This window comes from Balaenoptera musculus, chromosome 3 (genome assembly GCF_009873245.2).
Source record: "Balaenoptera musculus isolate JJ_BM4_2016_0621 chromosome 3, mBalMus1.pri.v3, whole genome shotgun sequence".
In the NCBI taxonomy this organism is placed as follows: domain Eukaryota; kingdom Metazoa; phylum Chordata; class Mammalia; order Artiodactyla; family Balaenopteridae; genus Balaenoptera; species Balaenoptera musculus.
This window is the reverse complement of record NC_045787.1, coordinates 23,317,369-23,389,457: the sequence shown is the minus strand read 5'-3', so window position 1 is coordinate 23,389,457 and position 72,089 is coordinate 23,317,369. Positions and strand designations below refer to the sequence as shown.

General features: G+C 35.6%; 1 long non-coding RNA gene across 1 annotated transcript; it reads right to left on the bottom strand.

The window, feature by feature from the left end:
* Positions 1-32,092: 32,092 nt before the first annotated feature.
* LOC118891841 lies at positions 32,093-44,371 on the bottom strand. The gene is made up of 3 exons (XR_005019185.1): positions 44,301-44,371; positions 38,613-38,723; positions 32,093-32,226 (listed from the first exon to the last, which is right to left on the bottom strand). It is a non-coding gene; the product is annotated as an uncharacterized LOC118891841 (long non-coding RNA).
* Between the last annotated feature and the right edge of the window lie 27,718 nt (positions 44,372-72,089).

Sequence of the window (72,089 nt, the reverse complement as noted above, 5' to 3'; positions counted from 1 at the left end):
CTGTAGGAAGGTTTTCGTAAAGCCACAGATTTGGATTAAGGATGAGCAACAATGTGGCAGAGGTAGTTGTCATGGGACTCTGTTCATGTAATTTACTTGTGCTTTCTTGACCTGATTAAGTCTGGTGTAACCAAAGGATGGCTGCAGGACACACATGACTTATTAACATGGTTGATGAGATAAAACATAGCTCATGGTGAGCATTAAAGTATCAATTAATTTGTGGTCCTGGTTAGGAAATCTTTCACTTCTAGGACATGGTAGCATCCCAGGTGCTATAAACAAATAAGGAGTAGTTCTATGACAAAGAATGCATATTCTTTCCCCCAAACCTTAGAAATTACTGCTACTCTCATATTAGGGCTTGATATATATCATCTAGCATCCTTACTTTTCTTGGTATATCACTGAATATGCTACAGTGTACAACACAAGAAAAAGAAAAAGTTTACCATAGCCTGGAAATGTGGCTTTTTTCCCTCTGGACCTTACTTTAATTTAGCAAACTTTCAGGTAACCCAGTGAATAGGTTGGAACAGTTTTCCAAGTGTAGTCAGTGTTGTTTCAAAATCTAGATTTGTCAACCAAGACCTGAGTCTTTTACTTAGTGGTTGGAGGTACAAGGATAAAGATCTTATCCATGTAAAAGGATACTGAATACGTAATGGGAATATATATGTATCTTACATGGCATCTAGGGAACTTGACACTTCAGGCTTAACAGATCAGTTTAATTTGATGTAATCAATATAGCAAATTACTGGTATCTTCTATGGATTATCGAGATCATAAATGCCCTATATACAGTATTATGTAGAAAGCAAGAGAGTTGACATAGTACTTATATAAAACCATGAAGGTGGAACTATCGTCCTTGGTCCTTACCATATAAACACACACACATAGACACACACACACTTAATGGAGATTGAAAATTTACTTATTTATTATTTTCCAAACCAATAGATGCATACCTAAACCTCCAATGATAATGTCTATGATAAGCTTTTCTAGTCAGGGTATCACATGTAGACAGAGCAGTTTCAATTCAAAATCAGGTTACCACCTGTTAAGTATACAGGAGTCCACGTTTATGTGCCATGATCCATCACTGTTGTGCTAAAGCCATGTAAGCAAATTAAATGGGGATATCTAGGAATCACAACTACTACATTTTTCATATCTTTGACAGTAACACACATCCTTCAATAATTCCAGAAATGCAGTATTGCTGTTGATTTCAAGCTTGTTGGAATGGGAGACAAGTTCAGTTCAGTTTCATTTGGCTCTCCTACACAAATTTGAAAAGCAAGACAAGGGATGTTCTATCACTAACTGTGTTTTTCCCACTTATATATTCAGGAACTGGAGAAATATCCACAAATTTCATTATGAACCAGTGAGCACACTGTGAGTTGGGCTTGGGTCAGAACTCAGTTTATCACCTGACCTCCATATCTCTCATGCTAACAACTTGATAGGGTATCATTTCTATTTAATAGATGTTATTGATACCTCAGACCACTTATCTAGATGTTTTTGAAGTGTCTGAATGTTACCCCTTTCACCTGTGTAGAGTTACCCTTACAAATTGCTGCAGGATCTTTTCAAGAAGTTTACACTAGATGTATTTGTGATGAGGTTTTCGAATTGTTTCCTCAAAGGAAGCCTGTTCCCCTTAAATTAATGAATGCTAGGTGTATTGGTTCAGATCTACAGATTAGGCTGTGGCTATCTATTGCAGTGCCTGATGTCTGCTTTCACTTGCCAGCTCTCATTTTCTTTTCCTATTAATTAAAACAAGTTTCACACAAGGTGTTTGTCTGTCTCTCTCAGCTCCAGGCATTCCCTGATTTATTAGCAACCACCACAGATCCCTGTGGATCAAGGCACTCCACTTATAGGATTACATTTACTTTTCTTCTAGTGGTTAAGTGCTATTCGGTCTTTGTTACCCTGGGTTCCCCTCATATTTTTGATATTAGGGAACACAAATCAAGACAATATACCTCATTGTTAACCCTGACTTAGACAGGTCAGGCACCACCAAGCTATCTCAAAGCAGGTAGTGCCTATCTCACCAGTGCGTTTTTTAATTGCCTAAGTACGTGAGCTTGGGTTTTCCATAGTCAGTCCATTGTAACATTACTGCATCCTTGAGCTTTCTTACATATTCTCTAATTCAATGCCACAGACATTCTTGCATTTCCACTTTGTTTATTGTAGGTCAGTGTCAGATTCAAGAATTCAGTTGCTGATTCAAGACTCTTATACACATATGCATGTGCACGTGCACACACACACACATCCATTCATTCATCTATCTGTCATCTACCTATCTATATCTATAAATATTTTTTGATATAGCATTAAGTGAAAGAAGTGTGAGAACATTTCCCAGTTTGTGGATTTTCAATTTTCCCTTGTGAAGATTGAGTTGCTATATTTATATAAGCTTGAGAAGCTGGATTTACTAGGTCTTCTTAATGATTGATACATTTTATCATAGTAAATATCTTTTAATCCCTGATAGTATTTTTGACTTCTTTTTCTGATATTATTATAATTAAATCCATTTCTTTTTGATCAGTATTCTCCCCTTAGATTCTTTCTGTCACTTATACTTCAAGCTTTCTATGTCCTGTTAAATTGGGTATGTCATAAATAAATAATAATAATTGTCTATTAGCTAAATTTAGCTAATTAAATCTTACGTTTAATGTATTTATTTAATTTTAACATTTTTCTTTCTTAAGAACTGCATTGGATATTTTGCAAATAGATATAGACTTTTTCTTGATTTTGTCTTTATTTTATAAAATAATTTTATATAATTTCTTTACATTTAGAACTGATTTTTCAAAAATCATTGGATTTATTGAAGGACATGGTATGTATGTCAGTTCCTCTTTTTTTTAGCTGACTTTTATTTATGTTTGACTTCATTTCATCTACAGTTCATCTTTGATATTGAGGTCATTTTTTTTTTCAGTTTAGTTTGTTGAAATTCTGAGGGCTTAAGTAGAGAATAATTTCCTCTAAAATAGGTTTAAATGTGCTTCTTCTGGGTTCCAAGGAACACTATTAACCTGGGAAACTATCTTGAACATAGCTTCAATTTATCAATATATGATTTTTATGATTAGAGATCTACTTCTAATTTGAACTTCAGACCCAAGTGAGATCTGTAATTGCAAACATGCAGGGTATATCATTATTAACCGCCAGCCACAGCAGAAAAATATGATTTCTTACAGCCTTCCATTAGTGATAGGCACATTTTTGTACCCTCCTGTTTTAGCCCCCAGTTAGACTCTGCACTTAATATACAGGTGTAAGATTCATCCCCAACTTAGCAGAAGTCCGTGATTTAGTCAGTTTTTCCTAAACTGATACTGAATTTGCCTCTAAGACAGTCTCAGATTTCTTTGACTAAAATCACTTCTCTGATTACAAGTCATCTTTTGTTGTTTTTATTGTTTTGTGTTTTATTTCTTCGGTGGGAGAACTTAGTTGCCTGCCTTATCTTCTTACAATCTCAGCAATGTATTAACTTCTATGTTATTTTATCCTCTCTCTAGTAATATTGTGGACTGGTATTCTTTTTAAAACCTACTCTAATACACTTATTTATATATTTTGTAAAAGGTATGTTTATATTCTTAATATCAATCTTTTTTTCTTTTTAGCATCTTGGTAAAATCCACCATGTACAGACAGACATAAGGAAGACCAGGAGTTTATTCATTATCAGAAACTCATCCTATTAGAAACACCATGTATTGGATAATGGAATAATATCTAACTGACCCAATCAGATTCTGTAGCAGATAGAATTCCCTTGGAAACAGACTCTAAGAATCTGAGATTTGCATGTAGTAGAGCTATTAATGTGTGTTCTTGGGAACAATATCTGTTAATAATATAGTAAAACAATGCAGGAAGAAATACAACATAGTTCTCCAAAGAAAATACATCTAAATTTAGTTGAATTTCCCTAATGTCTTGTAATCATGAAAAACTATATATGGAGTCCCTATGATTACTGTACTTACCTATGGGGTAGTACTGCTCTTATATTTCCAGCAGTTCAATCAATCTTCATGTCCTAAGCCTTAATACATTTTTTTATCAAGAAATCCAGTAATTTCCTAGCGTCCTTACAGTAGGTATGGTTGTTTGCTTAAGCCATAGCATTGCTTCCTTTTACTTACAACTCTGATTTTGATTAGATATCCAACCTTCCCACAGGCAGCTTGGATATCCATAGGCTGTGGATGACACATTGGAAACCAATAACGTGCCATTCATCAAACATTCTGGTTAAGCTGTCATTCTACTTGTCAGAGATCTTTTTTTTTTTCAGGAATAGAAATGCAGTGAAATTCAGATCACAGAGAATCATAAAGAAATTTGCTTTTGGAAAAATCATTTCTCTGTAATTAGCAATGATTTCCAGAAACATTTCTTCTTCTATCACTGATGTGAAAGAAAATGCAGGTAATCATGAGCATTCTTGCCAGTAATTCTACAAGTATGTCCAGAACCAATTTTAGGATGGCATCAATACTGTGGCCAGGAGAGCTGAGAGATAGTAAAACTTGAGCCTTTATAATACTAATGAGCTCCTAAATTGATAAATTCTGAAGATAGTCTTTCTCCTAGACTTCTTCTGTATCAGCTTATTAATAGCAATCATATTTAAGCTGTTTGAATCAGAGTTCCTTGAGTCAGCATCCTAAATGAATAAGATATTTGTGTTACAAATGGAAATCTGAAAATAACATTCTAAAATATGGAATTGAGTAAAATTGATACAAGGCAATAAGAATATTTTTCTGTCACAGGAATCTGAAAATACTAGTTATTCTACAGAAAATTTTTGTTTAACTATTGCCTATTGTATATTGAGATGTATCAAATTTTGATGATGGCTGAGACATCATGAATCCTAGTAGGAAATATTTATGACATTGAACTAGGTTGAATCTTTTCTTTGGCATTACATAACACCTTAAAATATGGAGAAAACTTTTGTCTGCAAGTGACTCATATGAAATCTGAGCGAGAAAAATATGTCTCTGCTAAGAGAGGTCATCTTCACTTATGGATTATAATCAAAACAATTGGAAGTTTAGTAATCAGGGGCCTGGATGATTTAGAAAAGCTAAGGCTTGTAAGAACGATAATCTAGACTTTTGGGAATTTGAGAGAAAACAAGATTAGAACAAAACACTTTTCCCCCCAAACCTCTCCCAAGCACCTCCTGTAAAGCATTGTGTGACTGATAAAGGGCACAGTCTGATTATTGGGAAGATACAGCTGTCTAAAGCAGCGATGTTCCTGCCAGAGGCAGTTGGTTACATCACCTGGTAACTGAGACCAAGAGAAAAGGATAGTGTTACATTAAGGTCTCATGGCACAGACAGAGCACAGAGCTTGTTATCATAAACCAGAAACTTCCAGATTCATAGGCCCAAATAATTGCTGATTGTGTATTTGTAGTCATGCAGTTAATTGAAAACAAGTAGACTGGATAACTAGTTTTAAAAGAAATGTATACCAAAGTGACCCCAAGCCTCGTTAGAGTATATGATTACTAAACCTTCTAAAGAAAACACTAGTCCCAAGAATTTTCACCTACAGAAAGTACGTTGCTTTGGGTCTGGTGCAGACCCAGAAAAGAAATATTACACTGTCCACTCTAAGGTCACAGAGACAACAGACATGGCTATACTCTGAGAATGGAGAATAAAAGCTGTCTGATTCACAAGCTATGAAAATCACTTCACTGACAGAACAGGAAGTTTTTGTATCCCTGTCCAACAAGTAAAGTATATTATAGACAACTGCATATTCTCCCACTGTCAACCTTTACAAAAAGGAGTTTTTTATTGTAATTATCATGCTTTTTACCACTTTGTGTACAGTTAAGGAAGATAAATCACTTTATCACTGGACCATTGGGAGCCACGTCAGAGGACTGAACACTACCCAGAGATCTTGTACTTCAGAATAAATGCAGTAATTGACTTTGGATTTTCTCCCTTTGGGAAGGAATTAAGACATATTTCATGTGGGCATGAATATTTTTTAAAAATTTATTGTAGAATGTGTGAAATGAAAATATATATGTGGAATAAGTTCTTAGATAGCCGAAGAGCTTGTAATATTGGATTTTAATTGTTGTTTATCCATTTATATTCCATATGCCCCCTTCCATTTCCCTACTAGAAACTGAACTCATTTTCCCCAAATATCCAGTTCATTCTGTGAAGCTTATGTAACTTAGTAGAGACTGAGTGGGCTCTGTTTAGTCTAAACCAATCACAGTATTTATCTTTCCACCTGTCAGTGATTGGTTGGAAAAGAGACATGGAATTTACTGACAATTAAAAGAATTGGGAAGTCAGCTAAGGGCTTCTGGGAAAGTTCTTCTTTGCTCTTCAGTCAAGAACCTAAGAACAGGAATAAGCCTCTAACACTGATTGGTACTGGCAGTCACCTTGTAACCCTAAGGGGAACCAGTCTTAGCATAAAGCCAACCTGAGGACAAAAGAGATAAAAGACAAATAAAACCAATGACTCTGATGACCTCATTAAGTCATGTATTCAGTGAGCCTAGAAATCTGCTCCAACTTCCAGTTTTATGAGACAATAGATGGTCTCATTGTTTTAGCAAGTTTATATAGAATTCCTATTAATTAATCCAAAGCATTCTAAATAATATAATCATATTCCCCATCTATTCCCTCTGGGAAACCTAGAGGGTGCTTGTGAAGAGATTCTATATAGGACAGTTTTCCAGGGGTATCCACAGTTATTCCATACATCAAGCATCTCTGTGGCCTAGTTTTACAGAAAACAAAGTGCTTTTCACTCCATTCTGTCCTCTTTTATGATAACCCCCTCTAAAACAGGATGGTCTATATATGTCTGTACTCCATTTCTGGGCTATTCAGGTACTTAGCCATGTGACTTCAGGTTTCCTTGAAGAGCAAAAAATTACACTGGGTATTTATTTCAGTGGCTGGACAGCTCATGATAAGAATATTCGTTTTCATTTTAGTTTTGTCAATAGAGAGGGTTGTGTGCCCAGAGGAAAATGATAACCAAAACAGTATAATGTTTTCTCATGCTTTGAGAATACTAATGCTGTTAAATATTTCTTCTGAAACACTATGTGTAACAAATGACTGGAATTCAGTCCTAGGTGTGAACTTTAATTTACTCCATCTTTCCCCAGTTTTTATACTTACATTTTTTATTGTCCTTTGCTTTTGTAAGTAATGCCTCTATAAATATTTTTATACAAAATCAGTATTATTCAATAGAAGTATTTTTGAATTCCTATCTTGAGCAAGATGCTTATGTATTTCAAATTTAGTACTAGGTATTCATTAGGAAATTTGATTCTTGTTATCATGGAGCTTACAAAGTACTGAGGAGAGAGATGCGAAATAAAATCTCACAATAACATATTTTTCTGTGATGAATACTATCCAAAAAATGTGTAGTATTTTATGAGACTAAGGGTGAAAGAACAAACGTGTTTTACATTAAGAAAAAATCTGAGAGAGACCTTCAAGATTGCAGAGGAGTAAGACGTGGAGATCACCTTCCTCCCCACAAATACATCAAAAATACTTCTACATGTGGAACAACTCCTACAGAACACCTACTGAACGCTGCAGGCAGAAGACCTCAGACTTCCCAAAAGGCAAGAAAATCCCCATGTACCTGGGTAGGGCAAAGAAAAAAGAAAAAACAGAGACAAAAGAATAGGGATGGGACCTGCACCTCTGGGAGGGAGCTGTGAAGGAGGAAAAGTTTCCACACACTAGGAAGCCACTTCACTGGCAGACACGGGGGCAGAGTGTGTGGGGGGGAAGCTTCGGAGCCACGGAGGAGAGTGCAGCAACAGGGGTGCAGAGGGCAAAGCGGAGAGATTCCTGCAAAGAGGCTCAGTGCTGACCAGCACTCACCAGCGTGACACGCTTGTCTGCTCACCTGCCGGGGGGCTGGGGACTAGGAGCTGAGGCTCAGGCTTCGGAGGTCAGATCCCAGGGAGAGGACTGGGGTTGGCTGCATGAAGACAGCCTGAAGGGTGCTAGTGTGCCACAGCTAGTTAGAAGGGAGTCCAGGAAAAAGTCTGGACCTGCCTAAGAGCCAAGAAACCATTGTTTCGGGATGCACGAGGAGAGGGGCTTCCTGCTCTGTGTGCCCACAGATGGCAGAGCACAGCCTAAGCGAGCTCCAGAGATGGGCATGAGCCGCAGCTATCATCTCAGACCCCACAGTCAGGCACAGACCACTAATGCTGCCGCCACTGCCACCAAGAATCCTGTGTGCAAGCACAGGACACTACCCGCACTCCCCCAGGAGCCTGTGTAGCCCACCACTGCCAGGGTCCCGTGATCCAGGGACAACTTCCCCAGGAGAACACAAGGCAAGTCTCAGGCTGTTGCAATGTCATGTCAGCTTCTCCCCCTGCAGGCTCACCCCGTATTCCAATTATGACTATCATACCTCTCCTCCTCTCCGGCCTGAGTGATCAAGAGAGCCCTAATCAGCCGCTGCTTTAACCCTTTCCTGTCTGGGCAGGGAACAGATGCCTGAGGGTGGCCTACACACACAGGCAGGGCCAAAACCAAAGCTGAACCCCAGGAGCTGTGCAAACAGAGGTTAGAAAGGGAAATTTCTCTGTGCATCCTCAGGAACAGCGGATTAAATCCCTGCAATCGACTTGATAAACCCTGCATCTGTGGAATACCTGAATAGACGATGAATGCTCCCAAAACTGAGGCACTGGACTTTGGGAACAAATGTAGACTTGGGGTTTGCCTTCTGCGTCTGATTTGTTTTTGGTTTTATGTTTAACTTAGTTTAGTTTTTAGTGCTTGCTATCATTGGTGGATTTGTTTATTGATTTGGTTGCTCTCTTCCTTTTTTGTTTTTTTTTTCTTTTAATGAGTGTGTGTGTGTATGTTTCTTTGTGTGATTTTGTCTGTTTAGGTTTGCTTTTACCATTTGTCCGAGGGTTCTGTCTGCTCGTTTTTTTGTTTGTTTTCCTGTTATTTTTGTTTCTTTTGTTTGTTTCTTTTTTCTTTTAATTAGTGTGTGTGTGTGTTTGTTTGTTTCTTTGTTTGATTTTATGTTTAGTTTTGCTTTTACCATTTGTTTTGGGGTTCTGTTTGGTTTTTTTTTCTTTTTTTTTCTTCCTTTTCTTTCAAGGCATGCGGATGGAAGGGTCTTGGTGATACAGCCAGATGTTGGGCCTGGGCTTCTGAGGAGGGACAGCCGAGTCCAGGACATTGAACAACCAGAGACCTCCCGTCCCATGTAGTATTAATTGGCGAGAGCTCTCCCAGAGATCGCCTTCTCAACACTAAGACCTAGCTCCACCCAATGGCCAGCAAGCTCCAGTGCTGTATGCCCCATGCCAAACAACTAGCAAGACAGGAACACAACCCCACTCATTAGCAGAGAGGCTGCCTAAAGTCATACTAAGTTCACTGACATCCCCAAACACCACCAGACGGACCCCTGCCCACCAGAAGGACAAGATCCAGCCCCATCCAACAGAACACAGGCACCAGTCCCCTCCACCAGGAAGCCTACACAACCCACTGAACCAACCTCACCCACTGGGCATAAACACAAAAATAACAGGAATGACGAACCTGCAGCCTGTGCAAATGAGACCCCAAACAGAGTAAGTTAAACAAAATGAGAAGACAGAGAAATATGCAGCAGATGAAGGAGCAAGGTAAAAACCCATCAGACCAAACAAATGAAGGGGAAATAGGCAGTCTACCTGAAAAAGTATTCAGAGTAATGACAGTAAAGATGATCCAAAATCTCGGAAATAGAATGGAGAAAATACAAGAAACGTTTAACAAAGACTTAGAAGAACTAAAGTGCAAACAAATAATGATGAACAACAAAATAACTGAAATTTAAAATTCTCTAGAAGGAATCAATAGCAGAATAACTGAAGCAGAAGAATGGATAAGTGACCTGGAACATAGAATGGTGGAAATAACTGCCACAGAACAGAATAAAGAGAAAAGAATTGAGGACAGTCTCAGAGACCTCAGGGACAACATTAAACACACCAACATTCAAATGACAGTGGTCCCAGAAGAAGGAGAGAAAAAGAAAGTGAGAAAATATATGAAGAGATTACAGTTGAAAACTTCCCTAACATGTGAAAGGAAATAGTCAAGTCCAGGAAGCTCAGAGAGTCCCATACAGAATAAATCCAAGGAGAAACACGCCAAGACACATTAATCAAACTATCAAAAATTAAATACAAACAAAATATTAAAATCAGCAAGGGAAAAGCAAGAAATAACATACAAGGGAATGCCCATAAGGTTAACAGCTGATCTTCCAGCAGAAACACTGCAAGCCAGAAGGGAGTGAGAGGACATATTTAAAGTGCTGAAAGGGAAAAACCTACAACCAAGATTACTCTAGCCAGCAAGGATTTCATTCAGATCCAATGGAGAAATTAAACCCATTACAGACAAGCAAAACCTAAGAGAATTCAGCACCACCAAACCAGCTTTACAACAAATGCTAAAGGAACTTCTCTAGGCAGAAAACACAAGAGAAGGAAAAGACTTACAAAAACAAACCCAAAACAATTAAGAAAATGGTAATAGGAACACACATATAATTACCTTAAAAGTAAATGGATTAAATGCTCCAACCAAAAGACAGACTGGCTGAATGTATACAAAAACAAGACCCATATATATGCTGTCTACAAGAGACCCACTTCAGACCTAGGGACACATACAGACTGAAAGTAAGGGGATGGAAAAAGATATTTCATGCAAATGGAAATCAAAAGAAAGCTGAAGTAGCAATTCTCATATCAGACAAAATAGACTTTAAACTCTATTATAAGAGACAAAGAAGGACACTACATAATGATCAAGGGATCTATCCAAGAAGAAGATATAACAATTGTAAATATTTATGCACCCAACATAGGAGCACCGCAATACATAAAGCAAATGCTAACAGCCATAAAGTGGGAAATCGACAGTAACACAATCATAGTAGGGGACTTTAACACCCCACTTTCACCAATGGACAGATCATCCAAAATGAAAATAAATAAGGAAACACAAGCTTTAAATAACAAATTAGACCAGATGAACTTAATTGATATTTACAGGACATTCCAAGCAAAAACAACAGAATACACTTTCCTCTCAAGTGCACATGGAACATTCTCCAGGATAGATGATATCTTGGTCACAAATCAAGCCTTGGTAAATTTAAGAAAATTGATATTGTATCAGGTATCTTTTCTGATCACAACACTATGAGACTAGATATCAATTACAGGAAACAAATCTGTAAAAATACAAACACATGGAAGCTAAATTATACACTACTAAATAACCAAGAAATCACTGAAGAAATCAAAGAGGAAATCAAAAAATACCTAGAGGCAAATGACAATGAAAACATGATGGCCGAAAACCTATGGGATGCAGCAAAATCAGTTCTAAGAGGCAAGTTTATAGCAATAAAATCCTACCTTAAGAAACAAGAAAAATCCAAACAACCTAACCTTACACCTAAGCAACTAGAGAAAGAGGAAAAAAGAAAAAAACCCAAAGCAGAAGGAAAGAAATCATAAAGATCAGATAAGAAATAAACGAAAAAGAAATGAAGGAAACAATAGCAAAGATCAATAAAACTAGAAGCTGGTTCTTTGAGAAGATAAACAAAATTGATAAACTATTAGCCACACTCATCATGGAAAAAAAAGGAGAAGACTCAAATCTACAGAATTAGAAATGAAAGAGGAAAAATAACTGACACTGCAGAAACACAAAGGATCATGAGAGACTACTACAAGCAACTATATGCCAAAAAATGGACAACCTGGAAGAAATGGACAAAATTCTTAGAAAAGTACAACCTTCGAAGACTGAACCAGGAAGAAATAGAAAATATGAATGCCAATCACAAGCTCTGAAATTGAAACTGTGATTAAAAATCCTACAACAAACAAAAGCCCAGGACCAGACGGCTTCACAGGTGAATTATATCAAACATTTAGAGAAGAGGTAACACATATCCCTCGCAAACTTTTCCAAAATACAGCAGAGGGAGGAACAATCCCAAACTTATTCTACAAGGCCACCATCAGCCTGCTACCAAAACCAGAAAAGATGTCACAAAAAAAGAAAACTACATGCCCATATCACTGATGAACATAGATGCAAAAATCCTCAACAAAATTCTAGCAAACAGAACCCAACAGCACATTAAAAGGATCATGCACCATGATCAAGTGGGGTTTATCCCAGGAATGCAAGGATTCTTCAGTATATGCAAATCACTCAATGTGATGCATCATATTAACAAATTGAAGCATAAAAACCATATGATAATCTCAGTAGATGCAGAAAAAGCTTTTGACAATATTCAGCACCCATTTATGATAAAAACTTTCCAGAAAGTGGGCATAGAGGCAACCTACCTCAACCTAATAAAGACCATATATGACAAACCCACAGCCAACATCATTCTCAATGGTGAAAAACTGAAACCATTTCCTCTAAGATCAGGAACAAGACAAGGTTGCCCACTCTCACCACTATTATTCAACATAGTTTTGGACGTTTTAGCCACAGCAGTCAGAGAAGAAAAACAAATGAAAGGAATCCAAATTGGAAAAGAAGAAGTAAAGCTGTTTGCAGATGACATGATACTGTACATAGAGAATCCTAAAGATGCTACCAGAAAACTACTAGAGCTAATCAATGAATTTGGTAAAGTAGCAGGATACAAAATTAATGCAAAGAAATCTCTTGCATTCCTATACACTAATGATGAAATATCTGAAAGAGAAATTAAGGAAACACTCCCATTTACCATTGCAACAAAAAGAATAAAATACCTAGGAATAAACCTACCTAAGGAGACAAAAGACCTGTATGCAGAAAACTATAAGACACTGATGAAAGAAATTGAAGATGATACAAACAGATGGAGAGATATACCATGTTGTTGGATTGGAAGAATCAACATTGTGAAAATGACTATACTACCCAAAGCAATCTACAGATTCAATGCAATCCCTATGAAACTACCAATAGCATTTTTCACAGAAGTAGGAAAAAAAAGTTTACAATTTATATGGAAACACAAAAACCCTGAATAGCCAAAGCAATCTTGAGAAAGAAAAACAGAGCTGGAGGAATCAGGCTCCCTGATTTCAGACTATACTAGAAAGCTACAGTAATCAAGACAGTATGACACTGGCACAAAAACAGAAATATAGATCAATGGAACAGGATAGAAAGCCCAGAGATAAACCCATGGACATATGGTCACCTTATCTTTGATAAAGGAATCAAGAAGAGACAATGGAGAAAAGACAGCCTCTTCAGTAAGTGGTGCTGGGAAAACTAGACAGCTACACGTAAAAGAATGAAATTAGAACACTTCCTAACACCATACACAAAAATAAACTCAAAATGGATTAGAGACCTAAATGTAATTCCAGACACTGTAAAACTCTTAGAGGAAAACATAGGCAGAACACCCTGTGACATAAATCACAACAAGGTCCTTTTTGACCCACCTCCTAGAGAAATGACAGTAAAAACAAATGGAACCTAACGAAACTTAAAAGCTTTTGCACAGCAAAGGAAACCATAAACAAGATGGAAAGACAACCCTGAGAATGGGAGAAAATATTTTCAATCGAAGCAACTGACAAAGGATTAATCTCCAAAATGTACAAACAGCTCATGCAGCTCAATATCAGAAAAATAAACAACCCAATCTAAAAATGGGCAGAAGACCTAAATAGACATTTCTCCAAAGAAGATATACAGATTGCCAACAAACACATGAAAGGATGCTCAGCATCACTAATCATCAGAGAAATGTAAATCAAAACCACAATGAGATATCACCTCACACTAGTTACAATGGCCATCATCAAAAAATCTACAAACAAATGCTGGAGAGGGTGTGGATAAAAGGGAACCCTTTTGCACTGTTGGTGGGAATGTAAATTGATACAGCCACTATGGAGAACAGTATGGAGTTTCTTTAAAAAACTAAAAATAGAACTACCATATGACCCAGCAATCCCACTACTAGGTATATACCCTGAAAAACCATAATTTAGAAAAAGAGATGTACCACAATGTTCATTGCAGCACCATTTACAATAGCCAGGACATGGCAGCAACCTAAGTGTCCATCGACAGATGAATGGATAAAGAAGATGTGGCACATATATACAATGGAATATTACTCAGCCATAAAAAGAAACGAAATTGAGTTATTTGTAGTGAGATGGATTAACTAGAGTGTGTTATACAGAGTGAAGTAAGTAAGAAATAGAAAAACAAGTACCATATGCTAACACATATATATGGAATCAGAAAAAAAATGGTTCTGATGAACCTAGGGTCAGGACAGGAATAAAGACACAGACGTAGAGAATGGACTTGAGGACATGGTGCAGGGAGGATAAGCTGGGACTAAGTGAAAGAGTGGCCTTGGCATATATACACTGCCAAATGTAAAATAGATAACTAGTGGGAAGCAGCGGCATAGCACAGGGAGATCAGCTTGGTGCTTTGTGACCACCTAGAGGGCTGGGATAGGGAGGTTGGGAGGGAGGCGCAAGGGGGGGGGATATGGGGATGTATGTATACATATAGCTGATTCACTTTGTTATACAGCAGAAACTAACACAACATTGTAAAGCGATTATACTCCAATAAAAGTGTAAAAAAACATAAAATAAAATGAAATAAAAATTTTTAAAAAGTCCTTTGAGAGGGACTGTTTTTACTGAAGTTTGATTGCATTGTTCAGGAGAGTGGGCTTTTCAGGGAGAAGAAACATCTTTCAATGATGTCTAAGTGTCAGAAAGAGCTTTCTGCACTAGAGAAGCTTGAAGAAAGATACTGTGCTTGAAGAGGCAAGAAAGTACACAAGGTAAAGGTGAAGAAATAGGAAGGAACTAGAATATGCAAATCTCAGATTATGTAAGGAATATAATGGTGTACCAATTACAGATTGCTTAATGTAATAGCTGTTTTACATAGTTAAAAATATCTGGTGTAGGGAATTAGAATTTTACACAGTATTATTCTTAGTTACCAAGACATAGTGTAACTCAACATTATTTGTCTAAGAAATTTATAAATAATAGATTGGCTGCAGTGTGTAGAAGGAGAATGTACCCAAAAGGAGCCCAGGTTTCTGATGTGTATAACTGGATAGGAAAGGCAGAGGGATGGTTGTAACAAAGAAATTAAGCATTTGATTTTGAAGAAAGAAAATGAAATGAGGTATAATATTTAGTATAGAGAAAAACAGAAGAGTGTTTTGTGTTGGTACAGTTATGGTCTACTGGAAAATTCCAAGTGAAACTAAAATACAATAAAGTATTAGTGTTTAGATTTTCTACGTATTTCTTTATAACAGCTCAGTAAACATTTTTCATAAAGGCCCAGAAAATAAATATTTTAGGTTTTGAAGCCATATGGTTTCTATCTCAACTGTAGAAATCTACCATTGTAGAATTGAAGTAGGCATAGTCTATAGGTAAAAGAATGAGACAAAACTCCACAGATGGATTGAAATTTAATTACAAAGTATTACCTGGAAGTCTATTTCAATAAATTTGAAAACATAATAATAATTTATATGTAAAATACCAATCTTGATTTTAAATTAATTAGGACACTTGAATAGATCAATCACCTTAGAAAAGAGATGCAGAAAAAGATTTTGCATCTTTTTTCAACATTCATTCATAATAAAAACCTTTCAACAAAGTGTAGAAGGAACTTACCTCAACACAATAAATGTTGTATATGAGAAGCCCACAGCTAATATAATAATTAATGGCGGAAAATGGAAAGCTTTTATTCTAAGATCCGGCACGTGGCAAGGATGCCCACCTTTGCCAATTCTATTTAACATAGTACTGGAATTTCTAGCCAGAGAAAGTAGATAAGAAAAAGAAATACAAGTCATTCAAATAAGAAAGAAAAAATAAAATAATCTCTGTTTTCAGATAATACAATCATATCTGTAGAAAAATCTAAGGATTCAGTTTAAAAAACTGCTAGTATAATAAATTCAATAAATTGCAGGGTACAAAATCACTGTACAGAAATCAGTCACATTTTCCATAGTCAATAATACTGTATTGCATATTTAAAAGTTGCTAAGAGAGTAGATCTTAAAAGTTCTAATCACAAGAAAAAAATTTTGTAACTTTGTATGGTGATGGATATTAACTAGACTTATGGTGATGATCTTTCTGCAATATATACAAATATCGAATTATTACATTGTACACCTGAAACTAATATAGTGTTATATGTCTATCATAACTGAAGAAAAAAATCAGTCATATTTCTACACATAAACAATAAACTGTTCAAAGAGAAAATTAAGAAAAATTTACCATTCACAGTAACAACAAAAAGGATAAAATACTTGAGGATAAACTTAACCAAAGAGGTGAGACACAGTCAGATGGGAAGATATCCAGTGTTTGTAGATTGGAAGAATTAATACTGTTGAAATGTTTGTACTACCCGAAGAGATCTACAGATTCAATGCAATCCCTATCAAAATCCCAATGACGCTCTTTGTAGAAATAGAACAAACAATACCAAAATTCATATGGAACTACAAAAAACCCCAAATAGCCAAAGCAATCTTGAGCAAGAAGTACAAAGCTGGAAGAATCACAATTCCTGATTTCAAAATACATTACAAAGCTACAGTAATAAAAACAGTATGGGACTGGCTTAAAAACAGACATGTAGAACAAAGGAACAGAGTAGAGAGGCCAAAAATAAATCCAGGTTTCTAAGGTCAACTGATCTTCAACAAAGCTGCCAAGAACACACAATGAGGAAATGATAGTTTTCTTTAATAAGTAATGCTAATAAAACTGAATATTAACATGCTGGAGAATGAAATTGGACACTTATCTCATACCACATACAAAAACCAACTCAAAATAGATTAAAGTATTAAATGTAAACCTGAATCTATAAAATTACAATAATAAAACATAAGGAAAAAGCTTCCTGAAATGGGTCTTGGCAATGAGTTTTGGGATATGACACCAAAAGCACAGGCAACTAAAGCAAAATAGACAAGCAGGACTACATCAAACTAAAAAGCTTTGGCACAGCAAAAGAATCAACAGAATGAAATGGTAACCTAAGAATGGGAGAAAATATTGCAAATCTTGTATCTGATAAGGAGCTAATATCCAAAATAGGTAAGGAACTCATACAAATCAATAGCAAAAACACAGACCAATTTAAAAAATGGACCAAGGGCCTGAATAGACATTTGTCAAAAGAAGACATCAGAATGGCCAAAAGTTACATTAAATGCTGCTCAATGTCACTAGTCAAGGAAATTCAAATTAAAACCTCAATGAGTTATCACCTCATACCTGTTAGAATGACTGTCATCAAAAAGACAAAGAATAACACAGAAGGATATGGAGAAAAAGAACCTTTTTCCACTGTATGTAGGAATGTAAATTCATACAGTGATTATGGAAAACAATAAGGAGGTTCCTCAAAAGATTAAAAATGGAAGTACCTTATGATCTAGCAATCCCACTTCTACATATACAGCATATCCAAAAGAAATGAAATCAGTATCTCAAAAAGATCTGCACTCCTATGTTCTTTGCAGTATTATTCACAACAGCCAAATAAGGAAACAACCTAAATGCTCATCAGTGGATGAATGGGTAAAGAAAATGTAGATATATAATAGATTATTCAGCCTTAAAAAAAGAATGAAATCCTGACACTTGTGACAACATGGAGGAACCTGGAGGACATTATGCTAAATAAAATAATCCAGACTCAGAAAGACGAGTACTGTGTGATCTCACTTATCTGTGGAATCTAAAATAGTCATGGAACTCATGGAAACAGAGAGTATAATGGTGAGTTCCAGGAGGCAGGGTGGAAGGAGGAAAGGGGGAGATGTTGGTCAAGGGGTACATAGTTTTAGTCATGCAAGATGAATAATTTCTGGAGATCTAATGAACAGCAGTGTGACTATAGTTAACAATATTGTATACTTGAAATTTTCTGAGAGGGTAAATCTTAAGGGTTCATACCAGGTGCACACACACAAAAGCAAATGATAACTATGTAAGGTGGTAGATATGTTAATTAGCTTAAGTGTAGTGATTATTTCACAATGTTTACATATATCAAAACAAAGTTGTACACTTTAAATATAAATAATTTTTATTTGTCAATTATGCCTTAGTAATGCTGGAAAAAATAACAAAAAAAGGAAATGAGGTAAAGATATTTGGACAGTTAATTTCTCTACAAACTTTAAATGGTAAGTAACTCTAATGATATTGAACCCATTTCAGTCATGAAATAAAATGTAAATTTTTTAAATTCATTTTGTAAAATAAAAATATAGCAACATAAAAAGATTAAGGTTAAAGCCCAGTTCTATATCAAATGTAATTGATATGTTTATATATAGAACATAAATAGTATAATAAACAGTGTATTGAAAGCATAATATGTTATGATAAACTAGAATATATTGCAAGACTGAAAATTTAGCTCAGTAACAGTAATACTATCAATACATCTCATAATATCCATAAAATAAAACATTAATATTTTCTCTAATATGCAGGCAAATTTCTTGGTATCATTTGAAATTTGTTTTTAATAAAATCTCCAAGCAAAATGGAAATTGTAATCAAAATCCTTTATCAAATTTTAATAGCAAGCAACACTTTAGATAACAGGACTCTAAATCTTCAGCATGGAGAAACCAGGATTAAGACAGAGAGGGATAGCATCCACATTATTATGCAACATTATTATAAATTTTCAGTTACAACCAATAAGATAACATGAAATAATCTTTATAAATTTTAAAAATGAAGACATAAAATATATCTTTTTGATGATGTATTTTTGTATCTACAAAAACTAAGAGACAAGTAAATTCTTAAAAAAATATTAAGGGATCTAGGAAAATTGAAGGGATGTAAAATATAATTTATAACTAGGTCTTTCCTATTAGAAGTAGTAATAGGATTTTTTAATAATCCATTCAACACAGTAGAAAAGCTATGATACTTTGGCATAAACTTAAAGGAAAAGTACCCAACTTTTATGAAGAAAGTAATACAATTTTATTGAAGGACATAAAACAAGACCAGAACAAAGGGAAGGAATGTACCGTATTGTTTGATGGAAACATAACATGTTTATAATATCGTTTTTGATATTGTTTTTCCAAAATTATATTAAAATTCAATGTGATTCCAATTTGAAATCAATTTTTAGAGTTATGCTGTGACCTTTATGCCAATGTGAAAGTTTTTCCTTGCTTGTTTGTTTACAAACTTGGAACTATTTATTGATTGTGAGGAGACACTTATGTACAAACAAGGCATGAGGAGAAGGGGGAAATTGTCCAGTGCTGACAAAGGTAGTGGGGGCTGGAGAGTGGACCTGACAATACACCAAGAGTCAGGAGAAGTTTTCCGAAAACTAGCTCAACTTCTAAACATGCTTCATGGGAACTAGGCTTCAGGACACAGTCCATGTGGAAGGGGGCAGACAAGGTTGGTTCTAGAAGCCAAGAACTTCACCTTCAGTGGAGTCTGATCCACTGTGGTAGGGACATAACCCCCTCCGAGATCTACTTTCAATCATAGCTCCCTCTGTAATTTTATTACAAGGGGCCTCCAGTCTTTGAGCCCAGGATGTTGGCGGTGGGTCAGAGCGCCTTAACTAGCCACCAAAATTATTCAGAGAATGGTTAGGCGAGAATCTTCTAGATTTTAATGTGTAATATAGCTTAAAACTAACAAACCAAACTCAGAATCTACAGAGAAATATCCAATCATAATGAGGATAAAGAAAGACAAAATCAGGAAAACAGAAGCTGAGAGAATTTCTGGCCAGTAGAATGGTATTAAAGGAAATACTAAAGGATGTTTTTTCAGGCTGAAGGGAAACACCACCCATTGGAACTCATGTATAGATGAAATGAAAACAGGTATTGTTATTAAAAAAAAAAAAAAAAATTTTTCCTGCTCTTAATTTAGTTGAAGAACAACTATCTGTATTAAGCCAAAATAATTACAGTATATGGTATAACTGTCCCAGGCAATACAAAATAAATAAATAAATAGAAAAGAAATCAATGAAATAAAAAAAAACTACTCAACATAAATACAATTAATAGAGACAAAAGTTGTTTTTCGTGAAAAAAAAGTTAATAAAATTGGTAGACTCCTAACATGACTATTTAAGAAAAGGGAGAGATGGTGATCGTGATTACCAATATTAGGACATAAAAGTATTTATTACTACAATCGTGAAAGATTGGAAGAAGAAGGCAGCCCAGGGCTTGTGTTGAACTAGAAATCAGAGTGTGGTTTGAGAAAAATCAAGTACTGACATTTCTGGTACGACATTGATGGTGAAGTTATCCTTAGATTTGGCAACATGGGGTTTGTTGGGGTCCTCCAAAGACCACTTTTAATAGAGCAAGAGGAGTGATGCCAAACTGTAGTTGATTAGTTGAGTAGTGTTTAGGTGATCCTTTGAAAAGAAAATTATATGCAGATAGTTCCTTCAAAAAGTTTGGCTGTGGAGTAGAAGAAAATACAGTCTACCTGGAAAGGAACATATAGTCAATATGAATTGTTTCCTTCTTTCTTTTTTTAAATTTTTTTTTATTTAAAAGTAAACTATAATGTTTACACAACAGCAAGGAAATTTGCCAGCAGAACAAAAGAACATTAGTTCCCCTGCTCTGTAAAAGATATTTGGAGATAAATAAAATGACATCAGTTGTTTTTATTGTCTGAAAACCTTGCTGCAAAGAACCAATAATCTTGGTTAAATGTAAAAATATAATGTTATTCTTTTGTGTGTTCACCTTCCTTTCAATAATAAGAAGACTCTTAAGGATTTATAATTGTAGCTTATTGAATGTAACATTCACAGTGGAACTGACAGCCAGTTAGTCAAGGATCTGTTGAATTAAGTAAAACTGCAATTTACATGCTGTAAACAAAATGAAAGGGGAAAAAACAGCATTAGTTAAGAGATAAAAAGATTTTAAAATCTTGTAGGCAACTGACCTCTGCTTGAGATGAATGCATTTATGTACATGCAGATACATTTAAGTTTACTAAATGTATCTTGAACTCTATGGATAAAATGGCCAAAAGTCTATAATTATGTTGTTCATTGTGTTAGGCAATTATTGTCAATTTTAATGCTTTGCCACTGTATCATGCCTTAGGCAAATACTCTCCATGTTCATGAATATTGGAGAGAGCAAGTCATAAATCTGTAAACTGAACATAAGCATCTTTCAAGCTGTCTGGCCTCTTGCAGTGCTCACAAAGCTTAACTTATTTTAATCTATGCACTGCTGTTATTATTCGCTGCCTTCCGTCTTTCTGTCCACCTTCCTGCCTCCTGTCTATCCATCGATCCATCATTTTTTCCAATTAAGGGCAAGCTCGATGACAGACATGACAGGCACTCATCTCCAATGCCATGGATTCTAAGTAGAAGTAATTACTGTGTATGAAATGGAAGCTGTGCACCAATGTTGCTACCACAGGTTCCTATGACAGTCAACTTACTTGTTGAGTAATAGGCATGGGTATGAAGTGAAGGGTGGGGAATACTAAATGCATTCTCAGTAAAGATTATTTATGACAATCCTTTTTTATTTTTACCAAGTGAAAGTAAAATTTACATTTCTCTGAATTGATAGTTGAGGAACTCATTTGATAATGGGTACTGGGATACTCTGAATAAGGCAGCCCTGGAGGGGAAGAGTTTTGGAAAAATGCTACACGTTTTATGTACAGAAATATGCTTGACTTTCTCTTGTTATAGGACTTGTCATTAGAAATAAGAAAACAGTAACTTGCAGCTAAGCCATGATACTATCTATTTATTCAGCCATAAGTAAAGTATGTATAAAATATTAGACACACATAATTTGTATATATCACCACATATGATTTGTCTATATTTAGTAAACTCAGAAGGTATTTTTCTGTTTGTAACCCTATTATAGAAGATGTACTAGTTTTTAAACCGATGTAGTAATCCTTGGCTCTTAAAAATAAAAACAGTGAGTTGGGTATCTGGTTAGAAATGCAAGTTTTCTGAGACTCAAAAGAAAAATACAGGGCTTCCCTGGTGGCGCAGTGGTTGAGAATCCGCCTGCCAATGCAGGGGACACGGGTTCGAGCCCAGGTCTGGGAAGATCCCACATGCCGCAGAGCAGCTAGGCCCGTGAGCCACGACTACTGAGCCTGCGCGTCTGGAGCCTGTGCTCCGCAACAAGAGAGGCCGCGACAGTGAGAGGCCCGCGCACCGCGATGAAGAGTGGCCCCCGCTTGCCGTAACTGTAGAAAGCCCTCGCACAGAAACGAAAACCCAACACAGCCAAAAATAAATGAATAAATTAATTAATTAAAAAAAAAAAAAAAGAAAAATACATCCAAATTATATTTACTAATACAATTATATCAGAGTAGACTACAGGCAATCATTTTACTTAGTCTGATGTGATATAATTTGAAATGTAATTTTTGTAAAGAAGCAGGAGATGCCACTTTTTACAGTGATATAATACCCAATGACAAGATTGTTGTCTTTAATATAATGTACCCAATTAAGGGGGCCTGGGATTTGCCTGGGGGAAATGACTGGTTCTGTGTTTGAGGCAGGAAATGTATAAGATGAATCTAACACATATTAAAACACCAGAAAAATTGGCTACTCGAAACTTATGGGGTCATGTCAAGAGGACCCAAGGGTCAGTCAGCTTGAATAGAATCTTTAAGCCAATGGTAACATAGTTAAAAAAAAATTTTTTTAATGACTTCACAGTTGATTAAAACTCTAAATGTAGAAAATGAGTTCATAGAGATAGTGATAAAAAGAAGAAAAAAGTAACATATCAAAATGATAAAATCATTAGAGTTTGCTTAAACATCAACTCATTACTCTCAAAATAGAAATGGTAAGGAAATATACATTTTACTATCTTTATGGTAGGAACTGTATTTCAGATAGTCAAATAGCTCTGAGGGTCACTGTTCTTCAAAATGAATTCTACCTCAAAAATGGAGAAGAAATGATCAAATTTAAATAACTTTTTGCAATCTATATTGAAATAATGGATTTAGGTACCAGTCATGATAGCTGTTACCATTTTACTAAGGTGGAATGCTAATGGGAAGAATTATAAAGAAGGGGTTATGTCATGACTGGAATGCAGTAATCAATCTTAGTATCAGAAGCAGGTTACCATGAAGGTAATTAAGCTTTAGCTTCAGCTTCCCTTATTTGCATATGTCACTTCCAAGCTCTGGAAGGGGCCAGAACAATGTATGATGTTTGAAAAAATTAGTTAGGTTTTATGTATTTAATTTTTGTGTCTGTAATTTCTTTACTATTCTAACTAAACATTTATATTTGTCACTTTTTTGTAATTCTGTAGCCTTTTTGTTAAAGAAGAGACTTCAAATTGTAAAAGCTTCAGGCCTTAACTAATCTAGACATTCCTGATTAGAATCACTAGTCCTGAGACAAACAAACATACTATGCTTCTCCATGTTATGCAATTGAATCACCTAAAATTATCTACACAGTATTCTTGACAAAATTTTTGAAGTTTAATATATTCAAAACTTTATATCTAACTAAAATATTCAGAAAATATGGAGAACAGGGAAAAAGTTAAACTACCTCATAAGGAAGCAATCAATAAAATCCAAAATTTGGAGTATACTATAGAATAATTGCCTACATTTCTTTAAAATTTTAATAGACTTGAAAAACAAAAAATTAAAATGGAGGATTTTGCATGATTTTTTAAAATTCTGATGTGATCAAAAACTGTGAAAATACATTTTTTAGAAGGTAAAGGAAATCAATTATGAATTGAATATTATTATATAACATTAATAAATTGTAACAAGTGCTAATGTGATTGTGTTTATGTAAGAAATATTTTTATTACTATATTTGAGATTCATATTAACTTTAAAGTTGTTTGGTTTAAAGAACAAATATTAGGGGATAGATTTAAAACATGTTTTTTTTTTAGCTGGATGATGAATTCATAAGATTTATTGACCTTTCTTTTGTAAATATTTGAAAAGTTTTATAATTTAAAAATGTTTGTTAAATTTCCCCATAAACATTCTGTTTACTTACACCATGACCAAGTGGGATTTATTCCTGGAATGCAAGGATGGTTCAGCATATGAAAATCAATCCATGTAATATTGATACATCACATTAGCAGAAAAAAACCAAAACAAAACAAAACACATGATCATCTCAATGGATTAAGAAAGAGCATTTGACAAAATTGAACACATTTCATGATAATAACACAAAAAACTAGGAATAGAAGGAAGTCACCTCAACATAATAAAGGCCGTATATGAAAAACTCATAGCTAACTTCATACTCAATGATAAAAGAGTGAAAACTTTTTCTCTTAATATCAAGAACAAAACAAGAATGTTCTTTTTCAACACTTATATTCAACATAGTACTGGAAGTCAACCTGAGCAGTTAGACAAGAAAAAGAAATTTAAACGTTCCAAATCAGAAAGGAAGAATTAATCTTATCTCTGTTCACGGATGACATGATATTATATGTAGAAAACCAAAACAATTACACCCCCCAAAAAGAGAAAAAATGGAACTAATAAATGAATTCAGCAAAGTTATAGGATACAAAATCAACAATGAAAATTAGTTGCATTTCTGTATGCTAACAATGAACAATCAAAAAGGAAATTAAGAAAACCATTCAATTTACAATAGCATCAAAAAGAATAAAATACTTAGGAATAAACTTAACCAAATAGAAAAAAATATTTACACTGAAATTAAAGAAACATTTTAAAAAGACACAAATAAATGGCGAGATGTCCCATATTCATTGATTGGGATATTCAATATTGTTAAAATGTTAACACTACCCAGAGCAAACTACAGATTCAATGCAATCCTGATTAAAATCACAATGATTTTTTTTTTTTTTGAAGAAATAGAAAAACCCATCCTAACGTTAACATGGAATTTAAAGGGACCTCAAGTAGTCAAATGGTTTTTGACAAGGATGCCAAGACTATTCAATGGGGAAAGAAACATCTTTTCAACAAGTGGTTTTGGGAGAAGTAGATGATCCACATGCATTAAGAAAGGAAGTTATGCTCTTAACAACATATATAAAAGTTAACTGAAAATGGATCAAAGACCTAAATGTAAAAGCTAAAACTATCAAACTCTTAGAAGAAAACATGGCAAAATTTCATGACATTGGATTTGATAATGCTTTATTAGATACGACACTGAAAGCTCAGGCAGCAAGAGAAAAAATAGATAAGTTGGACTTCATCAAAATTTAAAACTTTTGTGCATCCAAGGACACTGTCAACAGAGTGAAGATGTAATCTACAGAATGGGAGAAAATATTTGCAAATCATATACTGCATAAGGGATTGATACCCAGAATACCAAAAGATGTCCTACACCTCAGCAATAAAAATACATGGCAGTCCAATTAAATATAAGGGAATTGAGTGGACATTTCTCCAAAGAGGATGTATGGGTAGCGCATGAGCATATGAGAGGATGTTAAATATCACTAATCTTTAAGGAAATTCAGACCGAGAACAGGATGGCATGTCACCTCACACACTTGGGATGGCTGTTGTTGAAACAAAACAAAACACAGTGGCAGGTGTTAGCAAAGATACGCAGAAGTTGGAGTCCTTGTGCTTTGCTGATGGGGATATGAAATTGTGCAGTGGCTCTGGAGGACTGTCTAGTCCTCAAAAATTGTACACCAATTGCCATGTCTTCCAGCAGTTCCACCTCTGGGTATATACCCAAAAGAGGTGGGAGTAGGGACTTGAACAGACACTTGTACACCTATGTTCTGGCAGCATTTTTAACAGTAGCCAGGAGGTGGGGGTAACCCAGGTGTCTATCCAAGGAAGAAAGGATAAACAGAATGTAGTGTATGCATACTGTTGACTATTGTTCAGACTTGAAAGAGAAGGAAATCCTGGCACGTGCTACAGCAAGGATGAACCTTGAAGATGTTATGCTAGAAGTAGGCCAGTCACAGAAGGATAAATGTTGCAACATCCCACTTGTGTGGGAATACCTAGGGTGGTTAGGTTCATGGAGACAGATACTGTTACTTGGGGCTGTGGGGAGGAGGAAATTGGGAGTTGGTATCTAATGGGTATAGAATTTCAGTTGGGGAGCATGGAGACGTTCTAGAGATGGATGGTGGTGATGGTCGTGCAGCAGTGTGGGTATGCTTAATGCCACAGAGCTGAAGTGATAAGAATGGTGGATTTTGCTTTGTGTGTATTTTGCCACAATAGAAAAAAATGAAAAAGTAACTATTAATGAAATTCTTTTTAATTAAAAATACACAAAAGATATATAAAAATACTGTGTTTACCAAAAGGCACATATAACTTCATATTTATCCTTTCACAGGTACAAACTCAACCTTTCTCAGTAATTTCTGGTGGTAAATATGGATTGATGCTTTTCACACTCATTAATCAATAATGTAGACTCCTGTGGGGACCTCCTTGAATTTTCACGTGTACAATATTACATCAGAAACAAGCACTACTGAAAGAAAAAACGAGGAAGAAACAAAAATAAAATCTTTTATCATCTGTCATGTATGCACTTACACTGGTAGCCAGCAAATTTTTCTTTAAAACTCCAAAGAGTAAATATTTTAGACTTTTCAGACCATACAGAGTTTGTTGTAACTACATAACTCTTCTGTTGTTGTATAAAGGCAGCCATAAACAATACATAAAGGAGTGGGCATGACTGATTCCAAGAAAACTTTACCTACAGGAACAGTCATGGGCCAGCCCTGGGTAATTTGCTGACTGTAATCTTTACCCTGTAGTAGTTTGATTGCAAAGAGCTCCAGCTTTTCTTTTGGCACTCAGCTGAAGCTAACGGCTAGAATAAATTTAACATAGGTATGCCTGTGAAGTGCACTGGGAGGCCTCCTCAATAATTGTAGTACTTATGATTGGTGTTGGAATCATCCCAGGTTTATTCCTCTTCCATTATCTTTAAATTAAGAATTGCCATGTGATTTGCTTTGGCCAGTGGAATGTGAACAGAGTATTATATGGATTTCCAATTGGAAAATTTGAAATCCAGGTGCAACTTTCCACCTAGCCTTTTCCCTACTGCAATGGTTGTAGAATTATGTGTCCAGAATGAGTCTGTATCACCCTAGATTCCTGAGTGACAGTTATAAGCAGAAAGCCCCTGCAGTACCACAATAGATGTGCTTAATTGGCAAGAAATAAATTGTGACTGTGTTAAGCCATTGAGATTTTGTGATTGTAAATTATCACAGCGTAATTTAATCCATCCTGCTTGATAGTACACTATTTGATTAATAATTGTGTAATTCTAAATTTTCATTAATTGTAAATCATGATTTGCCAATATCTGAAGCAGTAATTAAAGGAGTTATATGTGAAAGGGCATCGACAGACTTGTATCTGCATTGTAATTAGGGATTACAATGCATATTTTATAGTGCTGAAGAATCTGGAAATCTACTATGTCTTTCTGAAGCTGATCTAAGCAGTATGACATAGGCTCTTTTAGCTCACAGCCCATATTTGATGTTTATTTGGAGTACCGTAAATCTATATCAGTGCAATTCTTATAACTTCTGTTAAATCTTGACTATCAGTATGAAAATTAGGGATTACAATGAATATTTTATAATGCTGATTTTAATACTGAGGCATGTCAAAATAAAGTGATTTTCCTTTACACATAGAAGAAAATAAAGATGTCAGTCACATTCCTTCCCTCTGCCTATTGAGAAAGCTCATCCCAATTATAAAACATCATGCTTTTTATTATAGCTCTGTTTAACTGTATTTAAATAGAATAATGTATAAATTGATAAACATAACATAAATTCTAAAAATCAGGATCAAAGAATAAGTTGTATTGTGCATATTGCTAATTCATGTAGTTCATTTCATTATAATGTATACCTGACTTTATAATATTGAACTTATAACGCTTTATCATGAACATTTTTTAAATAACATCCAAATATCTACAGCATGCCAGTTGGGTCTCTGAATTTTATGTACCTGATCATTCTGATACACAGCATTTGTCACCTTAGTTTAATGTGCAAAAAGCGCTGAGAGCATCTTATTCCATATTCCTTGCCACAGGTATAGACAAATGATGACAAGCTGTGAACCTAAAAACTGTCTTTAACGGTCTATTAGAACAGGTTGAATATTGAGAGTGAAAACATTTACTGATAAAATTTCTAACTCATGCCGTATTGGGGAATGGATGACAGAGGGAACGGACTCCTGGCAAACAGCACACACCAGAGAAAACAAACAATGAATGTCTTTGCAACCTTTGTCATCTCCTATTTGCTTTACATTTGCCATTGGTTTTAGTGAACAGGAGCTGGGTTCCAAGAAATCTCTGCAGGTTTCTTCAACTTCTCTCGTCTCTGAGCTTCTGCAACCAACACATCTGATTGAACCCATCAGCTGTGATAAGTGTACATTTAGAATCTTAAGAGAATCTGCAACTTGAGTGCAGGCAGCACCAAAGTAAAGATCCTACATGGCTTTAATACATTTTTTAAATCCCATTTTAGGTAAATTTGTCCCTGAGATCAGTGTATGTGAAATCTCAAGTAAAGCCTTAAACATGTGCTTGAGACACTGGTGTTTCACCGACTTCAAAGGCAACAGATGTGAGAATCCAGGGTGAGTCATTCAGTGTCAATTTAGTCAGAGACGGGGAATATCAATGATGTTATGCTTTAATTCAAGTAAATATATTATCTGAGTTATTTTTTCTTAGCAAAGTATCTGTTCATTAATTTTTTACAGTGCTTTTATATAGTTTACTTTGGCTTTCATTTTACAGCCTCCATTCATTTCCACAGTTACTTAGGTCAACCCCATTTTCCCCAAAACTTCTTAAGTGAAGTTATTTCATACTTGTAATACAGTTAGATGTTTTGTCACATTCTGTGTTCCATTGTGGACTCTCCAGAATATCTAAATGAATGTTTTTTTTAATTATGTATATTAAGGTTCACTCTTCGTACTGTAAATTTCTATGGGTTTTAACAGATGCACAGTATCATGTATCCACCACTACAGTATCATACAGGATAGTTTCACTACCCTAAACAATCCTCTGTACTTCACCTATTTAACACTTCTCAGTCCCCAAACACCTGGCAACCACTGACTTTTTAAAATTATCTCTATAGATTTGCCTTTTCCAGAGTGTCATACAATTTTTCATGATTTATTCTTTTCAAACTGGCTCCTTTCACTTAGCAATATGCATTTACAATTTATGCATATCTTTTCATGTTTGGTACCACATTTCTTTTTCTCATGGAATGACATCTCATTGTTGGGATGTACCACAACTGTTTATTCACACCTGTTAAAAGGAGATCTTGGTTGCTTCTGATTTTTGACAATTATGAGTAAAGCTGCTGTAAACATTTGTATGAAGGTGACTTTTAGGATTTTTTTCTTTATCTTTGATTTTCTATAGTTTGAAAATGATATGCCTACATGTAATCTTTTGATATTTATTCTGTTGGACGTTCTCTGAGCTTCCTGGATCTGTGATTTGGTGACTGACACTAATTTGGGGGAAATTCTCAGTCATTATTGTTTAAAATATTTCTTCTGTTATTTTCTGTTGTCTCCTTGTGGTATTCTTATACGTGTATGTTACACCTTTTGTAGTTGTCCCACAGACCTTGGATATTCTAGAGATTCTTTCTTCTGTCATGTCTAGTCTACTAATAATCCCATCAAAGGCTTTCTTCCCATCTCTGTTGCAGTGTTTTGCATTTCTAGTGTTTCTTTTTGGTTCTTTCCTAGGATTTCCATCTCTCTGCTGACATTATCCATCTGTTTTTGCATGCTGTTTATCCATTAGAGCTCTTAACATATTAATTATAGTTCTTTCAAAATCCTGGTATGATCATTCCCAATCCCTGCAATGTGTGGTTCCTTCTATCTCTTGTGTTTTCTTTGCCTTTTAGTATGCCTTTAATTTTTCTTGACAGCCAGATTTGAACAAAGAACTGCTGTAAACAGGCCATTAGTAATGTGGTGGTAAGGTGTGGGGGGAGGGGAAGTGTTCTATAATTCTATACCTATAATTCTGTAATCTCTAATAACTAGCTCTCAGTTGTTTAGTGGGCCAGTGCCTTTGGATCATGAGCTTCACGAGTGTTTTTCAGTTTTTGTCTCTCTCCTTAGGTGAATGAGGATGGCTCAAGTGGGCCAGAGCTTTGTATTCCCCCTCTCCTATGTGGAAGGCTACAGCTGACAAGAGTTGGGTATTTCCCTTCTCCCAGGTGAGCTAGGCTCTGCTAATATCGCAGCCAATTAGACTTTGGTTAATTAATTTCTCCTGAGTGCAGGCCTTGTTAAGTAGAACAGCTTGCTCTGGCATATTTCAAAATGGTTCCTCTTCCCTTCCTGCTGCTGACAGCACAAGGGGATTTTTCTCTGATACTTACTGTGAGAATCCAGTTGAGCTCCTGGAGGTAAAACTCACTGAAGTGTGGGAGCCCCACTATGACTGGGTTCCCCTGGAGTTTTTAACCCTCAGGATTGTCCACACTGCACCTCCAGCAATTAGACAATTCCAGTTCAGGTTTTCCTGCTCCAGCACTGGTTCCCTTGCCAGTTTCTGCCCGCGAGACTCTGCTCAGGTGAGTCATGACTCTCTGTATTCACTTGTCTGACTTTCCAGTCTTGGAGACAGCAGTTTGCACTGTGTCCTCCCCTCTCATATGAATTCAAGAAGAGTTGTTGATTTTCCAGTCTGTTCAGCGTTTTACTTGTTGTTAGGACAGAGTGGTGACTTCCAAGCTTCTTTCATGTAGATCAAAAACCTGAAGTCTGCAGGGGTTTTGTGAATATGTTTTTAAATAAGTTGAGTAAATATCTAGGAACATGACTGCTGGATTGTGTGGTAAGAGTATGTTTAGCTTTGTAAGAAATTGCCAGCTGTCTTCCAAAGTGGCTGAACCTTTTGCATTCTCACTATCAGTGAATGAGAGTTCCTGTTGATCTGCATCCACGTCAGCAATTGGTATTGTTAAAATTTTGGATTTTAAATCTTTCTAATGGTTGTATAGTGATATCTCTTTGTTGTTTTAATTTGCAGTTCCCTAATGACAAACAATTTTCAGCATATTCCTGTTTATTTGCCGTCTGTATGTCCTTTTTGGTGAGGTATCCAGATACTTTGCCTTAATTTTTTTTTTTTATTGTTGAGTTTTAAAATTTCTTTCTGTATTTTGCATACAGTACCTTTATCAGACATGGGTTTTCCAAATAGCTTATCCCAATCTATGGCTTGTCTTTCTATTCCCTTAAAAGTCTGCTTCACAGCTTAGACATTTTTAATTTTAAAAATCCAACCTACCAAGTTTTTCTTTCATGGAATGTGCTTTTGGTATTGCGTCTAAAAATGTGTCACCAAGTTCAAGGTCACATAGATTGTTCCTTACTTTACTTTCATACTGGTACACTTCAGCATCTTCTTATTTGCAAACTTCCTTTTTAAGCATTGCAATTTAGTAAAAGCCCCAAAACCTGAAGATTTTTAACCTCCTAATTAGCTAAGCTTTAATTATTGGTTTTTCAGTCTGAACATGATGTAATCAAAATATAAAGGACTTTCTACCAAAATAGTTCTGTGTTTTTAAACACACTTAAGTTGTTTATAAAGTTTCTCTTCAAAGGCTTAAATATTGATATTTGAAGAGAGGTAGCAAAGAGAAAATTCACACTGCCATGTGGGAGCTTTTATTTTATTATTTTGCTGTTCTAGTTTCCCATTAGTAAATTTCACTTTGGTAAATTTTTAAAACCACCACTTATTTTTTTTTTTCGAGTTTTATTGAGAAATAATTGACATATATATTACTGTATAAGTTTAAGGCACACAGCATGATGGTCTGAGTTACATGTATTCTGAAATGATTATCACAGTGGTTTCAGCTGACATCCATCATCTCATATAGCTACAATAAAAAGAAAAGAAATAAGAAAAAAAAAATTCTCATTGTGATAAGAACTCTTAGATTTACTCTTTTAACAATTCTGATATATCATACAGCAGTGTTAACTGCTATTAATTTTTTAATAAACATCTCTTAATTGAGATAAAGTTTAACACATTCCTGGACACAAGGTGCTGACACAACTTGGAATCCACGTGTCTTTTACATTGACTCTCGTTTCCAAAGGAATTTAACATACGAAAATTCTCATACATTTTGGTTTTGATGTTTTTTAATACATTATAGATAAATAGACATAATAGATAAGTTTTGATAAAAATTGAAGAATCAAAGAAACCGGTGTATTCAGTACCCTAGAAACCTCAAACCAAAAGGAAATAGTAAACATGATCACAAAAGGAAATAATATGGAAGGAAAGCATAGGCTTTTATAAATTGTCCTAGAATCATCTTCTCTTACATTATAACTTTAATGACTTTAAACTCATTTAATCTATATGTACTTAGTCAGCTTTTTTAAGTGATTATAGAACAATCTCTTAAATGATTTATGATTAAAATTGACTAATCTGGACAGGAAATTCTCTTCATATAGTAAGTTCCATGTGAAATACTCTATTTAAATTAAGAGGAACAATTATGGAAAATTCCTACCATGTAGTGACCTGGCACAATGAAAGTACTCAAATATGTTTGCTGAATAAGTTATAAAATGATAATAAAAAGTTAGCAGAGCAAAAAAAATGAATAAATTAGATCCACATTTTTGAGTCTAGATTGCCAAGATTATTAATATTTGCTTAATATCATTAGGTACTTGCTGTATTTCAAGCTTTATTCTATTTTACATTAATTACTCCTCCCAACACCCTTATGAGATAGTTGTACTTTATAAGAGCTTTGCCACTTCTAATAAATGTTTGGTTTCTATTTGATTCATATGTATTTCTAAGTTTGACTACAAGCCTGTCCATATTTAAGATACTCATACCCATTGCATTGAATTGAAGGATTTGGGTGGCTAATCAAGGACAAGACATATGCTAGGAGGTGGCAGTAGCACACAAGGAGTTGCATTGTGGGCAGCACTTGGACAGGATGCATGTGAGGGGAGATCCCTCACAGCAGGAGACCTCTTAGACACCAGCAGCCTAGGTCCACCATCCATAAAGGGAAGAGGACAAAGAAATGACTGGGGAAGAGAGCTGGAGAGGAGGCTTAAGTGTCTAGGTGATTTCTGGGTCAGAGAGCTTTCAAAGCCAGCAGGGGCTTGGGATCTTTAAAGGGCCATGGTTTACCTTATTTACGGCTAGTAGATGTTGGGTGCAGTTTCTTGGGGTTTGCAGAGAAGACTGGCTTCTATATGACTAAAAATAGGCCTATTGGGGCTATATTTAAAGCAATTGGATGTGTAAGAATTTGAGTTTAGCACAGTCTAGACTGAGCTAACAGTCTAGACTGTTAGCTAACAGCAGTTAGCAGCTAACAGCAGTCTAGACTGCTGTGATGAAGTAAAAACATGGGGGCCACAATAAACAAGGGACATCTTTGGCTCATTTGTATAACACCTATAAAGTAATTTCTATTCATTCTTAAATACACAAAATAAAAAAAGTATACGTATTACCAATTTTAAGTTGCTTGGGGTATATGTGTATATATATACATATAAATGTATATATTGCATGAGCTGTATTTTCAAGCACACACACACACACACACACACACACACACACACACACACACACACACACACACATGCACGCATAAACCCTAAAACTATTAAATATATGAAAAAAGCTTTCTACACGCACTATCAAGTTTTCCTTAGGGGATTTTTTTCTTGTGTCTTTAGAGTTTAGGCAGTGGTATTAGGCAACTAGGGATGTCATAACAAAATGCCACAGAGTGGATGACTTAAACAACAGAAATGTATTTTCTCACAGTTCTGGAGGCTAGAGGTCAAGGTGATGGCAAGTTTGGCTTCTCCCTGAGACCTCTTTCCTTGGCTTCCTGCCTTCTGTGTCTTCATATGACCTTTTATTTGGTTTCTCTTCTTCTAATAAGAACACCAGTCTTATTGGATTAGCGCCCCATCCTTATGATCTCATTTAACCTTAATTACCTCTGTAAAGTCCCTAGTTCCAAATGCAGGCACATTGGGTGTTAAGACATCAATGTGTGGATTTGGGGGAGACATAATTCCGTCTATAAGTACACTTTACCTCTGGATTGCGATTTTGTATGATATATGTATTTAGATATAGAGCCAATAATATATGCCCTGCACGATTTCACTATTTTAATTGCATGTGTATTATATACCACATTTTTATTTAAACTTGGACAAGAATTGCAGGTTCATTTGGCTTATGAAATTCAGTTCATTTATAACCTGTTTCACACAGCACTTCAGAACAGAAAATTAACTTTCTTAGCTGAATAAAACCAAAATGGAAACAAAATTTTAGTTCCTAAAAGAGCTTTGTAAATGATTTTGTATTGCACATTTCATTTAATTTATTCCAACCGGCATTAAAATATTTGTTAAATACTCTTTTTTGTTGTGAAGATATTCACAACTACAAAATGAAGTGGCCATTGTATTCTTAAGAGCTCAACATAATTAAGACTATATTTTATTGAGATCAACCAATTCCATTAAAATATCACTAGAAATGAATAAATTGAAAGGATCCTCAGCGAAATGAGAAGGAATGATTATGAGTTACTGAAATTTGAGCTCTATGAAGGCAGTATTTTGTTGCTGTGGTTTTGTTCATCTATACAAATAGGAGCAAAATCTGGTAGCATTACATTGAAAAATAACTCTATATTAAGTTTACACTTCCCCACAAATATTTGGCAATGTTTAACGTTGTATCTTCATGCCAGGAACTTTTCTAGGATTTAGGAATAGATCTCTTAATAAAATAAACTCCCTGCCCTCATAGAACTTCATTCTAGCATAGAGACAGAAAATAATCAAACACTTCCTTTAATTTGGGTTTCCCCTTTAGAGCTAGCCAGTGACCCTGACAGAAGTTCTTAAGTATTCAATGAATAAAAGTATATCTATAATCTCTGAACTGTAAAGTGCACATACAATAATGGTACCTACAGTTGCTACATTTCAGGGCACTATCATGTCGACCTACTCTATATGACTAAAATAATCAGCAATACAGTTCAGTTGTAGTTTCTAAATGTGCTAGTGGTGAACAGAGGACCAAAATGCAAGATGTCATATAAAAGAGTGGTAAAGAAATTAGTTTCTTGCTCTGTTTGACTCAGTTTTCTGCTACATACTTACTATGATATGAGACAATGTATTCTATCTCTACAAAACTCAGGTGTTCCCTTTGTGAAATGAGAGAAATAATTATATTAAAGGATGGCTCTGAGTATTATAGAAAATAATATGTGCATTGTACTTAGCATGATACCTGGTACGTAAGATTCATTGAAATTCATGGTAGCTATTACTATTGCTAAAATGCAGGTGTGTTGAAGGGGGCAAAAAGATGAGCTTTTTTTTTCCATTTGGAGCAAATTTCTTAGATTTCACATCATGGATTAATTATTTTTAAATCAAACATTCCATTAGATATGGGAAATTTCCCATGACTACAATAGTAGTCTATTATGATAGTAATCACCCTAGAAAACTGATAACTTAATCTTAGCTGTTTAGGTTCAGAAAAAAAAATTGAGAATATTTTGATGTATTGTTTGTGGGGAGGTTTTTGGTAATTTCAGTTTTCTTGATACATTTGTATTCTCCATGTTTTATATGTGTTATTTTTGAAAAGTAAGAATGTAATTGGAGTGGCAGTTTACAGATAAACAAGGAAAGGAGGCAGTTAAAATAAAAGTTTTTAAATAGTAAAAACTTTATAGTGGAAAAACTGGACAAACACTACCTCAGCCAGGTGGTCAAGGTCAACATCAACAGTGCTAAGTCATGTTCATAATATGTACCCTTGATATGACATGAAAGTGTCACTTTACTTCTGTAGTTTTCTTTCCAAAAAATCCCAAACTCCAGTCTAATGAGAAAACATCAGGCAACTCTCAATTTAGGAACATTCTACAAAATACCTGAACAGTTTTCAGATCTGTCAAGGTCTCCAAAATATACAAACAGCTCACATAGCTCAATATCAAAAAAGAAAAAAAAAAAAAAAACCCAATCAAAAAATGGGCAGAAGACCTAAATAAAAATTTCTACAAAGAAGACATACAGATGGCCAAAAAGTGCATGAAAAAATGTTCAGCATTGCTAATTATCAGAGAAATGCAAATCAAAACTACAATGAGGTTATCACCTCACACCAGTCAGGATGGCCATCATCAAAAATTCTACAAACAATAAATGCTGGAGAGGATATGGAGAAAAAGGAACCATTCTACACTCTTGTTGGGAATGTAAATTGGTACAGCCACTATGGAGAACAGCATGGAGGTTTCTTAAAAAACTAAAAATAGAGTTACCATATGAGCCTGCAATCCCACTCCTGGGCATATATCCAGAGAAAACTATAATTCAAAAAGAAACAAGCAACCCGATGTTCATTGTAGAACTATTTACAGTAATCAAGACATGGGAGCAATCTAATGTCCACTGACAGATGAATGGATAAAGAAGATGTGGTATATATACAATGGAATATTACTCAGCCATAAAAAGAATGAAATAACACCATTTGCAGCAACATGGATGGATTAAATATCATCATACTTAGTGAAGTAAGCCAGACAGAGAAAGGTAATTATCATATGATATTGCTTATATGTGGAATCTGAAAAACAAAGATACAATTGAGCTTATTTACAAATGAGAAATAGACCCATAGACATAGAAAACAATTTTATGGTTACCAAAGGGGAAAGGTGAGGAAGAGGAATAAATTAGGAGGTTGGGATTAACATATACACAGTTATATATTTTATATATAAAATAGATAACCAACAAAGACCTACTGTATAGCACAGGGAACTATAATCAATATTTTGTAATAACCTATATGGCCAAAGAATCTGAAAAAAATATATATATATAAACTTCAGTTTATGTATATATATAAACTGAATCACTGTTCTGTATACCTGAAACTAACATGACATTGTAAATCAACTACACTTCAATAAAATTTTTAAAAATTAAAAAATAAACTTTCAAGGTCATCAAAAGTCAATAAAAGTATGATAATCTGTCACAGCTAAGAGGAGCCTAAGGTGACATTACAACTAAATGTAATGTATCCTCAGTGAGTTCCTGGAAGAGAGAAAAGACATTAAGTAAAAATTAAGCAAATCTGAATAAAGTTTGGAACTTGTTAATAATTATTTAATAATTAACAATTTGGGTTCATTAATTGTGACAAGTGTACCATATTAATGTACGATGCTTTGATAGAGGCTACTGAATATGAACTATTTGGGAACTTTCTGTAACAGCTTCACAATTTTTCTGTAAATCTAAAACTGTTCTAAAAAATAAAGTTTACTAATAAATATATAACCAAAAATTTTTTTAATTCACATAGTTTGGATAGTTCAATGACAAAATGGTGGTGTTCAAAGAAGAAGTCTTGGAAATAAACACAAAATTAAAAGTCTACTTACAAAATGGATGGAACTATGCATGTATTTTTTCTTTGTAAAAATATCAAAATTTTGGAAATATTTACACAGTCAAAATAAAGGCAAAAGAAAATAAAAGTAAAAGCAGAAGATTTTTAAAAGTCATGTCAAATGGATACTGTTGTCTACACTTGGCCAAAATTTTGCATGAAAATTAGTACTTTTATCGTGTGATTTTCTAAATATGTAACAACTGGTAGAACTTAGACCTGGCAAATGAGAGTAGACAGTAGTAAGCAGTGCTCATACTATTATAACACCTAAATATTAGAGTGGTATTTCTAAAACAGAATGTCAGCTCAGCCCAAAGACAAAATGTTTAGATTGAGTACCTGAAGTCTTGCTATGTTATACAATGGGAAGAAAATTATATTACAAAAACAGATACAATGCAAGTTTCCCAGACCAGATAATCTCAACAACTATAAAGCCCTAAATCTATACCAGCCACAAACCTAAAGGAAGGAAGGAAGGAGGGAGGGAGGGGCATTACAGCTCTTCCTGGCCTCATTGCCTCACTTCCTGTCACTTGGGACTCCCCTTGCTCTTTGACTATGAAATTTGGTATATACATCTCCTCCTTTGGATAGCTTCCTATGCATCCTTCAAGACCTGCTCAAAAATCACTTTTGCCAAGAAGTCTTTCATGAAACTACCAGAAAGAGTTAGCTGCCCCTCATCTGAGTCCCGATAGTATTATGTTCATTTTGTCACTCCTTCAACAAATACTTAGCAATTACCTACTGTATTCCAGGCCTGTATTTGTATCTCTGTACCATCATTTCCTGAACTCTATGACAGCCATGTCTGATTCCCCTGCTAGACTCAGACTAGTGCTTGGTGGTCTCCTCCTAAAATGAATGAGAAAAAGGAATCAGCAGTTACTCCTCACAGCCTGCCTTGTTTGAGGTGTGTCCTCTTATAAACCATACTTTACAAATGTGAAAAATGAGACACAAGAATGCAAGGTAACATGTCTGAGGTAATACTGCTGCAAAATTTTCTTTAGCCTTTTGATGCAATGGATTACATTGATTACTGAATGTTTAGACAGTTTTGAATACCTGGGATAATCCTAGTTGGTTATGGAGTACATTCTTTCCATACATCTTTGGATGCAGTGAGCTATAATTTTGGTTAGGATTTTTGCAGCTACCCATGAGATATATCAGACTGTAGTTTTCTTGTCTTTTTCTGGTTTTGATATTGGGGTAATTCTGGTCTCAAAGAATGAGTGAGGAAGTGTGCCCTCTGTTTCTCTTTTCTGGAGGATACTAAAGAGATTTGGTATCATTTCTTTCTTAAATGATTGGTAGAGTTCACCAGTGAAAAAATCTGGGCCTGGTGCTTTCTCTTCTGGAAGGATTATTATTGTTTGAATTTCTGTAATAGATATGGGCCTATTAAGATGATATATTTCTCCTTGTGTCAGTTTTGGTATGATGTGTCTTTCAAGCATTAGTCCATTTCATTCAAATTGTCAAATTTGGGATCATATAGTTTTACATAATAGTCTATTATATTTTTAAATGATGGTCCCTCTTTCATTTCTGGTATTGGTAACTTATGTCTTTATATTTATTCTTAGCCTGGCTAGAAGTTTATTGATTATATTAATGTTTTCAAAGAACCACCTTTTTGTTTCATTAATTTTCTTATTGTCTCTATTGATATTTCTCTATTTCTTATTTTAAAATTCATTAATATCTGCTTTAAGTTTGTTACTTCTTCTTTCTTTTGGTTTATACTGCTCTTCTTTCTCCAGTATCCTAAGGTGAAAGCTTACATTTTTGGTTTTAGATCTTTACTTTTCTAAAAAATATGCATTCAATGCTATAAATTTCCCTCTAAGCATTGCTTTCACTGCATCTCATAAATTTTGATAGGTTTTATTTCAATTTTCACTAAGTTCGAATTATTTTTAATATCTCTTGGCATTTCTTTTTTGACCCATGTATTATTTACAAGTGTGTTGTTTGTTTAATCTCCAAATACTTGGGGATTCTCTAGCCACTTTCTGTTATTGATTTCTAGTTTAGTTCCATTGTGTTCTGAGAACATACTTTGGATGATTTCAATTCTTTTAAATGTGTTTGAGGTGTGTTTCATGTCCCTGAATGTGATGTATCTTGGTGAATGTTCCATGTGAGCTTGAGAGGAATGTGCACTTGACTCTTAAATAACATGGGTTTGAACTGGGCAGGTCCACTTATACCTGGATTGTTTTTAAGAAATATATAGTCAGCCCTTCAAATTCTTGGGTTTCGCATCTGTGGATTCAATCAACTTGGATTGAAATTTCCACTCATTTTACTACTACATTTTATATGAAGGACTTGAGCATCAGCAGATTTTGGTATATGCAGGGGCTCCTGGTACCCATCCCCCTCAGATACCAAGGGGTGACTGTATTCTTCTGCTGTTGGATAAGTATTTTATAAATGTCAATTAGATACAGTTGATAATGATGGTGGTTCAGTTCAACTGTATCCTCACTGATTTTCTGTAAGCAGAATCTGTCAATTACTGATAGAGGTCTCTTGAGGTCTCTAACTATAATAATAGAGTTGTTTATTTCATCTTGCCATTCTATCTGTTTTTGCCTCACTTATTTTGGTACTTTGCTGTTATGCACATACACATTAAGGATTAAGTCTTCTTAGAAAATTGACCCCTTTATCGTTATGTAATGCCTCTCTCTATCCCTGATAAATTTCCTTGTTTGAAGTCTGCTTTGCCTGAAATTGATATAGCTACTCCAGCTTTCCCTTCATTAGTGTTAGTGTGGTATAGTTTTCTTCATCACTTTACTTATAATCTGTGTCTTTCTTTTTAAAGTGGGTTTCTTGCAGACAACATATAGTCAGTTGTTTTTTTTTATCCCCTCTGTCAATTTCTGGTTTTATTTTTTATAGTTGCATTTAATCCATTCACATTTAAAGTGATCATGTGTATAGTTGGATTAATCTCTCCCCTTTCTGTACTATTCTCTATTCATTGCACTTCTTATTTCTTTTTTTTTAAAATATTCTACCCTTTTTCTGCCTTATCTGGTTTAATTAGGCATTTTATATGATTCTGTTTTCTCTCATTTCTTAACAAATCAGTTATACTTCTTTTTAAAAAATGATTTTAGTGGTTGCCCTAAGGATGGCAACATGTATTTACAACATGTATTTATAAGTCCACTTCCAAATAGGTCTATATTATTTTATGAGTGTGTAGGTACCTTAAAATATTTCAAATTCATCCCTTCTAACATTGATGTCACTCATTTCACTTATCAATAAGCTATACTCACCCAGTATATTGTTGCTGTTGTTAGTTTGAACAGTTATATATTAAATCAAGTAAGAAAAAGAAAAATAAAAGGGTTTATTTTACCTTTATGTGTTCCCTCTCTAATGCCCTTCATTTCTTTACGTAGATCTCAGTTTCTAACCTGCATCATTTTCTTTCTCTAAACTTTAAAAAAATTAAACTTCTTTAAACATTTTTTGAAAGGCAGATCTACTGGTGAAAAATTCCTCATTTTTGTTCATTTGAGAAAGTCTTTATTTCCCCTTCATTTTTGAGGAACAATTTTCCTTAATACAGAATTCTAGGTTGGTGATTCCTTTATTTCAACATTTCAACATTTTAAATATTTTACTCCACTCTCTTTTTGCTTGCATTGTTGATGACAAGAAGTCTGCTATAAATCTTATACTTCTTTCTTCATAGGTAAGGTGTTGTTTTTCTGTGTGTGTGTTTCAAGATTTTTTCTTTGATTTTCTGTAGTTTGAACACAACATGCCAGGTGAAAGTTTTTTTTATTATTTTTCCCACTTGGACTCCTCTGAGTCCTTGATCTATGATTTGGTGTCTGTCATTATTTTTGAAAAATTCTTAGCTAATTTCACCTCACAAATTATTTCTGCTCTTTGTTCTTTTTCTTCTCCTTCTGGTATTCCCAATGCATCTGTATTATACCTGTTGTAATTGTACAACAGTTCTTAGATATTTTGTGCAGTCCTTTTTCATATTTTTTTCTCCATGAATTTCAGTTTGGAAAGTTTATATTAACATATCTTCAAGCTCAGTGATTCTTTCCTCAGTTGTATCCAGTCTACTGATGAACTCATGATAGGCACTGTTTATTTCTGTTATAGTGATTTTAATTTCTCGTGTTTCCTTTTGAGTTTCCATATCTCTGTTAACATGTGTTGTTGCATATTTTCCACTTTTTTCGTTATAGCACTACACATATCAATCACAGTTATCTTAAATTTTCCAATCTGAGAACTTCAAGATGTCTGCCAATTCTGAGTTTGGTTCTGTTACCTGGTTTGTCTCTTCAGACTATGATTTTTATTGCTTTTTAGTGTTCCTTGTAATCTTTGTTGCATGCCAGACATATTGTATTGGGAATAGGAGCTTAGGTAAATAGGCTTTTAGTGTGAAGGTTTATGTTTATCTAGCTAGGAGTTAGCCTGTTTTTATTATCTGATGTAACTGTAGGTGTCAGAGTCTTCTATTTCCTCTAGTGCATTTGTTTTATTTATTTATTTATTTATTTATTTTGGTCTCCTGTGTTGTCTTTTGATTTTGTATTAGTCAGGTTCTCCAGAGAAAAAGAACCAATAGGGAAGATAGATAGGTAGATAAATAGATAGATAAAGAAAGAAAGAAGAGAGGAGGAGAACAGAAAGACAGAAGAGAGAGAGAGAGAGAGAGAAAAAGAAGTATTTAATGAGTTTATTTCAGAGATTTTTTTTTTTTTTTTTTAAGGAATTGGCTCATGCAATTGTGACCAGCAAGTCCAAAATTTGCAGGCCAGGCCAGAAGGCTGGAAATTCAAGCAAAAATCTATGTTGTAATCTTGACTCCAGAGGCTGGAGATTCAGGCAGAATTTCTAAGTTGCAGTCTAGAGACAGAATCTCAGAATCCTTTCTTCTTTGGAGAACCCAGTCTTAGCATCTTAGCTCTTAAAGCTTTCAGGTGATTTATGAAGCCCACTATCATTATGGGGAGCAGGGTGACTTGCTTTATTCAAAATCTATTTATTAAAATGTTAATCCCATCTAAAGTATACCCTCAGGGTAACATCTAAGCTAGTGTTTGACCAAGCAATAACCTAGTCAAGTTGACACATAATATGAACAATCAAGATTTCCCTATAAATTTCTTCTTAGAGGTTTAACCTTGCAGTCATTTCTGCTGTAATACACTGTCATTTCTTTTAATGAGCCTGTGGTGTCCCTGGGTTGTGATCATCAAAACTGTTTTTCAACTTTCCCCATCATCTAATGCCTCAATTTAGGTAAGACAGAAATACTAGAGGAGGGGTTAGAGTTGAGTATTCACCTTTCCCCACATAGTTTAGGTTCTGATAAAGCAGTTTCTTCTGAGGGAAGTTATACAAAACAGAATACTGAGAGTGTTTCAATATGGTTACTTTTCCCTTCAGCATATTTCAAGATGTTATTTCAAAATGCACCAGCAAATTAAAGTTTCTCTTCAAATTTGAGAAGTTTTTGGCCATTATTTCTTCAAATATTCCTTCTGTCCATATCTCTATCATCTTTTCTTCTGGGCTTCTCATAAGCATATGTTGGTATATTAAGTAGTATACGGGGGGGGGGGGGTGGAGTCAAGATGGCATACTAGAAGGTCATGGAATTCGCATCTCCTCACAACTAGGGCACCTACCAGGCACTGGTGGGGGACCACGGACACCTAAGGGGTGTCCCCAGGGAGAAACCCCCAGCAACTGGGTAGGACATGGGGAATGGGGGGAGTGAAGGGGGAGGAGAAGTGGAGGCGGGACGGGACTGGTGCCCCTGAGGGGCAGCTGGGGCAGGGGAAGGGATCCCACACCAGAAGGGGAAATTGGGGAACCATTGGGAGGGCAGAGGATCAAAAGGGAGCATGGCCAGGTTTCCCCTGCCCACTTGGGCCCCCAGGAACCTGCTGAGATCCCGGGCCTGATCCTCTGCCCACCTAGGCCCCCTCCAGCCTCGTGGGTCCTGAGCGAGTGGGAGGGAGGGAGGGAAGGGAGAGCAAAAGTAAAGGCCGGACCTATGGGACCAGCACCCCTGAGGGGCGGCTGGGGGAGGGGAGGAGTTCCTACACCCAGCGGGACCCACCCACGGTTAGGGGCCCAGCGGCAATGGGGGAGACCCTGGGGGAGAAGGTGGGGGAGGGCATGGAGGAACGGAAGGGAACGGGGCCAGTGCTTTCCCTGTCCACTTAGGCACCGGGAAGCCTGCTGGGCTCCGGGGCCTAATCCTCTGCCCTCAGAGCCTCCTTCCTGCTGCTCAGAACCCAAGCCCCGCCCCTATACCCCCACCCAGGGCCCGACCTCTACACTCAGAGACCCCCTCTGAGAACCCCTCCAATGTTCTGGGCCTAAACCCGACCCACACACCCTCACCCAGGGCCTTACTTCCAAACTCTGGAACTCCACATTCCACATTCCAGAGGCCCTCCTTTCGACATGCTGCTTCTTCCCTTACATGCAGGTCCTAAGCAGAGGCCCTGCCCCATGCTCAAACGTCACTCCCCTACCTGCCTAGGTCCTGCCCCACCCTAAACCCCACCTCTGCCTATGTTCCACCTCCTGCCTAAACTCCACCCCCATAGCCAAGGCTTTTTCTTTTCTTTCTTTTTCTTTTTTCTTTTAGATTGGGGTTGTTTTACCGTGTTGATTCTTTTCTACTTTCATTTTTCCTAATAAGTCTTTTATTTTTCTAATTTATTTTATTCTTTATACTTTGTTAGTGATCTCTCCTTTTGGCTTGTTTCTCCACCCCGCTTTTTTTTTTTTTTCTTTTCCTGTTGTGGTTTTATTTTACCTTGTTGCAGTTGTTTCAATTATAGTTTTATTGTTCCTAATATATTTTTTATCTTTCTAATTTTATTTTGTTTTTTATTCTTTGATATTGTACTGCTCCTTTTTTTCTTTCTTTCTTCCTTTTTTTTTTTCTTTTTTTTACTGTGCCACGAAGCTTGCAGGATCTTGGTTCCCAGGCCAGAGGTTGGGCCCGAGCTCCTGTGGTGGGAGTTCTGAGTCCAAACCACTGGACTAACAGAGAACCTCAGACCCCAGGGAATATCAATCGGAGTGAGGCCTCCCAGAGGTCCTCATCTCAGCACCAAGACCTGGCTCTATCCAACTCCCTGCAAACTCCAGTGCTGGACGTCTCAGGCCAAACAACCAGTAAGACAGGAATACAGCCCCACCCATCAAAAAAAAAAAAAATGAAACGACAAAAAAATATGTTACAAATGAAGGAGCAAGGTAAAAACCTACAAGACCAAATAAATGAAGACAAAATAGGCAACCTACCTGAAAAAGAATTCAGAGTAATGATAGTAAAGATGATCCAAAATCTCAGAAACAGAATGAAGAAAATACAAGAAGCATTTAACAAGGATCTAGAAGAACTAAAGAGCAAAAAAACAGTGATGAACAACACAATTACTGAAATTAAAAATACTCTAGAAGTAATCAATAACAGAATAACTGAGGCAGAAGAATGGATAAGTGAGCTTGAAAATAAAATGGTGGAAATAACTTCCAGGGAGCAGAATAAAGTAGTATACCACATTTGTCTAACACTCTGCTACTTATAAAAAAATTTTTTGTTGTTGTTCTTCAGACTAGTGATCACTATTCACCTGTCTTCAATTGCATTGCTTCTTTCTTCTGCCAGCTCATTCCTGATGTTGAGCCCCCTCTAATGAAATTTTTATTTCAGTTATTAAGCTTTTCAATTCAGAAATTTTTATTGTTTTTCTAGAATTCTGTGTCTTTCTATAATCTCTATTTGGTGATTCGTTTCTCTTATATTTCCTTTTAATTCTTTTGTCATAGTTTCTGTTGGTTCTTTTGAACATATCTAAAAAACCTGGTTAAAGGTATTTGTCTAGTAAATCCAGTGCTTGAGCTTCATTATGGACAGTTTTTATTGACTGATTTTGGTCTGTATATGGTCCAAAATTTGTTTCTTTGTGAGTTTCAAAAATTTTGTTGTTATTGAAAACAAGATATTTAAAATTATACAGTGTGTCAACTCGGGAAATCATATTCTTCCTCTGATTTTGTTATTGTTGCTATTTGCTGCTGTTTTTGTTTTTGTTGTTGCTGGTTGTTTAGGACTTTTCTGGGACTAACTTGATAATTGTATTCTTTGTTGTGCATATCTACTGAAGTCTCTACTTCAGTAATCTCACGAAAGAGAGATAAACACCTTGAACTAATAAGTTTCTGGGCCTTTGCCAAGGGGCTCTGTGTAGGGGGGATGGGGTGCATCTTTAATGCTTTAGCCAGTAGTTTAAAATGGTGTCATAACCTTCAGTTACAGTTTGTGTTAAGTCTCAAGGTCAGGCAGAGGTCAGAGCACCTTCTCAGGTCTTTTCTGGGTGTGTGCATGAACATATCCTCCTGGATTCCCAGAAATATGGTGGAGCTTTTCAAAGCATTTATTTCCTTCTTCCTACCCCTTCCTCAATGGAAGATCCACTAAACCACTGATTCACTTTAATAATGATTCTGTTTGATTCCATAGCCTCTGATAATTTTTTTCGTAATGTTGATTTAAAACAAATTTTTCCCCTTAATATTTGTTGTCTCCACTTTTCAAGTAATGTTACAAATACCTATGCACCTAAACTCTAATGCTCCTAGAATTGAATTAATTTATATGTACAATACAATTATATATGAATTGTCAATACATTATTGAATGTCCTTATTCATTTTACATATTTGAGCTTATTATTTTTAATCATAAGAAAACATCAAGCTTCCTTTTACTCTATTTAAATTTAGCTTCCTGTATTGATTTAAACTGTTACTAGCTTTACTTGAAAGTTTTGTTTTAAATAATGACAATTTAAGCAATTTTCTAATACTTCACCAGTGTAGCTGCAGGCATCCTATTTTATTATAAAATTAAGTTTTTAAGTGTTAAGTGCAATGCACAAGGAGGAAGTGATGAAAATATTTGAGTACAATTCCTAATTAAAATTATATATTTACAAATAATACTTACAAACAAAGCTTTGCCAGTGGGAGTGTATCATTACATGGGGGCAAAAGATGGCTCTCATTTTTTGGAAAAACTAGTTTTGTTTTGAAGTTGCATATTTTTTCCCCCTTTAAATCACTCTTTCCTCTATCTCTTGGGGAATTTTCAGCAATTCTGTATCACTGAATAAAGTGTTTAACATATGAGAAGTCATTAAACACAGCTGAATTTTTTTAACACTTCATATTATTTCATGTTATCTAGACCTCTTTTGTTAAGTAACACAACCTTCTTGAAAAAGTTTCTCATATAGACCAAACTATGAATCTCTTACAAATAGTGGAAAACAGATGATTTTCCAAATTCTTGTGTTTTTACTTATTACACCTGTTTCTAAAGCCCATATTTATAAGTAATCTAAAATAAGCAGAACACTGGAACATTGATTATGCAATATATTAGTAGATATTATGATAGAAAAAAATTAGGGTGGACAGTCAAATGCATTTTGAAATGTTGGATTAAAAAAATGTTGAGGTTTATTTATGGCAGAGATCCTCAATGCATTTGAAAATTTTTAAAATGTTACTTTAGTTTCACCTGCCAATTTTCATCTTGACTAAAAATACATCATAAAATATTTTTATTACTGTTCTAGAATATTGCTAATTACTAGAGACCTGAAGATATCCACTTTTAATGTTTTTTTTGCAACCAGTTTACAGAAACTACTTAAATCAATAATTATAAAATATATTTAAAAATTTTTCAGAAATAAATCAATTGATTAAAGCAAACAAAAAATGCAGTGCTACATACTAGGTATCACCAATTTCCCATCCTTCCCTACCACACCTTCTAGGGCAACCCAGGCCAACATATTAAAATATTTTGGACAATGATTTAACTGTGCTGCATATTGATACAAGCCTTTTCTTTCAAGACTTTTATCAATATTTTGAGGGTGTCAAGTTATGCTCCTGCATTTCCTGTGAACTTAGGTTTTGACCACCTCTGTAGGCTCATCTTGTGAACTGAAATCACATGTTTTTTATTACCAATTCATACTCTCCTCTAATAAGCCATTCATCATAGAAGACCTGCCACCTTACACTTCCTCTAGATCCACCTCTGCTGAGACCATTGCATCAAAGTGAGAACTAATCTCAAACTGATTTTTCCAATTTTCTCTTTGCACAGTGCTGAGTAGTGGGAACTTTAATTGTAACTGATCAATTTTTGTCTTTTATATAGTGTGCAGAATGTTTATTTGCACAAAACATAAATAACGTGTGTATATATATGTGCATGTATATGTTTTATATATATATATATATATATATATATATATATATATATATATATATATATATATATATATATATATATTATGATTCCTTGCTTGGAAGGACGGAATCTAGGGCAACAAGAAAAAGAAAAGGGGGAGTGAGACATGGTCTTCCTCTTATCATTACCTTTTTTTCTCTCCTTTTCTTTTTTTACCTAAGTTATTTATTTAATTCATCTCCTGCTACAAGAAAAGTGATGGAAAATCAGTCTACTGGTCATCATTTGATGCAAATAAAGAACATGAGCTTAAGGTCCTATGCATTTTACTGGTCCATGTGCAAGAATAGTCCAAATCTGAGCTTTGGTCCACGATGTAGAACAATGGTCCAGGTTTTCTTTATTCATCTTCATTGCAGGTCAGAAGTGGCTTCAAATGAGGGTTATGGAATAAAGAATGGTTACCATATCTCTAGGAAAAGGGCTTGGACCTGATGCAGAGATGGGGATAGGCAAAAACTTGGGTTCTTATGTTTTCTGTGGTGCAAACAGGAAGGCGTTCAGCAAGCTGACTCCCACCCTGGGGAACATGACAAAGTAAATAGGGGCCTTCCAATTGTGAGCTAAGCCCTCCTCGCTTGAGGCACCTCTAGACATGGGCAGCTCCAGATGTGGTTGGGACATACCTAGCACCCCAGAAACCCAGGGTCTAACCACCACTCCATTTTCGACCTGATTCAAAGCTATCATTACCTCTTTATTATTCTAGAGATTATAAAGAAATTATTATTCCTGATTAAAAACAGAATTATCAAATTTAAAATCATTGTGATAGCAGTAAGCAGCAAGTTACATTCCTTAGAAAATCAATGCAATGAAATACATACTCAGCATACATACATATTCAATTTTTCTCAGAATTCAGAAGAAAATAATAGAAACTAGGTGTGATGAGAGAAAAGTTAAGTGAAAGAAGGTGGAAAATAAAATCCAATCTACAGAAAATTGTAACTTCATGAAACAGTCACTTTTACAAATTACAAGATTTTTTTTTAATTCAGAAAGTGACATAGTTATTTATCAGTTACTAGTTTCAGATTCCTTTCAACATTTCTGAAGACACAAGTCAAGATGAAGCTGATAATTGCCCAACATTTGATCTGATAAAAACATAATGCTGCAAACGAAGGAGAACTTTCCTCTGGTGAATGGTGGACTGAGGGGGAAAAATGAAGCACGTTTTCACCTCATGGAACTGAGAATGCATGAAAAAACGTTGATAAAATATTTGATTAACTTAACCACAGATGTTCACAAACTGAGTTTTAAATAGATATTTATGGTTTTCCAAAGCAACCAAAGCAGCAGCCCATCTTCATGGGATCAGCTAGTGAGTATCAAAATTATTTAATACACTCTATCACCTACTATAAAAAGTGAATACTCTCAAGTGCTTGGCATTCTGTAGAATAGTGGTTAAGGAGAAACTTGAAATGTGTTTTCTCTTGCCCAGCAAGTTAACATTTTCTGTTAAGTTTCTGTTCTCTCTCGAAGGACCTACTCTTCTCTTGGTCGTAAGTTATTCTCTTTAAGGACACACTGTCACCCCGCCCCTCCCCTCAACTACAGTAGTATGCTTTATTCTGAGATTTCTGTAGGGCACAAATATCATGATATGATAATGCAAAATACATACGTACATTTTAGTTAGCAGATGGTTGGTCTCCTTATATAGATTTTAAAATACAAATCAAAATAAAATTCAGATGGAATAAGGACTTAAATATATAGAGCATAAAATTACTGAAATAATACGGGAGATAACTGAAACTCTGAGCTACACGATAAAAGCAGACATAATGATTTGGTTAAACACCAAAAGCTTCAAAAAGTTTAAACAAATCTCAAAATAGAGAAATAACTTCTGCAATGCAAAATAATCAATATAGGGGTGGGACTTCCCTGGTGGAACAGTGGATAAGACTGCGCTCCCAATGCAGGGGGCCTGGGTTCAATCCCTGGTCAGGGAACTGGATCCCACATGTATGCCACAACTAAGGGTTCACATGCCACAGCTAAGGAGCCTGTGTGCTGCAACAAAGGAGCCCGCCTGCCGCAACTAAGACCTGGTGTAACCAAAATAACAAATTAATTAATTAATTTAAAATATATATATATAGGGGCAAGAGATTTCATTAAAAAATAAAGGTAAATATTATATTGAACAAATGCCAGGAAGAAGAAATTCAGAAAAGCAAATGTAAAAAATGTGATAAATACAATGAAATGCTCAAACTAACCAGTGTTCAACAAAACAAAATTTAAAATAAAAATAATATGAATGTTTTGTCTATACGTTTAATTCATGAAATTTGTTAAATGTAAACTATTCAAATTGATGGAAATATAAACATTGGACTAATATTCTGTATTGTTTAGCATTTTGCTTTCTATTTGATGGTAAGATTTAGAGACTTTTTCATGTCTGTTTATAGATTTATAACTTTTTCAAAATACCTTCATAGCACATATTCTGGATTCTTCATAATTTATTTGTCATTCTTACGGGGATTTCGAGTTGTCCTCACTTGGTTGCTATGCCAGCAATTGTATACGAGACAACCTTATCCATAAAATTTGGTTTGGATGTGTTTTCTTAGCACTCATTAATTCTCCTGAAGAAACCTCCTCCTTTTCCCAAACTTTAATTCAGGAATCACAAGGATAGTCACCTAATTTTAGAACTTTGTTTTGTGTTATTGAGATCTGTATTGTTAATCTTATGATCTCACAGTTCTTTCTCAGTTTGGTCATATTTCCTTATGCTAACAAAATCTTCTTTTGAGAGGTAAAAAATATTTTTTATTCTTACTGAAGATGCACTTAAAATATTTTTCATTAACTTTTACTTTTGTTGTTGGCACCAAATTACTGAGAAAAGGGCAAAAGAAACAACTTTATTCAGCCATATATAATTACAAATCAGTTTGTTGATATTTAGTAATATTGGTTCTTATTATCCATTACCCTAAATTAAAACTTAGTATATTTACAGACTATCAGAAACACTAGGAAGTTCAAATTACATATTATTTCTTTGCTCTTGAAATTACATTTGATAAGCTTTTGTATTTTTTTAAGGAACAATGTGTGTCTTCAGCACTTTTTGATGTAGCATTACATTAAGAACATTTTCCATGTTATTAAATATTTTTTGAAAGCATGTTAATACCTACAAAACATTCCATCTTATGCAAGTACCACATAATTTATCTGTGCCTTTATTACTTGATATTAAATGTGTTTCTAATTTCTTCTATCCCCATTCTATAATAAGCATTCTTGTACATTAATCCTTGTTAATTGCTTTATTTCTTTAAAATAATTATTATAATGCTATATAAGTAAAGTATGCTGTGGGCACTCAAAACCATAGAGAAAACAGTACATCTAAATGTATTAGTGTTTAAGAATCATAACACATCGAGGGGGATTTTAAGTGAATGAACCTAGTGATTAATTTTAAGAACATAAAACTTGAGACAACCAGATATTATGTGCTCCTTAATGTGAAGAAATAAGAAGTGTAACACATCAACTATGAAGAACTCTTACCAATCAAATCTGAATCAAAACTCTAGTCCCCAATCACTAATTTGTTAAAAAAGAAAAACATGAAAATCAGAGAAATATGTTAAAAATAAAACAGGAATACACACAGAAAAATGCAAAGTTTTGTTAACTCTACAAGGCAAATGACCACCCACAAGGAAGAATAAACTTCATGGAAAAAAGAGAGAGGGAAAACCTATCGATTTAAAGACAAGAGAATAATCAACCAAGCTATCAATATTCTGAGCCCTGTTGGGATTCTGATTTCAATAAATCAACTTTGGAAATAAATTATGATACATCATGCAGATATATACACTGACTATATTTTTTAATATTAAGGGTTTATTGTTAAATTTGTGGGTGGATAGCTGGAAAAGCTTTTGTTTTATTTTGTATTTTTTTAGTCCTTATGCTATTTTTTTCCCAATGAAATGTTATGTTTAGGATTTTCATCTATACTATTCAGGGGTTAAAGTAACCCTGAAGTAATCCTAAAGTAACCTTCAAGTAATCATGTTTTGGGTAGAGCCAAAACACGATTGGACATATGTTGATAATTATTGATCTTCTCTATATTTACATACTTTTTGAGAACTTAAAATGCCACAAAAGGGAGCAACAGGAGATGAGTTTACTGTTTCGGTGGGGAATAGATAGTACAGTCTTGTTATATATATATATGGTTTATCCTGAAGAGATTTGGGAAAGGAAGTGACATGATGGGATTCACAAGTGAGAGTGCACTCTTATGAACATGGACATGAATTCATCCAGGAACAAGGAGACCATTAATACCTTCCTCAATTTCTATTGTCATTTTTTTCTAGGTATTTTTTGATTTCCTCTTTGATTTCTTCAGTGATCTCTTGGTTATTTAGTAGTGTATTGTTTAGCCTCCATGTGTTTGTATTTTTTATAGATTTTTTTTCCTGTAATTGATATCTAGTCTCATAGCATTGTGGTTAGAAAAGATACTTGATAGGATTTCAATTTTCTTAAATTTACCAGGCTTGATTTGTGACCCAAGATATGATCTATCCTGGAGAATGTTCCATGAGCACTTGAGAAGAAAGTGTATTCTGTGGTTTCTGCTTGGAATGTCCTATAAATATCAGTTAAGTACATCTTGTTTAATGTATCATTTAAGGCTTGTGTTTCATTCATTATTTATTTTCATTTTGGATCATCTGTCCATTTGTGAAAGCAGGGTGGTAAAGTGCCCTACTATTATTGTGTTACTGTCGATTTTCCCTTTTATGGCTGTTTACATTTGCCTTACGTATTGAGGTGCTCCTATGTTGGGTGCATAAATATTTACAATTTTCATATCTTCTTGTTGGATTCATCCCTTGATCATTTGTGGTGTCCTTCTTTGTCTCTGGTAACGGTCTCTATTTTAAAGTCTATTTTGTCTGATATGAGAATTGCTACTCCAGCTTTCTTTTGATTTCCATTTGCATGGAATATCTTTTTCCATCCCCTCACTTTCAGTCTGTATGTGTCTCTAGGTCTGAAGTGGGTCTCTTGTAGACAACATATATATGGGTCCTGTTTTTGTATACATTCAGCCAGTCTAAGTCTTTCGGTTGGAGCATTTTATCCATTTACATTTAAGGTAGTTATCGATATGTATGTTCCTATTACCATTTTCTTAATTGTTTTAGGTTTGTTGTTGTAGGTATTTTCCTTCTCTTGTGTTTCTTGCCTAGAGAAGTTCCTTTTGCATTTTTTGTAAAGCTGGTTTGTTGGTGCTGGATTCTCTTAGCTTTTGGTTGTCTGTAAAGTTTTTAATTTCTCCGTCAAATCTGAATGAGATCCTTGCTGGGTAGAGTAATCTTGGCTGTAGGTTTTTCCCTTTCATCACTTTAAATATGTCATACCACTCCCATCTGGCTTGCAGAGTTTCTGCTGAAAGATCAGCTGTTAACCTTATGGGGATTCCCTTGTATTGATTTGTTGTTTTTCCCTTCCTGCTTTTAATATATTTTCTTTGTATTTAATTTTTGATAGTTTGGTTAATATGTGTCTTGGCGTGTTTCTCCTTGGATTTATCCTTTCAGACTCTCTGTGCTTCCTGGACCTGATTGACTATTTCCTTTCCCATATTAGGGAAATTTTCAACTATAATCTCTTCAAATATTTTCTCAGTCCCTTTCTTTTTCTCTTCTTCTTCCAGGACTCCTATAATTTGAATGTTGGGGCATTTAATGTTGTCCCAGAAGTCTCTGAGACTGTCCTCAATTCTTTTTTTTTTCTTTATTCTGCTCTGCAGTAGTTATTTCCACTGTTTTATCTTCTGGGTCGCTTATCTGTTCTTCTTCCTTAGTTATTCTACTATGGATTCCTTCTAGAGAATTTTAATTTCATTTATTGTGTTGTTCATCATTGTTTGCTCTTTAGTTCTTCCAGGTCCTTGTTAAGTGTTTCTTGTGTTTTCTGCATTCTATTTCCAAGATTTTGGATCATCTTTGCTGTCATTACTCTGAATTGTTTTTCAGGTAAACTGCCTATTTCCTTTTCCTTTGTTTGGTCTGGTGGGTTTTTACCTTGCTCCTTCATCTGCTGTGTTATTTCTCTGTCTTCTCATTTTGCTTAACTTACTGTTTGCGATCTCCTTTTTGCAGGCTGCAGTTTTGTAGTTCCTTCAGTTTTTGGTGTCTGCCCCCAGTGGGTAAGGTTAGTTCAGTAGGTTGTGTAGGCTTCCTGGTGGAGGGTACTGGTGCCTGCGTTCTGGTGTATGAGGCTGGATCTTGTCTTTCTAGCGGGTGGGACCACATCCGGTGGTGTGTTTTGGTGTGTCTGTGACCTTATTATAATTTTAGGCAGCCTCTCTGCTAATGGGTGGGGTTGTGTTTCTGTCTTGCTAGCTGTTTGTCATAGGGTGGCCAGCACTGTAGCTTGCTGGTCATTGAGTGGAGCTAGGTCTTAGCTTTGAGATGGAGATCTCTGACAGCTTTTGCCATGGAGCTGGGAGGTCTCTGGTAGACCAATGTCCTGAACTCGGCTCTTCCACCTCAGAAGCTCAGGCCTGACACCCAGCCAGAGCACCAAGACCCTGTCAGCCTCACAACTCAGAAGAAAAGGGAGAGAGAGAGAGAGAGAGAGAGAGAGAGGGGGAGGGAGAGAGAGAAAGAGAGAGAGAGAGAGGAGAGAAAGAAAACTATTAAAATAAAAAATAAAGTATTAAAAATAAAAAGGAAAAAAGTAATTAAAAAGAAGAAAAAAGAAAGAAAGAAGAGAGCAACTGAGCCAAAGAACAAATCCACCACTGAGAGCAAGAGCTAAAAACTATACTAAAAAAACAAAACAAACAAAACGGGCCAACAGAACCCTAGCACAAATGATAAAAGCAAATCTGTACATACAGAATCACACAAAGAAGCATGCACAAACACACTCACAAAAAGAGAAAAAGGAAAAAAAAAAATATATATATATATAAATGAAGAGAGCAACCAAATCAATAAACAAATCTACCGGTGATAACAAGCTCTAAATACTAAATTCAGATAAACATAAAGCCAGAAACAAATTAGATGCAGAAAGCATACCCCAAGTCTACAGTTGCTCCCAAAGTCCACCTTCTCAATTTTGGGATGATTTGTTGTCTATTCAGGTATTCCACAGATGCAGGGTCCATCAAGTTGATTGTGGAGATTTAATCCACTGCTCCTGAGGCTGCTAGGAGAGATTTCCCTTTCTCTTCTTTGTTCGCACAGCTCCTGGGGTTCAGCTTTGGATTTGGCCCCACCTCTGCCTGTAGGTCACCTGCAGGCATCTGTTCCCCACCAAGACAGAACGGGGTTAAAGGAGCAGCTGATTAGGTGGCTCTGGCTCACTCAGGCCGGGGGGAGGGAGGGGTACGGAATGTGAGGCGAGCCTGCAGCGGCAGAGTCCAGAGTGACGTTGCAACAGCCTGAGAAGAACTGTGTTCTCCTGGGGAAGTTGTCCCTGGATCACAGGACCTTGGCAGTGGCAGGCTGCACAGGCTACTGGGAGGGGAGGTGTGGATAGTGACCTGTGCTTGCACACAGGCTTCTTGGTTGCTGCAGAAGCAGTCTTAGCATTTCATGCCTGTCTCTGGTGTCCACACTGATGGCCACAGCTTGCGCCCATCTCTGGAGCTCATTTAGGCGGTGCTCTGAATCCTCTCTCCTCGTGCACCCGGAAACAATGGTCTCTTGCCTCTTAGGCAGTTCCAGACTTTTTCCCGGACTCCCTCCCAGCTAACTGTGGTGCACTAGCCCCCTTCAGGCTGTGTTCATGCAGCCAAGCCCAGTCCTCTCCTGGGATCTGACCTTGGAAGCCAGAGCCTCAGCTCCCAGCCCCCACCCGCCTGGGCGGGTGAGCAGACAAGCCTCTCAGACTGGTGAGTGCTGGTCGGCACTGATCCTCTGTGCGGGAATCTCTCCGCTTTGCCCTCTGCGTCCCCATTGCTGTGCCCTCCTCCGTGGCTCCGAAGCTTCCCCCCCCACCCACCCGCAGTCTCCGCCAGTGAAGGGGCTTCCTAGTGTGTGGAAACCTTTCCTCCTTCACAGCTTCCTTCCAGAGGTGCAGATCCCGTCCCTATTCTTTTGTCTGTTTTTTCTTTTTTCTTTTGCCCTACCCAGGTACGTGGGGAGTTTCTTGCCTTTTGGGAAGTCTGAGGTCTTCTACCAGCGTTCAGTAGGTGTTCTGTTCCACATGTAGTTGTATTTCTGATGTATTTGTGGGGAGGAAGGTGACCTCCACATATTATTCCTCCGCCATCTTGAAGGTCCCTTTGTGAGGATGTTTCTGGAGGAGAGTAACAGTTGAATCAGAAGACTGAGTAAAGCAGATTGCCCTCCCTAAGGTAGGTAGGTCTCACCCTATCAACTGAAGACCTGAAAAGGACAAAAACATACTGAGTTGTTTTTCCTGTCTGACTGCCTTCTAGCTGGGGCATTGGTCTTTTCCTGCCTTCAGACTCAAAGTGAAATGTCAAGAGCTCTTAGATCTCAAGTCTGCAGTCTTTCTACTGGAACTTACACCATTGGCTCTCCTGGTGCTCAGGCCTTTGAACTCAGACTGGAATACACCATCAGCTCTTCCTGGTCTCCATCTTGCTGACTGCAGATCTTGGGACTTCTCAGCCTTCATAATAAAGTGAGCCAATTTCTTGTAATAATCTCTTCAGGGAGAGAGAGAGAGAGAGAGATACCAACTCCTATTGGTTCTGTTACTCTGGAGAACCCTGAATAATACAGTAGGTTTTTGTAGTAGGAGCTTCTTCTGTAGGAGTTTTGATGAACTTCATGCTCAAGGATGTCCTTGTCTGTCATTACTGTTTAGTATTCAAAACATGGCCTCTTTGTGTGGCCGTGGCTCTACATCTCAGGATTAGTGTGACTGTAACTCTGTTGTTCTGCATGCTATAGGCCTTGCCTTCTGAAGTAACGATTCACTTTTAATACTATGCTATTTTGGAATATTGTTTTCTGAGATCTATTTTCTTTGGATCCATTTACCCCTGGCATCTAAGCAATCTTTCTCTGGGATTCCTAGTGCTCCTATCTTCTCAGCATGGATTATGTCCCCAGCAGCTTTCCTTCAGGGTAGGTCTTTGTCTTTCTGAAAAAGACTATTTGTAGTACATTGAGTGATGCCTGGGGATTTAGGCTGTCATGGTTTGATCTCTTCTTTGCCCCAGTGTGCTTCCCTGGGTCTTTTTTTTTTTACATGTGTCAGAAACCTGGAGCATGCAAGTTCTTCTTACAGTATTGCAGATTGTTCTAGATTCTTTTGAAATCAAGTTTTTGTTTGTTAATCCTGGGTTCCATGACCTGTATGGTCCCTCAGTGTTCACCTGTCTCTTCTCTGCTACCGCTGGGCAGCAGCTGACCAAGCAGGGATCTGATACTGTGGAACAGTCTGGCCACACATTCACCCTCAGAGGTTCTTAGAGAATCTGGCCGTATAGCTTCAGTGAATGTGTCATCTGTGAATTACTTATTTTTCTATCTCTTTTGATCTTTTATAAAAAGGTTTGGGGGGATTTAAAGATTGCTGCAGTGATGGTCCTTTTGTCAGTGGCTCATAAATAATTTTTGATCTCTTTTGATAATATTAAAGTTATTCATTTTAGAAAGTCCATTACATTTATTATATATTTATATAGATTATAGATAAACAGGTATATATTTACAAATTGTCATATGTTAGTTATGAACTATGTATTATACAGTATGCATCATTCATAATACATTTTGTTAAATGTTAAATAATTTAACATTTAACACACAACTTATGTTAAATAATTTAAATATGATTAATAATATCCAATAGCATTTTATACAATTTTATATTGATCTTATGATAATGTCATATATTTAATATCTGCACTCCCTCCCTCATTAGGACATAAGCCATTTGAGAACTGAAATTTTATTTTATGAATCTTTATAACAACAGGTGAATAAAAACAATACTTGATATGTATTAGCAATTAAAATATAATTTTTAAAGTGTTACAGTTCAAATTTGGAACATCTTATTACTTAAACATCACATTTTTCAACTGTCAACCTAAAACCTAAGAATAAATCCACAAAATCAACAGTCATGTGCTGGAAAAATGAGTAATAAAAAAATTACAGGGAACACCATCAAAACATATTACATAAAAATAAATATTCAGATTTCACATATGAATCCCCATAGTTGAATTGATTTTGTATATATGTCCATGATATTTAATCACTCCTGTATATAAGACTAAAGTTTCCTGAAGAATTTCTAAAATAGCATATGAGATCAAAACATCTAAACTTTCATAGAGCAATTTTTTGCACAGATATTTACTTGCTAAGATACAGTAGCAGAGGAACTCTGACACTCATTGTTCTCTCCAAAATCTCACTTTAAATATATTTTGGGGGTGGTCATGGTGGAAAATAAATGTTTAACTTAGTGAATTATTTCTTTCCTGTATATCATCTTACACCCAGTAAATTTGTAACACATTAGCCGAAGCTTCCTTAACGGAGTGCAGTTTGGGGAAGATGATATTTTGATAGAAAAAACATCCTGTATCTTACACAAAATTGATATTTTCTTCTTATTGATTACTAATATTTTTCTCAATGTACAGTAAATCCATCCCTTAAATCCTATAATCTATATTAAATTTTTTCCTGAGGAAATTATACTTTACATAACCATTTTAATGTGTTTCTTCACATCTTTGAAAGTGTATATCAGATTTGACTTTCCAGTTCTATAGTTCCCCACGATCTGATAGCTATTTTTTTCCAGCATCACACCATATTATTCTAATCCAGAATGTTTGAAAGAAACATTTATAAATAGAACTTTCTTGAAAATGTTTGCAATTTTTAGTACAAGTACTTTTGAAATTTACAGGTAAAAACATCTGTAGACAAGTCTTTCCCATTCTTGGAGGACAAACCCTAGCACATTTTCAACAATTTATTTGACTTTCACTGCCTATTTTTTCCAAGCAGTCAATTTCTCTTTTTCTGCAGAGTCTGTGAATAGGACTACATTGTCAATTGAGAGGTGGCACAGATTTCCCTGGTTAGCTGCCCTTTTGCTCTCTTTCCAGTGCTGTCACCAGAGCGAAATGACTCTAGGCCTCAGTAAAGAAAACACTTTCTGACAAATTGTTCCATCCACGTAGGAAGAGGACAGTAAGTGTCCATATGCAAACCTCCTTTCGACTTCCTTCTACCTAATAGAGCTTGTGCTTTGTGTGACTGCACAAACCATTCTAGAATTCACAGAAGTATTTGAAAGAGAATGAACTTTCAGGGGCCAAAACGATGGCCATTGGCTTCTATATGTGAAATTTGTTGGGCAGGTGAAGATCATCTTTGATACTCTGGTGTTAATTATTTCAAAGTATATTTGTGGAACTTTGTTTTTTCTTTCCTTTCTCTCCATTTTGTGCATGCCTAAATGTCCAGGCAATATCAAAATGTATCCTAATGAAAGAAGAGCAATAGTTACTTAGTAGAGAGAGGTAGGAAGTAATATAGAAACATCAATTTGAAAGAAAAGTCCTAGGGCCCATTTTGCTTAAAGCTAAGCCTGTGTGAGTCTTTCTCTGTCATTTATCTCTCTCACAGAGGCTTACCTGTCTGTGAATAGGCACTGAGCATCCTTAATGTAAACACAAGGTATTGTGTGACCTTCCCTGGTGGGTTTTTATTTTATATATCATTATAAATGGGCAATAAAATATATTGCTACTTAAAACACTAAGAATAGTGAATTTACAATGGGGCACTTGTAAAAGAAGATGGCATCAATTCTCCAAACAATTCCACCTATAAAATCTGTTAGTAAGGACAGCCTTGATAATAGAAGTACATCAGAGGTTCTTGCTACTCAGGATTGTTGTTGAGTTGGTCTTTTTGGTAGAGTCAGTCCCATGGTTTGTGTTTCACATCAGTGTCTTAGTTTTTGTTCCTCGATAGTACACAAGAGAAGTATATGTGTCTAAGGATTATACCCTTGCTTCAGATTAGATCTGCTCAATTTTCCACTGCTAGTATTGAAATTTCTGGGCTTTCTCTGATGGTTTAAGATGGGCACTTCATGCTTCTTAAATGTATATAAAGCATCTGCAATATATTTCTCTAATATTGTGGTCTTTTTTTGAACCTATCACTATTAGAAAATACATAGCATGTTATAATTATACAATAACTAACATTTTTGATCCAGTGGTGTTTGGCTTTGAGTTTTAGGAGATCATAAAATGCTTTGAGACGAGTAGATTTTCTTGTTTGCCATTAAGGTTTGATGGTTATTGACAAAGCAAATTTTATATTGTAAATTCTCTTGAAAGTGATAAACAACTTAACAAAATTTAGGTTTATAAATTCAGAGTAATCAACTCTCATCTTAAAGCAACACCACTATTGACTAGCTAACAAATATGCTAAAACACCCTCACAAAATCCCATATTCATTATTCCTCCTGGAAATCACTTGGGTGATATTCATTTGGCCGATTTAAGAGTTTACTTACATGATTTTTGAGTCAAATGATTTTTATTTTGTTAAAAGTATTATGAACAGAGTGATAAAAATCATCTAGGACCTATAATGGTAAATGTAGATATCAAATAATATTGTTTTACTGGAAGAAAAAACTATATAGAATAGCTGTGGACCCAAGAATCTCATTTTTATTTACATAAAGAAGGTCTAACAATTTCTCACCATTTTACTATGAGAGGCATGGTAGCTTACACATGTGTTTATGTTAACTGGATCTACTTTTAGGAGAAATTAAAAATCAACCCATTTATCCAGTTTAAATGCTAACAATGCCCTCATTGGACATCGTTATTATAGTACACCTGAATCCTACTGACACAGTATAAACCTATGTGTCCTTGATAAGTGTTTCATATTCAGTCTTCTATACTTCTTGAAAATATAAAAGTGGCTACACATAAAACAGATAAAAGTATCCATCACATGACTTCTTAAAATATCAGCTTCTTAATCTATAAAATTAGGTAACTCTAGTACTTAATTCCTGCATTATTTTAAAGGTTAAATATGGTAGAGTATATAACATTATTAGAACAAATCTAGGTGCATGGAGAACACACAATAAGTGATAATATCTGAGCTTGTTCAGGCATTGGCTATGCTTTTCTTTCCAGGATCAAGACAATTACCAAATAGGACTCAAAGCTCTGTTATTTTTTAGAGCTAAGAAAAATTCTAGTAGAGATTTGCTGAAAAGATAGTGTCAGAAGCTCATTTTACCATTTTGGTATCATTTCTTTGGCACAGGGAAGTTGATTCTTTCCTCACATGCACCTAACATACCTTGTTTGCCTTTTGAAAATTTATGCTACTATTAAACATCAAAAATTACATCCCATGGAAATGCCTTCCTGAGAGGGTGTGCTCTTACTGTTGAATCATCTGTCTGTCTTATCATTAGGTACAAAAGCTTTGAAGTAAGACCTATAGCCAAAATTCTCACAGATGTTGCATGAAAACAGACTTCAGAAAGGATCTCCCTGCTCTTTCACAGGCAGGTAAACATCTGTGAGAGAGAAAAAAGAAAGCAGGGGAGACAGAGAGAGACTCACTTAAAGGCTTAACTTTGAACAAAACAGGCCTTAGGCCTTTTCTTTCAAATTGATGTCTTTATTTATATGACTTCCTGCCCCTCTACTAGATAACTGTTGAAGTCTCACTTTGTGAACTAATTTACATTGACCTCTTCCTTAGCCCTCAATAGTTTCTTTTTAAAGTGAGGTTTGTTTTCCCTAATGAGGATCAGCTGTGAGCAGGGGCAGCCAAAAGAAAATAAATTCCCTTTAACAAGCTGTGCCTCTGCTTAGGCTGAAATTTGGAGAAGAGGAGAGGCCAAGAATACATAAAAGATCTTGAGCCTGCCGGTTTAACATTGAAGATCCTATAAATGCAATGTATTTAGACTTCTTTATTAAGGAATTATTATAGTCCAGACACTATAGCTACAAAATGAGGATAAACAAAGCCATGAAAAGAATGACCATCTTTGATAGCTCTTGGGCCATAAATTAAACTTTCTCTATTTTTAATAAGTGTACAAAATTTAGATCCAGGTTCACTTTATTAAAATTATTTGTTTTTCTTTGTCTTTTCATTTTATCAACTAGTGGCTTAGAAGTACTCATGCCAATACAAAATGAAGACCAAGAAAACAAAACTACAAATTAGAAAGGGTCAATCTATCAGGATTATAGCTTGATCTCTCAAAGCCTAGAGCTTACTAAAACCTCAAAATAATTTCATCAAACAATGTTATAACTGGAGATAAACAGCCCAGTTCTCTTTAAGTTTTCAAGTCTCTTGTCTTCTGTTATTAGTTTATCATATGATTTATTTTTCAAAAAACAAGGATCTATCAAATTGTGCCACTAAATCTCTTCTGTACTTTGATCTTCATTTATGCTTTAAGGCAAAACAGCCTATGTGATGCTCAGCTTTATAGAATGTAGATTCTTTGCTTTTCATGTATAAGCCAAGCTTCCCTCACCTCCAAGCATTCTGGAACTGATTGATGGCAAGCCTACCTCAGAAAGTCTTTTCTTATCCTCAGTAAGAATATAACAATTGGGCTTCCCTGGTGGCGCAGTGGTTGAGAATCTGCCTGCCAATGCAGCGGACACGGGTTCGAGCTCTGGTCCGGGAAGATCCCACATGCCACGGAGCAACTAGGCCCGTGAGCCACAATTACTGAGCCTGCGCATCTGGAGCCTGTGCTCCGCAACAAGAGAGGCCGCGATAGTGAGAGGCCCGCGCACCGCGATGAAGAGTGGTCCCCACTCGCCGCAACTAGAGAAAGCCCTTGCACAGAAACGAAGACCCAACACAGCCAAAAAATAAATAAATAAATAAATAAATAAATAAATAAATAAATAAATAAATTTAACATTAAGATACTCTTAAAAAAAAATAAATAAATAGGAAGAAATGATGAGGCTACTGAAGCCTGTGAGCACAGCTGCTCATTTCATCAGTTCTGCTGTTGCCTCTGGCTCAGAGGTTCCATTTTCTCTGCTTCTATGGGATGCGGCAGGACTGCTCTGACTGCAAGCCCCACAGGCACATGGCATGAGGCTTCTTGCTTTTAAAGCCAGCTTTTACTGGCTCACCAGTTGAGTGTAGTAGCAGTTCTAATGATAACTGGGGAGCTAGTAGAATAATCCAAAAAGTGCTGCCCTCAAATTCTGAGTGAATAAAAAGGAAACAAACTTAGAGTAAACACATCATACTCTGAAGATAAAAGAAAACATATTCTTCTAGTTAACACTAATTATACTAATATTATTATCGTATTCTTTTTTTCTTAAAAGCTCATGAGCTTTGGGTCAGAAGAATGTGGGTGGAAGTCCTGACTTTATAACCTATGAGCATTATGACTAAAGAAATTAGAATAATCCTATAATGTCCTTGAAATTCTTGAACTCAGCTACAGATCACTTGGTATAATCATATGCTTATTAAGATTTTGTGATGTTTAAATAACATAATATGTATTCATGATTAGGATTATGAGAGACACAGAAGTAATCACTCAGCATGCATTCTTTTTGTCTTTAAAAACATTAAAACTGTTTCTCTCTGCCAGGTTAAATATACCTACCTTAAAAGCAGGGGGTTCCCTGACTTCTTTCTCTATTTCTATAGATTTTGGTGTTTTATTAGCCATAATGAATTGAATCATGGCCCCCAAAATATAGGTCCATGCCCTTATATTCAGAATGTCTGAATTATTCCTAGTATGGCAAAAGATGTGATTAAGTTAAGAATCTTGAGAGGAAAAACTTATCTTGGATTAACCAGGAGGGCCCTAAATGCAATCACATTTATCTTTATGAGAGAGAAACAGTTTTGAGACAGACAGAAAAGGAGAAACACAGACACAGGAGGAGGAAGCTGTGTGACCCAGAGAGACTGGAACAGTATAGCCACAAGCCAAGGAACACGTGGAGTCACCAGAAGTTGGAAGTGGCAAAAATAGATGCTCCGCTCTGGCTTTGGGAGGGAATGTAGCCCTGCCAGCACCTTGATTTAGGACTTTTGGCCTCTAAAACTGTGAGACAATAAATTTCTATAGATCTAAGCCACCAGTTTCTGATGTTTTTATAGGAACCACAGGAAACTGATGCATTGCCATTTTATCACTTTGCGCATTCCAAGTGTATTTTGGCAACTTATTGATAGACTGTTACGACCTTGAAAGTGGAAATCACATCTTACTCCTCTTTGTGTAGAATTCAGTACCTGGCCCAAGTCTTTACACTTAGCAAGGGCTAGAACAAAATTCCCAAATGGATTAGTAAGTGCCACCATCAGTGAGAGAATTATTCTGGACCCAGTTCCTAAATACAATGATTAAGAATACTGATTTGGTGAAAAGTCAGCAAAATTGAACGATTATCTAGATATACCTTTTGGAGAAAGGATAAAATGAAACATGCATTTTAACACTGAAAAGATTTAAAAGTCACATAGTAAATAACTGTGATTGACCTATCTAAGAGATGAACTGACAATCTAAGAGAAAAATTCGTAAAAGGATTTTTGTATATTGTGTTGATTGTATTTCTGGTTTTTAGTCCAAATTGTAATGAGCCTGAAAGTTGTTACTTCCTTCCTCACAACAGGAAAAGTGATGAATAAACTGAAAAGCAGTAACTCTTTTTAGAGTCATCAGGGAGCTAAAGCCACAAGGCAAACTGCTGCCCCTAAACCTGGAGAGATAGGAGAATACAGAGAATCACAGCTTATTGGGACTATAAACCCAGAAGTGGAACAGAATCCCATCACTGCTGCCAATCCCAGTAGGAACACAAACTGTATTGACAGAGTGCTAGAGGCTCAGTGTGCACTAGCTTAAGAGTTAAAGTCTCCATGTGGCCCCAATCTTTTATACGTTTTACCTCTAGGAGTCCCATTAGATTCTTACGATGAAGAATAGAGGAAAAAGTATCTCATACTTGTGGTAGGGGGAGGGGAAAAGTCACTATTCTGAAATATGCCCACATGCCCCTGTTCTTCTTAACAAAGTGCACCCTCAAGGGAAACTTTTATCAGAGCCAAACAGTGTGGAATTTATCTAAGCCTAACCTCACTGGCAGAAGAGAAATATGCAACTCCAGCCCTCCAGCTCTTTGAAAGAGAAGAAAATCGTAGATGATATATTTGCATACATGTTCAGGAAGTAGAAATACAATGAAAGAGTAATAACTGTTACAGCTGGTCAGAGAAGTTAACACCCAGAGTGACTGCTTAAGGCATCCTGGCCATTATCCACTCAATTTGATAAAGAATCCAAGAAAGATTCAACACCAAGACCCAAGATAATTTCTGAGGGATGGACTCCAACAATATTACTGAGTTAAAAACAGGAAAGCATGAAGATCAGGAAACAAGGGATGGGACGTAGTGGAGGAAGTCCTAAGTTGAAGATGAACGGAAGTTCAAGGACGAAGGCTGCCGCATGAGTGGAGAACAACCAGTTCAAAGTGTAACAGAAGAACCATCTGCAAGAAAATATTATGGTTGGGAAAAAGTCTAATTCTAGAAGGAGAATAGATCTCTGGATCATTTGGGGAAAACTTAAAAATAGTTACAGAAAACAAGACAAAGGAAGCACTGAAGTATTTTCACCATGAAAACACAAGAGTGTACAGGAAAGACATTCAACTGTGTGCACAACTGGGTCATGCAGTGAACACACTTTACATGGTTTTTTTTCTATATATGTGTATTTATTTGTTAATTTTATTAAGCAAAGAGAAGAAAAGAGCTATTCTTGTTTCATATGGGTGAATTTGTTTTTTAAAAAAATATTCATAAAAATACATATTGCAGAGGTTTCAGCTTGATTGATAGTGATTTGCAGATATATCTAATCTACTGAACAATCTCAGAATTTCATAAAGTTTTACTTGTTAAAAAACATTTTACATAAAGCAGCCCTTTGTTAAATTTTGGCCTAGCCGGTTTTTGGTTTTTGCAGCAAAATTATTTGGTTAACGTATTAAAATACAACTATATGGTTTCTTTTTCATTTCTCTTTATCTAATCTTATTTCATGTTTTTTTCCCTTCAGTCTTCTACCTCATTACACTTTCCTCCTTTTATAATCTCATCCCTTTTTAAAATATGGAACTGATTCTCTTCTAAATAATACACAGCGAATATGTGCGTAGATGGAAATTAATTGGGAGACGTATTACTTCTAAAAGAGGGAAAGGAAAATAGGATAACAACATAGAAATGTGCTTTCTGAACTGCCTTTTGTGTAATCTTTCTCTTCCATTATGGCACATCTATTTTTTTTTTCCCTCTTCACTGTGTGTACCTAGATTCTGTATCATTTCAAATCCATTTTTTCTGGCACATTATGTTCCAACATAGTGCCATTTTTTTGTTCTTAAACAGATTACTTATTTCTTATATCATCTTGGGTCTCACTTTGTTTCTTCCTCTGATGGGGAACAAAACACTTCAAGAAATCCATCACTGTGCTCTTTGAGTGGTTTTCCTTAGGCATTGTTTGAAGTTCTCAGTTTAACATGAAAAAAAAAATGATTCATATAAGTTATGCACATTGTTACATAAAAAATGCAAACTAAAGATGAGTATAGTATATTATATCTTCAGAATTCTCAGCTCAATCATGTAACATTTATAAAGATATTATATATCAATCTTTCTTGTAAAATATATTGTCTAAGAAGTTCCACATCAGTAATAATCAATTTATTACTAATAACTGACAAACAAATACATACCACTATTCTTTGAGGCCTATATTATTTTTTTAATATTTATTTATTTATTTGGTTGCACCAGTTCTTAGTTGCGGCAGGTGGCTTCCTTAGTTGCGGCAGGTGGCTCCTTAGTTGCAGCACATCCTTAGTTGCAGCAGGAGGGCTCCTTAGTTGTGGCATGTGGACTCTTAGTTGTGGCATGCATGTGGGATCTAGTCCCCTGACCAGGGATTGAACCCGGGCTGCCTGCATTGGGAGCATGGAGTCTTATCCACTGCACCACCAGGGAAGTCCCTGAGGCCTGTATTATTACATGCAATTTACATATGAGGAAATAGAGAGTTTAGAGATATGAGTAGTTGCTCTAGATGACACAGTTCATAAATAAGAAATGGTGCTGAAATTTAAACATATAAATATTTAAACCCACACATATTTAAATCCAAATTTGGTGTATATGTTAAATATTGATAGATATTGTAAATATTGATAAATATTGGTGGTAATCTATTACATTTCATGATAATTTACATTGTATAATATTTATTTGATTTTGACCATTTTTTAGCCTCACAATAGGCTGGCTGAAAGGAAATAAAGAAGATAACTTCTCTATTAGAAAAAAATTCTATTTTTTTAATCCATGATATGGAATTGAAAACTAAAATTCAAAAGATCAATAATGTATACATAATAATGGGTAATATTGGCTTCTTAAATTGTCAAAAGTAAATATGTCAGAATAAGCCTGCGTAAGATTTAATTATAGGCTCAAATAGATCCATCCCTACAAGCAGGGTAAATAAAGCATTTTCACTGACAGACCATGGAGTCCCTGTTATTGAATTCTGGTCAATAATAAAGAAACAGTCATCAATTTGGTGACTTAAACGTTTGATTTTCTAAAGACACAAGAGTGAACACCCAGTGGAATGAGAATTGTGCACGCAATTACAATTTGTATTGCAGACAACAACCAAACACGGCAAAGTGACATAAAATAAGGTTTGCATGGACTGAGATATTTAACATGCTTTTGACTGAGAATGTCTAACAATGTAAATACATCACTTTTCCCTTGTGGATGTATATGTATAATAAAATTTAAAGAAAAATCTCAATGGGTATTTTGAAAACTTAATTAAATAATTTAAAAATTAGTCTGGAGAGGAAGTTTAGGATCATTTACCATACTTCCCCCTTTTGTGGTCCAAGTCCCCACCATTACTGCTCTTCTATACTGGGATTTCCAATCCATTCACATTTCTACTTCCTTCCATCAGTAGGGCTTTTCTTCTCATTTCTGTTTCTATATTTTAAATCCCTTGGCTTCTGATTCCAACCTCTCTTTTCCTAGTGCTTGAGAAATTGTTTTGCCTGTTTTTCTTTCACAGCCTCAGCCCAGTTACGCTTACTTCTGGACATATTCTTTAAACTGCCTTCTCCAGGCCTACGCCAGCTGTAGGGTTGTAGGGAGAAAATCAAACATCCAGGTGTGTGGCTAGACTTGTGAACTGTCTGCCTCCAATTGTTTGGCAAAACCACAGTCGCCTTCTGCTCACTCAACCTCACAATTACTGGGGAAGGATCTAAGTTTTTTAATCCTTCCAGGCCTTCATTCCAAAGCCTCATTTCTCCTTTTTTTTTTTAACATTTTTATTGGAGTATAATTGCTTTACAATGGTGTGTTAGTTTCTGCTTTTTAAAAAAGTGAATCAGCTATACATATATATATATATATATATATATATATATATCCCCATATCTCCTCCCTCTTGACTTTCCCTCCCACACTCCTTATCCCACCCCTCTAGGTGGACACAAAGCACCGAGCTGATCTCCCTGTGCTATGTGGCTGCTTCCCACTAGCTATCTATTTTACATTTGGCAGTGCATATATGTCCATGCCACTCTCTCACTTCGTCCCAGTTTACCATTCCCCCCTCCCCATGTCCTCAAGTCCATTGTCTAGGTCGGCATCTTTATTCCTGTCCTGCCCTTAGGTTCTTCAGAAAGAATTTTATTTTTTTTTAGATTCCATATATACGTTTTAGCATATGGTATTTGTTTTTCTCTGTCTGACTTACTTCACTCTGTATGACAGTCTCTAAGTCCATCCACCTCACTACAAATAACTCAATTTCGTTTCTTTTTATGGCTGAGTAATATTCCATTGTATATATGTGCCACATCTTCCTTATCCATTCATTTGTTGATGGACACTTAGGTTGCTTCCATGTCCTGACTGTTGTAAATACAGCTGCAATGAAAATTGTAGTACATGAATCTTTTTGAATTATGGTTTTCTCAGTGTATATGCCCAGTAGTGAGATTGCTGGGTCGTATGGTAGTTCTATTTTTACTTTTTTAAGGAACCTCCATACTGTTCTCCATAGTGGCTGTATCAATTTACATTCCCACCAACAGTGCAAGAGGGTTCCCTTTTCTCCACACCTTCTCCAGCATTTATTGTTTGTAGAGTTTTTGATGATGGCTGTTCTGACTGGTGTGAGGTGATACTTCATTGTATTTTTCATACTTCATTGTAGCATTTCTCTAATGATTAGTGATGTTGAGCATCCTTTCATGTGTTTGTTGGTAATCTGTATATCTTCTTTGGAGAAATGTCTATTTAGGTCTTCTACCCAATTGGGACTGGGTTGTTTGATTTCTTGATATTGAGCTGCATGAGCTGCTTGTACATTTTGGAGATTACTCCTTTGTCAGTTGCTTCATTTGCAAATATTTTCTCCCATTCTCAGGGTTGTCTTTTCATCTTGTTTATGATTTCCTTTGCTGTACAAAACCTTTTAAGTTTTGTTAGGTTCCATTTGTTTATTTTTGTTTTTATTTCCATTTCTCTACGAGGTGAGTCAAAAAGGATTTTGCTATGATTTATGTCATAGAGTGTTCTGCCTATGTTTTCCTCTAAGAGTCGTACAGTGTCTGGCCTTACATTTAGGTCTTTAATCCATTTTGAGTTTATTTTTGTGTATGGTGTTAGGAAGTATTCTAATTTCATTCTTCTACATGTAGCTGTCCAGTTTTCCCAGCACCATTTATCGAAGAGGCTGTCTTTTCTCCATTGTATATTCTTGCCTCCTTTATCAAAAATAAGGTGACTATATGTGCATGGGTTTATCTCTGGGCTTTCTATCCTGTTCCATTGATCTTGATTTCTGTTTTTGTGCCAGTACCATACTGTCTTGATGACTGTAGCTTTGTAGTATAGTCTGAAGTCAGGGAGCCTGATTCCTCCAGCTCCCTTTTTCTTTCTCAAGATTACTTTGGCTATTTGGGGTCTTCTGTGTTTCCATACAAATTGTGAAATTTTTTGTTCTAGTTCTGTGAAAAATGACATTGGTCGTTTGACAGGGATTGCATTGAATCTGTAGATTACTTTGGGTAGTATAGTTATTTTCACAATGTTGATTCTTCCAATCCAAGAACATGGTATATCTCTCCATCTGTTTGTATCATCTTTAATTTCTTTCATCAGTGTCTTATAGTTTTTTGTATACAGGTCTTTTGTCTCCTTACATAGGGTTACTCCTAGGTATTTTATTCTTTTTGTTGCAGTGGTAAATGGGAGTGTTTCCTTAATTTCTCTTTCAGATATTTCATCATTAGTGTATAGGAATGCAAGAGATTTCTGTGCATTAATTTTGTATCGTGCTATTTACCAAATTCATTGATTAGCTCTAGTAGTTTTCTGGTAGCATCTTTAGGATTCTCTATGTATAGTATCATGTCATCTGCAAACCGTGACAGTTTTATTTCTTCTTTTCCAATTTGGATTCCTTTTATTTGTTTTTCTTCTCTGATTGCTCTAGCTAAAACTTCCAAAACTATGTTGAATAATAGTGGTGAGAATGGGCAAACTTGTCTTGTTCCTGATCTTCGTGGAAATGGTTTCAGTTTTTCACCATTGAGAATGATGTTGGCTGTGGGTTTGTCATATGTGACCTTTATTATGTTGAGGAAAGTTCCCTCTATGCCTACTTTCTGGAGGGTTTTTATCATAAATGGGTGTTGAATTTTGTTGAAAGCTTTTTCTGCATCTATTGAGATGATCATATGGTTTTTATTCTTCAATTTGTTAATATAGTTTATCACACTGATTCGAGTATATTGAAGAATCCTTGCATTCCTGGGCTAAACCCCACTTGATTATGGTGTATGATCCTTTTAATATGCTGTTGGATTCTGTTTGCTAGTATTGTGTTGAGGATTTTTGCATCTATGTTTATCAGTGATATTGGCCTGTAGTTTTTTTTGTGTGTGAAATCTTTGTCTGGTTTTGGTATTAGGGTGACGGTGGCCTCGTAGAATGAGTTTGGGAGTGTTCCTCCCTCTGCTATATTTTGCAGCAGTTTGAGAAGGATAGGTGTTAGGTTTTCTCTAAATGTTTGATAGAATTCGCCTGTGAAGCCATCTGGTCCTGGGCTTTTGTTTGTTGGAAGATTTTTAATCACAGTTTCAATTTCAGTGCTTGAGATTGGTCTGTTTATATTTTCTATATCTTCCTGGTTCAGTTTCGGAAGGTTGTGCTTTTCTAAGAATTTGTCCATTTCTTCCAGGTTTTCCATTTTATTGGCATATAGTTGCTTATAGTAATCTCTCATGATCCTTTGTATTTCTGCAGTGTCAGTTGTTACTTTACCTTTTTCATTTCTAATTCTTTTGATTTGAGTCTTTTCCCTTTTTTCCTTGATGACTCTGGCTAATGGTTTATCAATTTTGTTTATCTTCTCATAGAACCAGCTTTTAGTTTTATTGATCTTTGCTATTGTTTTCTTCATTTCTATTTCATTTATTTCTGATCTGATCTTTATGATTTCTTTCCTTCTTCTAACTTTGGGGTTTTTTGTTCTTCATTCTCTAATTGCTTTAGGTGTAAGGTTAGGTTGTTTATTTGAGTTGTTTCTTGTTTCTTGAGGTAGGATTGTATTGCTATAAACTTCCCTCTTAGAACTGCTTTTGCTGCATCCCATAAGTTTTGGGTCATTGTGTTTT